Genomic DNA, 50,656 nt, shown 5'->3' with positions numbered 1-50,656 from the left:
GTCACCGGGCCCTCTGACCACCACCAGTAGCCAACGGGTGAAGTGTCTTGCCCAAGGACACAGCGACTGAGACTGTCCAAGCCGGGGCTCGAACCGGCAACCTTCCGATTACAAGGCGAACTCCGAACTCTTCAGCCACAATCGGCCGTGGTGGAGTCCAACCCGGACAGTCTATAACAGGGCTAGTCAGGGGCTGTGAAACAAAGAGACAGACAAACATTGACTAATTAACCCAACAAGCATATCTTTGGACTGGGGGAGGAAGAGTTCCTCCAACCCCAACCTAAAAGCCATGCAGTCATAGTCACATGCACACTTGACTCCACCAGAACTCCACTGCTTGCTGCTGATACTTACATATCCATGTCTCCCTTGTAGAGAAAGTACAAAAGAGGATGTCCTTAACATGACAGCTGCCACGAGCCAAGTAATTAGATGATCTACGGGTAAACAGTATGTCGTGCGTTTTACACCAGTGCTTCAATTGCAGCATTGTTGAAAAAATTCAGCGATGCAATGGAGCATTAAGACTTTCTTTAACTAATAGGGCAGTGTATCTACCAACCCTTGTTTGTTCCTTTCAAGTCTGAGCAAACTAAGAAGTATATTCAGATTTAACAAGGTTTAGTCCTAAACTATTCAGGACTTTATATTTTCTGCAAAACAAAAATAATTAGTAGATGCCAATTTTTGTGATAGATGTTTATGATTGCTTTTACCCTTTAATAATTACCACCTGGTCCCTATAATTATACTGATATTGAACACGGTAGCTTGTGAATCTGACAGCAGTTTCTTTTTTTTCTGGATCTGAGCGAGGCAATAATCACTAAAAGCACAGATGGGAGGTGTGGAGTACAAATTAATAGCTTTGCTTAAAAGGTTACTCTGCGTCTACATGTTATGTCTAAATAATTATTCCTAATACTACTACTAATAAAAATTAAAATGAAAAAAGAACACAACGCTATTTATAAGTGCAGTGCATTTGTCGAGATAGCTTTTTATCTCCAAATTTCCTTAACTCTGACTCATCAACAATGAGAGGTATCCCTAAACCTTAAAATAAAACTAAAGAATCTTTCTTTTTTTTGTTATTATTTATTTATTTATTTATTATTACTATTTTTATATGCACATATATGTCATTTACACACATGTTGTATATATGACATTTTTGTGAGTAAAAACTGGATTCAAAACATATTAATACAGCCATACTTGAGCTAACTTTAACATCTAATCAGACACAAGTTCCTTTTAATTTATATGTATCTTTAGTACTGTATGCCCTCACAAAGCCCTGCATTAACTGAGTTTCTGGGCTCTTGGAGGCAAAGTAACAAAACATGGCTTAACTCAGTTTGGTTTAAAGCTGATGAATTTTTAAAAAGTGTTTTCAGTTGGGTTTTTAATGACGTGTGATTTCAGTGAGATCCTCGTGTGAAGCAGCAGACAGTTCAACAACTTAGAAGTAGCTACTTGTCAGTGGTTTTATCTGGACCTCGTGACAGCCGGGAGCATCTGGTCAGCAGACCTCACTGATTTCATGAGAATGTGCGAAGTAACAAGATCACAGAGTTTAGGAGGTGCTTACTAATTTAATGGGTGAAAAAAACCCCGAATCAATTCAAAATCTTAAGCTTGCTTGGAGCCAAAAAGTGAGCATAGACTAATTGTAATAATAAGCTTTAAACAATAAACTACACAATCTAGACAGTTTTTCAGTTAACTGTATATCTTTGGAGATTCTGCAGATTTCATTTGAAGACTATACGGCTCTACAATATTGAACTTTAATTATAAATGCATTGTTGTGGCAGTGGAAAGCCTGTGCTGTTGACCTTGCACGACCATTAGGAGCTGCCCACGCACAATAAGTTCTGTGGGTGGAAGGAGAGGAATCAATAAAGAGGAATACAGTGTTTATATTGCTTTCTCCTCCAATGACATTATAGGTTTCTGTGACATTTTTCCTTTTGCAGCTACTTGGTTTAACAAGCATCGCAACTTGTCTGGCGATGCCAGCTGTAAAGTATGAAATGTCAAGATGTCTCATGAAAAAAAATTAGATTACGTCTCTCTGCCCTGGGGTTTTTATCTATCATTAGAATTAGGCCCAAAATAGAGGTCCATCCAGTATGGTACATTTTGTTTTGCAGAGTGGATTTAGAGTACCCGCCCACCCTGCAGTTCCAGTGCATGTACAAACAGGGTCACAAGAGAAGCCTGTGATTTGTGTTTTGGGAGCTCAACGAAAATCACGCACGCAAGTTCTGGTGCTTTGAACATGTCTGAGCAATTTCTCTTCTGTTGACATCATATCTGATGACATCTGGAGTGTGATGAGGAAGAAATCCTTCATTTGTGTGCTCAGATTTCTGTTCGGGGTATTGAACAGGTGTTTTTTTTTCCAAGGAGCCGGCCTGTTCTCCTTATTGGCCACACTGTGCACACAAACGCGCAAGTCTCTGATGGTTTCCCTCAGGCCTGCTGAATCTCACATAGAGCAGACAGTAATGAGAAAAAGGATAACTGTGTTCCATCAACAGCTGAGCCCTGCAGCTCCTGTCAGCATTAAATGCACATATATAGCCTCTGGCCATGCAGTTGCTAAGGAAGTGCTGGTATCCAAGCAGAAGTTGGCAGGGAAACATCCCCAAAGTTGATTCAAGAGATTGGATGCCGCTGGAGATGATTTCAAGCTACATCCATATTTCATTTATGTATACGAGTTCTCTGAAGCCAAAGGAGGAAAATTACCTGGACATCTGTAGGAAGGCTGCAATGTAAAGTGTATCAGATCCAAAAGAAACTCTGTGAACGTCATTATTGGCTCACAGGACATTAAAACAACAACCAGAGTGGTTGGATATGACAGTTGTTAGACTTATGGCCCCGTATTCAAATGTTATAAACACGTGTTCACATCAAACTTGGTCAACGAAGTCCCAAACTGGCCGAAGAGAGAGAAGACGCAAAGCAAAACAAACAGTGACCACCGTGATGTTGTTTCCACACCTGACTGCTGCTCTCCACTCAAAACCAGACAAGCAGGCTATGGCTGACAAGCCACCAAAGTACACTGTAAAACATCAGAGAGCAATTTAAAGCAGTTCTTCATTGTAAATGTATCACAGCAGATCCACAGATCTTCTACAGCAAGTGATTGTATCCCAGACGTTAAATTACTATTTAATCAAGGAATTGAGAGGCGCAGTAGAAGCAGAACAGTGACTCATGGGTGCAAAATGCTGCTACGGTAAGAGGGTCATGCATTTTCTCAAAAACCTGATGCCTATCATGGCCCAATATGTGACATAAAAGCAGCAAAGACATTCAAATTCACACTCACAGACTTTCTGTTAAGTCCATGAGGACCAAGGGCTTTCAAATTGTCAAGTGCATGAGGGCTCTCTGGCAGGTATCTTGTATCCCTTTGCACTTTCCGTGGAGTGAATTTGGATGTTTTGAGAAAGGGAAAAGGAAAATGAAAGCTGAAAGAGCATTATTACAAATCAGAATCCAGCACAATAATAGTTTTTATTTTGTTTATCTTTTTTTAATTATGGTGATATTAGGTGTAATTAGGTGTAAAGGTGTAATCGGAATTAAAATTGGAGCAATTTTACAGTATAATTGTTTATAGAACTGCCAAAGATTAAAATTTCTGCTGTCTCTGCCCCAATATGTAGGTTTTAAGAAGCTTTCCCCCCACATTACATTATTACAACTTTATTAACAGCTTAACATTCACCTACATCTTTACTCCAATAGCAAGTGGATATAATTCCCACCAGATATTAGCTGAACTGTTGTATAGCGCTACTGTGCACGCGCATCAGTGCAACAGTTTGATTGGCTCATTTCTCTTTCGGATGATTGGCTCTTTGAGGGCAGGGGTAGCATATCTTTGGAGACTTCTTACAGGATCCTTTTAGTCTCTTACTTGTAATGTCTCTACTTTAATGTTGGTTCAAATGAACTCATTTGAATATGAGCGATGGTGCTGACTGTCTTATGCACAAAGTGAATGTGTTTGGGGTGGAAAAACCTTTCTATGTCCCACGGTTCCATTTTCCAAGACTCTCAGACCAGAAAATGTGTCTGGCTCAACCAGTAACCACAGAGCTCCATACTTCTGCAAAGCATCATGGGGCTCTGACTGGCTTCAGCAGCTTCCTTGTAAACCTGTTTGAATTAAGTATGTCAAAACATACGCAGACTGTGTGGCACACGCACAGGACTACAGAGTAGAAAGTGCATGTTGTATCTGAGATAGAACAAACAGCCCATGTCAAACGAAGAAGGAGAGAAATTCAGTGTGACAGACAAATGGATCTTTCCCTGCCAGTGAATCAGATTTCTGGAGGAGGGGATGCAGCGGTGGCTTGCCTGGCCTACTTTCCTCCATTCATCAGCCAGTTCATCCTCCTGGGAAGACTGGAGGTACGGTATATGAAGGGAGTTCAGCCACGCTTGGCCTGCCACCACAACAGCAAAGAAATGGCTGCACTCATCAAGCAAGAGGGGATGGGTGGAGAGTCAGCATGCAAAGGTAAAAAATGGACCGCTCGCTCCTCTTTTCCATCTTTACACTCTCCATTTGCACTCACCCCGTGGCCCTATAAGCCTCGTGTGTGGCTTCTTTCTTTCCCCTTTCCGCTTGGTTAAGTTCAGGCCCTCCAGATGTTTCTGCTGTGTGCATTCCTGAATGAAGAGGTGTATAAAGTATCTGGTTAGACTGGCATATAACTCTACAGTATTCCCCCTCACACTCCCTCATATCCTCGGGCTCCTGTCACAGACTGAGATACAGCAGGTAGACATCCATAATTATTAAGGTGGAGGAAGGCATCGCGCTAGATTGCCTACAGGTGTTTTTTAATGCTAAGGAATGCACACGCAGAGGGAGAAACACAATCCAGAGCAGTCTCAATACAGTGAGCCTTAAAGATACTTTCAAAGCTTTCTAATTCCAGATTTAGCCTGCTAATGCTCTGATTTCCTTATTTATTCCTCTTCCCACGGATTTGTCCAATTACTCCTCTAAACAGCGCTGGGGGCTTGTTGCTAGGTTACCACCAGGTAACACACACACACGCAGTCACCACAGAGTTGCTAAGATGAAGGTGTTTCCAAATAAAGATGATTCCTTAGCTTCTGGCTTAAGAGTTAAACAGACACGTCTACTGTCACCTTCCTCTAACCCTTCTCCATCAGCTTGGTGAACGTGACAGATGCAGACAGGCTCACTAAGCCAGATGGAGCCGCATGAATTCACACATGATTTCATGTGAAAGCACACTGATTTTAAATGGTGTCGCAGACAAAGTCATAGAGGGGAAATTTGTTTGCCACTCTCTTCACAAGTACTGCTTCAGCTTAAATCCCATATATTTCACATATATATATCATCATTTTTTCTCCAAAAGTTTCCTCTCTGGGCAAATGCATGCCTAAATTCAATCTGGAAAACCAAATTATGACTCAAACAATACAATGGAAAATTAAAGACAGCAAGCTCATTCAGTGCAGTGGCATTGCAACTTGAATGTGTGTTATACAGCCCTGATCCAAAGGATGAGTCTACTCTCTGCCTCACAGCTTGAGTCCCGTCCTGGAGACTTAGAGGGGGCAGAAAAGCTGGGACACATGCCACGTCCCCCCTGGGCATTGGCTGATGCCCCCTGACAGATTGAGGCTGCAAAGATGTGTTCACATTTGTGTACTGTGTGCGCTTAAGGGTCTTACATTAATCAGAATTGACAAACTGCGCAGTTTGGGACAAGTAAAGGTCTGTTTGTTCAAGTAAATAACATGTAAAAAAATTGATCTGTCATAAAAGTCTATGGCTGGACTGCTCTGTTTACAGTAATGTGCAAGAGTCACCCTTGATTTCATTATATTTTGCAAGGGAAATGAAAAATAGGTGAGGTGATTTACTGAAACGTGTGCTATCTAGGTATGCTTTTACTGCATTGGCAGTGTGTTTGGCATCACTGCCATGTTGAAAAATGAAGCTGTTGGCAGTCAGATGCTTTCCAGATGGTATTAGCTGATGGATCAAAATCTCATTATAGTTTTCATCATAATTCCATCAATTTTGACAAGATCCCCAACATCACTGTTAGAAATGCAGTCCCGAACCATGACAGAGCCTCGACCGTGTTTTACAGATGGGTCTAGACACTCACTGTTGTACCTCTCTGCTGACCACCTCCATACAATTTCACATTCTACCCATAAGATCTGTTGCCACTGAAAGTCCAGTTCTTGCATAATTTGGCATACCTTTGGTGTAGACATTTATACAGTCCTAACACTTTTTGCACATAGAGGCGTCACCTCTTGCTAGCCAAAAAACAATGCAGGTTTAAAGATTCTTTACGGTTGCCTTTACTTTTCAGACCCAGACGCTGTGTCCATCTTTTATACAATTTAATTCTGCTTCATTTAATTTGCACTGCAAGAAAGTCAATCCTGTGTGTTTCAGGGACCAAAGTAACACAGATATAAGATATGAGGTAACACTGAAAGAATCGGACAGTTATCAGTATATCTAACTTTGGAGCAAGCATTATGTCACTAACAGAGATAGGCAGTAACGCGTTACTGTAATCCGATTACTTTTTTCAAGTAACAAGTAAAGTAAGGGATTACTATTGCAAAAACGGTAATTAGATTACCGTTATTTTCCCGTAGGAACGCTGCGTTACTGGTTACTAAAACCGTGATTTTTTTTTGCGAGAATGTAAGCGAGTGCTACATTGTGACAACAGCTGTGTGCAGATCAACAATGGATCATATGAGTGTGGGAGAGAGTATGAGCGTGCAGCGTTTAAAACGTGGAAGTACTGACCTTACTTTGAGTTTGATTCCATAAAAAGTGACAAAAACATTAGCGTCCGTTGTGCGTGGGAAGAAAACTTCTTTTTACAGCGAAAAAACCCCCCTAAACTTCCAAGCAAGCACCGAGTAGCTACCACATAATGGGAAACTCACAGAGAAACTCGCGGATTCTTCCACTGACCGCTGTGGCACACCTGCACCAGTGTAAACCTCCGCCTACCCGACTCCTGCTTTACAGGTGAAAATAGAGCAACAGGACCGCTAGTCTTTGATGTTATTTATTTTCTGCTGTGTTTTACTTGCATCTATTTGAAAGACTGAGTGTAAACACACAAAAAAAAATTTATTTCATGTGCTGGAATGTGCAGAAAATAGGTTTAAATATTAAACAAATTTCTTCCAGTCAGAAAATGTTGCATATAATTTAATTTTTGCTTGATGCATAAAGTTAAAAGATTAAAACTAATAAAACAAGTTTTAAAAAGAGACTTTTCCATTTGATTACATTTTGTATGATGGATTATGCAGAAAAAGTAGAACTGGGCTGAAAGATCTATTTCTTCATCACCTATTCAGGTTGTAAATCATGTTTTTAAAAAGTAACTAAGTAATTAATTACTTTTGAAAATAAGTAATCAGTAAAGTAACTGGATTACTTTTTTGGGGAAGTAATCAGTAATTAGTTACTGATTACTTTTTTCAAGTAACTTGACCAACACTGGTCACTAATAAGGTAAAAATCCAAATATCACCTTAGGCTCACTGAACAGTGTTACACTGCAATGTAAAATACTCTAAAAGCTATAAGTAACGCTAATTATGTTTGCTAACTCAGGGCTAAATAGTGCCTTGCTAACGCATAACTGACATTAGCTTTCTTACAACTAAGTAGACACAGAGCTCTAGCCAATAGCACTTCAGCTGACAGATGCATATAATGGGGGTAAATGTGTTCTGCTCCAGAAGGTGTGGCCAGGCTCCTCTGTGTTTTAAATGTAAACTTACGGTGTTAGCGTGAAAGCTCCATGGGTGTTGGTAGTAGTTTTTAGCCAGCTGTTTCCATCTGCTTTCAGTCTTAAAGACAAGTTGGATAGATAGATTTGTTTATTTCAAACATACGGAATATATTAACCATGCATCTGCATATAAGTAACTCCTAAAAGGAATAGGAAGAAGTATAAACCTATGTGATCCTACCCCTCCAAGTTATTGGCCCCTTGACTCTAGCTACATATTTAGCCAACCTCTAGAACACAAACAATTACCCTATTGATTAGCTGATCGATAGAAAACAAATTGTCACTCTCTATGTATTGATTAATGGCTGAAATGATTGTTCAAGCAGAAACATTCACAGATTTTCCGGCTTTAAAATGTGCTGCTGAAGTGTAGGAGCATTATTTTCTCCCTCCAGTGGCTACACAATGGTGATATTTCATCCTTTGCTCATAAGGACTTGATATTTGCATGCTGCAAAACATTTAAAGAGAAAACAAGACAGCATTGCATTAACACAAAATGCGGTAAATTAAATTACTCCTATGCCGTTGCTGGGGAAATTCCTTCAGACTCCATCCCCTGTGTGTGCTTATGCATGTCTCTGTGTGTACATAACAATGAGTCCCACTTTGTGTGAGCTTGTGAAGCATGGCCATGGCCTGTTTAATGAGATAGCATGTGTTATGATGCTATGTGTGTGAAATTGAAGTGCCGGCAGTGTAAATTGAATTAAATGGGTATGTGTGCGATAAGGATGTGCATATGAGGAGCTGCCTATAGGCTGAGATAGTTCTACCTGCGAGTGTCATGTGCATCTTATGTGATTACCATGGACACAAAAGTAAATTTCACTGGCAGCTGCATGGATGGAGGAGAAACAGTAATGAAGTCTGCTTTCAATCCAAATTCTAAACAGTTTAACATGCACATGACTTAGCTGGAAACTCTCAGCAATGATAAACAAATAAATGGTTAATTGCACCAGTTTCCATCTGAAGCACCTTAAATATGACTTGGAGTTTCGAGAACAAATAACTTCCTGGATTTTCTTTTGTATTGGGGGGGATAAAATGTCACTCTAAGCCATTACAATCCGACTTAGGCCATCAAATAAAGGTCAAAACCCGAGACTGTAATCCAATTTTGTGGCTGTGTATTGACTGTGACTGGCGCGCTGCATCATGTGGACAACAGATCAGTACATTCGTTGATCAATCACTGATTAGCTAAGAAAAGAACAAATAATCACTCAACTGAACCTTGTCAGAGCTTAAAGAGTGCACATCTCCCATCGCCAGTGAACCATGTGAGCGCTCAGATGGGAGTGGGGCTGTTTAGTCAGTGATTCACTTCAGCTTTTCTTTACTCTGAGCCCTCTGAAAATACCCAAGGAGCCAAAAGGAAAATACCTCACAGCTGTTCTCTCTGCAGCCAAATCATTCCAGATATACCTCTCTTTACTCGCCCTACGCCTGAACCCCGAAGAGCTATTGAATCCAGCCTTTCCATAAGCTAATCTTTGCCCTCCTCCAAACTTCACATTAAGTCGCTGGATGTCTTTTCTTTTCTTTTTTTTTGCTGTTGTTGTTTTTAACATTAGAAATACATTTAAAATAATAGACGTGTCCCGAGAGCCAATGAGCAAAGAGTCAGGAGACTGGGGGTTGGAGGTATCACATGTGCCAGTGGGAATGTCAGTGTCATGACCTTAGAGGAGTGGGCAAAAAAGATCAGTCTCCGGAGCGCTTATCTTGCTCTCCATCTGTAGTAGATTTGGTGACACGAGGAGCACAGAGGGATAGAAAACACTTCAAGCTCAACCCCCCACGCCCCCAAACCTGGAACAAAAGCACTCGCCTTGTTTTCTGGCTGGTGAGAGAGTCACACAGCATGAATAATTAACAAGGGACAAACAATAACTATCAGCTGCCTATGTGTAAGTTGTTGCTTATCTGTGACTGTCATCAACAGTGCTTCAAAGGAACCCATACTCGTTAGTCTCATAAAGATAATATTCCTGTATGCCTTGGGGTACTCGCTAGAAGCAGTATATTGTTCTGTGCTGTGGAATTTTGTTAGTTTCCCCCAAAGTGTTGACGGCATTCAATTCAGTTTTATTTATATAGCATCAGATCACAACAGCAGCAATCTCAAGATGCTATATAGTATAAGATAAAAACCCTGTAATGTTAGATAGGGAACCACAGAGTCCCTCATCTGTGCAAAAAAGACACTGAGCGGACGGTTTTCCTTTACAAGGGATGATTGCAAACATTATGATCATTTTATCCAGCAACCCAGCAACTTTATAAGCCATTTCTCTGCTAACCACAAGCTGCAGAAGTGATTATTTGAATCATGCCTAGTGCTGCAACTTATTTTCAATACAGATAAGTGTGTAAATTATCTTTCCCACACCCAGTTTGCGTTTATATTTTATTTATTTTTAAACTATGAGACACAGAGAAGGTTCCTTGCATTTCCCCCTCCTATTTAAAGACTTAAACAATTAATTACCCATTAAAAATTATGATTTTCTTTAGATGGACTAGGCCTAATCAGTTATTGAACTCAGCAGCTCCAATTCTGAGTTCAATAAAGGTTGAATATAAATGAACAAAACCTAAGAGATCCAGAGTTCCCCAAAGTTTGGAAACCAGGTAGAAACAACTTAGTGGAGACCAAATCTAAGCAGGGGGTCGGGGTCTGGGGCCGTTATTACAGTTGATTACACTTGTGTTTGGTGGTATTTGAATGAATGTGTGACTAATGAACTTTTCAAGAACTGATTGATCGGTACTAGCTTAATTATTATTATTATTATGATTATGATTATGATTATTATGATTATTATTATTATTATTATTATTAAAATACTTGGGGGGAGGGCATATTTGGCAATATGTATTACACCACCCATCTGTTCTTACACCTAATTTTGACAGATTGATGCTTTCCATTAAGCTGGTAAACGCACGTTTCTGCTGCGTTTTGCCACACACGCACAAACAACACAGTGAGCGTAAACTCGAGGCGTGTATGTGGTCCGGAGTCTCCGCCCTCCGGAGCAGAGCAGGCAGCTGTATGAGCCGCTCAGCTTTCAGTGAGTTCAGAAAACTGTTTGCATACCAATCTTCCCCCAAACACTGCGTGCGGGTCTAAATTGGGATCGCCGATCTCGTAGTGGTGGATCTTTTTTCACAGTTGGACGCCGTTGGGCACGTTTCACTCCAGTGGACATCCCAGCTGATTCCGCCTTTCCTTTTTTTCTTTTCTTTTCTTTTTGGTTTTGTTTCACCTGAATACGTAGGTTGCAATCAGTAGTAGCAGCTCTCAGAAATAGGCTGTGAGTAGCAGCGAAAACAGCGTGTCACAGCCAGAGGTTTCGGCACTGAGGTAAGAAACTGCTCTTCAGAAGTGTCTCCAACTCAAATGTTACGCACCGAGGCAAAAGATTTAAAAGAGAATTTCGTGACTGCCTCGTTGAACTGAGTCATTATTTTCAACAGCGTGTCTAATTGTCTAATGGGTGATGGTGTGAGGGGTGTTGTTGTGTGCGCACTGTTTGATTTCTGCAGAAGCTACTTTGTTGCGGAGAGTTTAATTTTCACATCAAACAAGGAGCAGAAATGAAATGCCTCGCAAGAAGTGACACGAGCAGGAGCGCGCTTGTTAATTGTTTAAGTCGTTTATTGGGTTGTTAAAACCTCTTTAACCACGGGTCAGATCTCTCTTTCGTCTTTTAGAGATGCAGAAAAAAATGCATCGATGCATATCTACATTCTTTGAAAGTAGTTCAATCTTTTCATTTAATTGTGGGTTATAGTGTGAGAAACCTGACAGCAGGGGCAGTCCAGAGCGACGTCTGTCAGTCTCCAAGCTGGCTTTCTTCCCACGGGGGTCCAGCTAAAAAACGGGCAGGCTGTCTGCAGAGACTTATGGAGCCACCAAATGGATGTCTCTCATGGCGCTACCTTCGTTGTAGGGCAGGAGTTCACTGTCAGTTCGCGTTAATCAGAGGGATGCATCATCCAAAATCACCTCCTCCATGTTTCTGTCTGTCAGAGCTCCTCTGGACCAGACATGAAATACTCAGAGACTGAAAGGGCAAATCCGGCACTCTTAGGAAAGTCCCGTACTTGTGGCTTTTCCTAGTAAACTTGGGCTGTTTTTGTTTTTAAACTGATAAGTTGGATAGAGTGAAAAGTTGACGTTCTAACTCACTCAGTATGCAGTGAGAAACTCAAAACATCTGTCACTGAGTGTAACAGCTGGGAATCGGGTTATAATCAGATTTTGCCCAAGGAGATTGGCTCCAAGGGACCTATTAACACGCTCACCGGTGTGTCCAGGTGAGCGTGGTCTGCTGGGCTCTCTCGCCTCAAGTTAAAGTCACTGCCGGGCCCATGTCTCCCCGAGGCTGGTACAGTGTGTCAGGAGAAAGCAGAATCATATCACGCCCCAGCAGCTTGGACAGACTGACAAATCAGCTTCTGTCTTGATAAATGAGCTGAGCTCCACTATACTGCTGCCTCATGTGAAGATTTCTCTCTCTCCGTCTCTCTTTCTGCTGCCTGCTCTTTGTTCCACCTTATTTATTTTCTTTATTATCATTTTCTCCCCCCTACAAATCAGATGAATGTGAGCTGGTGGCTGGAGAAGAAGCACAGAAACTGGGAACAGAGGCATGTTTGTTCACCATGTTGCGGATGAACATTTGCCTTGTCAAAAAAAAAAAAAAAAAAAAAAAAAAAAGACAGAAAGAAAGAGGAGGAGGAGGAGGAGGAAGGGGGGAAAAGAAACAGTAGTATTGATGCTTTTGGAGCAGCAGCCAACACGGATGACTAAACTCCGCCTGAAGCCTTTCTCTCCTCAGCTTGATTCACATGAGTGTTGGAAAATAGAAATTGTTTTTTTGCTCAGCGATGTTTCCGGCACTCTTACAAGTACAAATGTCAGCAAGGGGCTTTGCAAACCTACAGTGTAATTTATACGGGGAATAAAGGTTAGCAGCAACAATGCAGACTCCGGAGGACAGCAATTAGATGGGAACATGTTTGAGTAGACTCAAGTCTCCGGCGTGCCCGGCTGATATTTATTCCACCTACAGACAGAGAACACCTGGTGTGAGACTTGCCACCGGTGATCAGTGCACTCGTTTTAATAGTGCCTCTGATAATGTGTTGCTCTTAATCACACGTTTATGCGCCGGCGCTGAAGTGAACAGCAAAAACACATTAATAGGAGAGAGAAGGCGAGATGGAAAGAGGGAGAGGAAGTGTGGTGAGTTCTCTGCTCCTGTGTCATTCAGTCCTTGGCAGAGATGGGGAAGTGTGAATTGTAGTGTATGGCAGCTCCCGCTGTGAAGATGGGGTGACTGACTTGATGCCGCCTGGCCTGGCAGTGCATCGCTCATTAAAGGCCTGAAATTAATCAGTCTGCGGTTCCACATGGTTGGGTGCCTCTGATTTCTCTCCGTCCCCTCCTGTTTCACTCTTTCTCTCTTTCTTTAATATCAGCTGATGTGCATGCAAATGACGGGGTGGGGAGGCTGATCACCGACCCTGAGTTTACATTCCTGATTCACTATGCCTCACCATAACCTCCTTCCATCTTCTCTTTCTCTCTCCGTCTGTTGCATCTAATCTATTTTTCCTTCTTCATCTCGTTCCCATCCTTTCTCATCGTACCTTTCTTCGTTCTGCCCTTATACAGTTTGCAGTACACGTCTGTATATTGATGAGTTCAGAGCAGCGGAGGCACAGGGAAAATGAGGCTGGGTCATCACTCTACACTCGCTTTCCCCTGTATCAGCCTCACTACAGCAGCAGTGGTCCGTAGAGATCCCGGAACTAAATGGAGTATCTATTGGCTCAATGAGAAAATTGCTTTTTTCGATTGCTAGAGGACCCTTCATTTAATGTGTGTGATGCAGAGGCCCCGGCCTGTAATGGGTTCGGCATCTTTGTTGTCGAGAGACAGGAGAAAATGAAATTTGCTTTTCAGCTGGCAGAAATAATTTACTTTCTGAAAGGTGTATTTTTCATTAGCTGTTTAAAAGCAGCGAAGGTGCGTGTTGGTGTACGGGCCACGTCTGCGCTTGAATGTCCAAACCGGCGTGTTTTGATGTTCTCTGCTGAGGGCAGTTTTTCCGCTAGAAGTTTGATCACAACACAGCTCTGCTAAAATATAAAGCCGAGGTGGAAAACTTTGCTCCTCCGTGAAAGCAAAACGCAGCAAAGCTTGGTAGAAAAATGAGCGTACGAGGTCAGTGAAGCCCACTACTTCCTCTCGCTGAGGACGCCTGAAACTGTGGCAGGCCAAAACAAGCATGTTGAGATCACAAGTGTCTGATGAGACATTTTGGAGAGCGAAGAAGCAAGCACAAACAACAGCTCTTATCTTGTCCGGCGATGATGCGCAATAAATGGTACTTTCATCCACACTCCAATATGAATTTACACATTAACCTCCTCAGATGAGGCTGCCCTTAATTAGAATAGGAAAAATGTTATTCTCTTTAAATGTGCCAGGCACGGCAACATTTAACCTTGTTCGTACCAGATTATTTACATTCTTGATTGACCTATACTTAGCTTTTATAAGGAAGTGAACAGCTAATATGCACCATCTTTAAAAAGCCAAATCTTTATTGCAGTATTGACCAGCGGTATTGCACATTCTTGGGTTTTCTAGGGTTTAGCTACCCTCCCCATCATCTTCAACCTTCATCCGTTCACGCTTCCATTTTCTGTTTTGTTCTTGGGTATTAGTCGCTGGGGAAGCAGTCTAAGGCATATCCCTTTTTAAATCATTTTTCAATGTGCAAGATTCTCCAGTAGGATTGACTCAGTCCCTAAACCTCTGGAGTAGATGCTTTGAGACTCAAATTTGCTGTGCTGCTGTCGTTGCTTGGAGAGAAGCTCGTTGCAAATCAGAAAACTTTGTCTGGTGAAGTGTGTCATAATTGGGTGTTTTAACCTGAACTGTGATCCTGACCAAACAACTGAAGGAAAAATGGAAAAGGAAAGTGTAAAAATAATCATCTAGGCATTCAAACTCTTTGATTAACAACATCCATCTGGATCGAGGAAAGAGTTTGCATCGGGTATCAACAAATTTTGGTCAGGAGTGAGAAAGTGTTGTGTCAAAGCTGTAGCAGCAAGTAGACACAGTAAATTGTTTATACTGTAAATGTTGCCATAGCGAAAAAGAGACATGGAAATTGTTAAGCATTAGTATGGTTAAGCAAGTATTTTAAACGCTTGCATATCCTTCTAAGGGGACTTTATAATTTTATATTTGATGATTGTATGTGTTTATATGCTAATTCTGGATACCTCACGAGTGCAGTTGCTTGTTAGAACAAAGGTGTGTTGGAAACACAACACACCTAAAAGGTTTTGCTACATCACAGTGCATATAAACTGTTTATTTGAGATGCATATAATTATAAATATTATAAAGTACCAATCAACGTGAATATAAATTCAGTCTTAGCTTGCTGTCGAGTCATGTTTCTGCATGAACACACAATCGTGCACTCCTGTGTCCCCGGTGTGTCTCCATGTGCACCAGGAAGCAGAGAGTGACCTAAACATGGGGCAGTTGGCAGCTCCACACTTCGCTGAGAGCAGGAAGTTGAAGGGGCCTCTTCCGTTTTTATCTGGAGGAAGCAGGACGTCTGTTTGTGCTCAGCCCAAGAATTCTTTGTGCTTATCTAGCGTTCACCCTATTTCCCTCAATAATGGCTGTGCAGAGCAGGTAATGAGGTAAAAGGTATGTATGTGGCAAGCTGGCCTCAGCAGATAGCAGGCTCTCCAATAGGCTTATGGCTCTTAGTTGAGGGCACTCTCAGCCACGTTTCAGATTGTTCAAATATCTCAAAGTCTCCCCCCTGCTTCCCCTCACCAACCCCGCCCTCAAGCCATCTTTCCTTCTGCATAATGTTTTTCAGAATTAATAAACCATTTCACTCAGGTGGCCATTAAAGGCTACTGGTGAGGAACCGCGAGTTATTACACAGAGCGAGCATACTTGCTAAATCCCCTGTGCTTTAGCCGGGAGGTTTCTTCATCACCTTGTGGTCTATTCATCCCCCCCACCCCCAGATGTAGTTAAAGCTGAGAGAGGGGCTTAGGCAGACCAGGAGTCTAGGTATGTGACACGGTGAGATTATCTGCCTGGCTTCAGAGAGTGGAGCGACTTGGTTGTACTGAATGATGTTTAAGTTTAAGCGCGTCGCTGATGCAGAAAGCATTGTAGCAAAGGTACAGCAGAGTGCCTCACAAGTTTTCTTTGCTTTAGGTGTGTAAAAGGGAGGCATTTGTTTTGTGTTTGCGGCTGGGCTCGCTCACATTGGGTTCAGTGCCGGCTCACTGGGCTGATAATCAAATAGTACCAGAGAGGAAGAGTTCATTTTACGGATGCGATTGTTCTCCACGCTCTCTGCCTAACGCTGGCTCTTTCTCACTGTAGATGACTTTTGGCCTCCCTTTTTAAACTGTTTCTTGTCTTCTTTTGCAGAAACGACTCACTCGCTGTTGTACATTGTGATAAAGCCCCTGTGCTCACATGATTCATTAGGCAACTCAAATGGGGGGGGGATTATACACTGCTTACGAATCAATGAGGAAGGAAAGAAGTGTGTTACAGGAAGAATAACCCATTTTCTACAACAATGGGAAAAGACTCCATTGTAAGACTCCACCATGTTTCTCTGTTTGCACAATGTGCAAAAGCGTCACTCTGATTGTCCACTTCAGCTCCAGTGTTGTGTTTCAAGCATTCTTCACTGTGTGTTTGACTCTCAGCGGTGATGTGAGAATTGGAAATTGTGCAATTATAGAGCTGAAGTGAGTCATCAATGCCAGTCATCAGTCAGTTATTCACTAAGTTTTTCTGATCAACTGTTTGTGTTTTTTAGGGCTGTCGCTGTCTAAATGCCATGTTTTGGCCTTTTGAGCTTCAATGGTAATCGATAGCGAAAAATAATAAGTATCTGCTGGTGTACAGGAGTTAAGATCACATCTGCAATTTCAACATGAATGTAGATTTTTCACTCAAACACACAGAAGAAGAATATATTTCATACTTTTTTTTTTTTTATTGTTCTCTGACTCGGTGCACCAGTGCTCACCACCCAGAGAGAAGGCAAGGAAAACATTGCTGTGCCAGGAGAGCAAGACTTGCTTGCAAAATGCAATCCTGGTCATCCATTTTTTGTGAGGCTTTTAAAGCCTTTAAATCGGATGCAAAGTCACTACATCTGCATCCAAGCAACAAGGCAAACTGAAGACTGAGCATCATTGCAGTGAGTAAAAAGGATATCAGACAGAGCAGCTTAAGTTATATTTACTCATCTGTAGGTAGCAACAGAAAATTGAACAAAAAACAATACTTTCCCAGCCAATATATGTGTTTTATTGTTTTATTTTGAGTCAAATAAAACCTCTTACCAACCAGTGTACCAGCTGTTTTATTTCTAATTGCACATAAAATTGCAAACTTTAGAAAGTTCCTGCAGTCCCTTATGCATTTAATTGAGCATCCTTGAAGCACATTAGCAGTCTGTGGCTAGCATGAGCGCATTATCTGAGTAGATGTACTGATAAGGAGACATCAGCGGACATGAAAACCCATCGCACTTCGTTTAAGGCCACTGTTGTACTCTTTGGCTGCTTTTTGAGGATGGTACTGGGAGCTGCACTCAGTTCAGATCTGTTTTCACAGCCTCTCCCTGTGACTCACTGGGCCTAATGGTTCTCTGCTCCTGACTCAGGCATTTTTTCTGATGAAATGGGACTCTCTCCCAGCTTCTGGTCTTTTTTTTTTCTCCTCCTTTTTTCTGTTGCTTCAACCACAACTGCGTCCCAAATCTCCTCTTTCTGTAGGTTCTTTTCCTCGAGTGCTCGCACTCTGTGCATCCAGGTTTTTGGATAAAAAGGCCATAGCATTACAAGAGTACCCCTATTAGTCATCACAGGCTTTTAAAATGTGCCCTATTTTATTCCATATTCAGCACGGTGCTTTTTATTTCCTCTGCCTACAGGGGATCTGAGCGCCTGTAAATATCCCTGTTTATTTTTAATCACTGACGACGGGCTACACAGTATAATGTGATATGATAATTGTTGCTTGCAAATACAAACACACTTGCTCTTGTCAGAAATTGATTTGGCAATTTAGAGCGTACAAATTATCGTAGGGATGGACAGCAGGTTGTTAATGATGACCCAGATAATTAGGTCATTATCACTGTAAACAAATTAAAGGCATGTTGGTGCTGGATGATACCTCATTAACTCACTTTTTCAAACATTTACATTCTGATTGGAAGTCGGGGAAACAAAGCGGCGAGGGTGGAGTCGCATCAGGTTTAATGATACAGAGCGGACGCTTGGTTGGTGTGTGACGTCGTCTTGTTTGCTGTCTGTTGCTTTTCCAAAGTGGCTGAATTATAGAGTGCTTTTTGGAGATTTATATTCAGCGTGATATGGGTTTGCATCCCGGTCTGTTAATAACACTTTGCTGTTCCAGTCAGTTATACCCATACAAACCTCAAATACAAAACCACAAGTGCACATGAAGCTCTCCCACACACACACACACACACACACACACACACACACACACCCCTGCAGCCTGGGTGCTGCTGCTACAACTCTAGTGGAAAATGGGGTTGCTTCATATTTACTGCATATGTCTTTCATATCTGCTTGAATGTGGGTGAAATGTTTTGAATCGCACAGGGGGGAACCTTAGCTAAGCAGAGATTTCTTTATTTTAACCTGGAAGAAAACGTTGTAAACTTCAAGAGACGTAAGTAGGCTAATGTGATTCTTTCACTGCAAACTGATTATGTGCGTTCATATTCACGTTTCAGTCCCTTTTCCTGTCAGCTGGCTGGCTTTGCTGTCTTTATAGCCCACACACCTCGTCCACAGTGCTGCTCCCCCCTGTAGCTCCTGTGGAATAACAGCAATGTTACAGGCCCTCCCACAGGGTCAGACTTGCCACAGGTCTATTAGACATACGGGCTCCCTGTTAGCTTCCAGGGCATCAAGGCCACAGATCGGTTTTTTCTAATTAAAGAAAAAAAAAAGAAGCTCGCAGCAGGTTAGAAGCTGTACCTGGGGAAACTTGTGGGGGGGGGGGCAATAACGGTCTCTCTCCCACCATGATCACAAGCCTCTGAGAGAGACGACTGCATTTACCTCGAGCTTGTTAACAGGAAAGTGAAAATCTTTAAAAGTCGTGGCAGTTTATGTGGCGGGCGTCTGCCTCCGCTGTTTTCTGTTTACATTTTGTAGGCTTGCTTGTGATTCGCTTTACTCGTGCAATAACGTTTTGTCGCCTGAGGTTATGGAGCGTCTTACGAGTGTGACACAGGTGTGCTCCTTGCCGGATTTAGCTTCCCTTCAGCGTCGTCCTTGTTTATTGCACACAGTCGCACTGTTGGACTACATGTGGTTGAAAACTGAAGCTGAACTGTTGCTCGCAATGTATCCCTCAAAGCCAACTGAGGTTGTCCAAGTGAACCAGCATCCTCCAGCAATCCAGAGTAGGCCTGTGTGAAGATCGTAGTGATGGTTCTTGGACAGCCTCCCTGCGTGCTGAACGTCTGCCCCCTTCACGTCTGACTGAATAATTGCCTTTTAACAGCAGATCAGATGTACACGGTGTAGACTGTTATTTTTACTCCTCAAAGGCGAAAACAATTAGACGGCAAAGACGGTACGCACTGCTGCCTCATGACTTTTTCATGGCGCTTTATGAAATTTTTAACCTGCTGCCTCTTTAAAAGTGCGGCGTGCTCGAGACAGCATTCATGGGTCAGTGCACTAAAACCCGGCCTCTGTCCTTTGGGCAAACGGTACGTCAACCCCAGCTGATGTGTTGCAGCCACAAGCAAACCACACCATTAGTATGAAGGAAATGTGCTGCATTTAATATTCTCTGTGGCTTTGCAACTTCCAAGAGGAATTCTTAAGAAGTCATGCGTTTTCTAAGAAGAAAATAGATCTCTTTTTTCTTTTGTAGTTCTTCATGGTAAAATAGTTTTTATTCACTAATAGTTATTAGGGTAAACACAGGCAAACCATGAAGCATAATTCCCTTTTCCTTAATCCGTAACTCTCTGTTGCTTCTTTGCTTTGAAGCTTGAGAAGAGAGTCTGTGGAATTGAAAAAGCTGGCCACTGTTTAATTATTTAAAGTAATATTAAAGCATTTGATATTTTTATGAAAATGTGTTTGATTCCAACATTTCTGACACCAGCATCCAGGGATCACCTTCACGTGTGTTTGTCAAAGATAGCACAGGCAGGACAGGTGTCTCCAGTCTGTGAAATCAAATTGGCTGCAGTGCTCATCGATTTAAATGTTCAAAAAGCGAGAACACCCCCCCCCCCCCCACCCCCCACCCCCAGATCAGACACACTTGGAGATTTTTTTTTTCCCCCCTCAGTGGAACATCAGGTGAGCTTGGCTGGCTTCCCGCTCGTTTTGTCACTCGTCTCACGTCAAGATGACAGGCTGCTCGCACAGTGGTCCAATGTACTCTTGACCACCTGGTTGTGACGCTCACAAGTGTGAAGTGTTTGAGGACAAAACAGACAGCTCAGGCAATTTTCCAAGAGTTTGCACCCCGGAGGATCGCTTGCCAGATCGTCTTTCCCGATAACGCTTGGCAGGAGGCAGATCCCATATGAAATATCTCGGCACCGACTATGAAGCCAAAGTAATTTTGTGGGTGTCTGTGAAAACCCCTGGACGTGTAAAGGTTCTTTTTAGCTTAAAAAAAAAAAAATGGTGGTTCTGCTGCTGGCTCCAGACTGCTGCTTTAATTGGACAGATGACAAAACAGGATTTAACAAAGATAAAACAGCTTTTAGATGAATTCCTTTTAATGCTTAAAATTTGGTCTCACAAAAGAAACAATGAGGCAGAGGAAAGCCAATATAGCGGGCAGTTATCACAACCACTTTTGCTTATCTTTGCAGGCACTTTGGAAATGGACAAGCCCCCCCCCCCCCCCTTTTTTTTTTTTTTTTTTTTTTTTTTTTTAAATAAGGAACAGATGTCTACCCTTTCCTCACTCAAAACATCTCAGGGTGAGCTATTTGCCACATCGGGTGCGGCCGTGGAGTCTATACACTGAGCTTTCAAAACACCCCCCTTCAAATATTTGGTCAGCTCCGTGTGTCTATATATTTATCCTGTTGCTTTTGGCTTGAGCCAAATGTGTGTTGTGCTTCCAAGAAGCTCAAGACTTTGCAGACAGCAACTTTAAAGAAAAAAAAGGAAAGAAAAGAAAGCGTTCCATATCTCCTCCTGCATCACCACAGCTCATTATACGGGATATCATCTGTAATCTCCCTCTGCTTTGTTCATCTCTTCACCATTTGGTGGCTCACATAAACACAAGTCCCACGCCGTGAAAAGTAATGAGTTGCATCTTATATTTGTTCTCTAGGCTTAAATGTTGTTTGCAGCTGTTTGTAGATATATTTTTGTTGTTGTTAAGACTATATAACAGACCCCTTGGATACCTTTGATCTGCAGTACTCCTCTGCTTCAGCTCGCAGGATTGCTGAATGTGCATCACAGTCTTTTTTTTTTTTTTTTTTTCATTTTAAAATCAGTCAGACGTTTAAATAAACACATAATCTGTAATGTGTTTCGCCATAAATATCCCAGCGGTGGTCACTCCTGTGGTCCTGTTTCAGGACTGTGGGAGCACTAAGTGGACTATTTATTTATAACTGTTAGCCTGTGCTACCCCACAAAAGCTGCAGTGCACGCTTGAGCGCATTACTCACAATTTCGTCACCATCCCAATTAATACTCAAGACGGCATCAGCAGCATCTGCATCAGTCCCTCTGCTTGAGTTCAGTTGAGTTGAGAGAATTAAAAGTATATCAGCAGCGGTGTGATTGCTATTCTGAGCTTGTTATTGGCGTGTGCAACCATGAGCAGGTTCGCAGAGAAGAGTCTGCATTACAATTATGTCTGTTTTCATAGTTTAGCGTTTTTGTTTTTTTTTGTTTTTAGTTTTAAATCGAAACCAATAATTTCAGATGGGTTTGACCTCACCGTGTTGCCCGTGCTTCTACGACCGCAGTCCTCCCCATACGATTGTCTCAGATCCATCATGTTCTGTGGTGTAAATCTATTGACTTGTGTTTCTTCTGGGACTTAATCTTGGAGCCTCTCCAAGCAGCTCAGTTTCCATCCTCTCCCTATCTTTCCTCCCTCTCCCATAAATCAATGTGATGTAATTGCATAAACTCCCTTTCCCACATCTCAGGACTGGAGGCAGATCATTCTCAGGGAGAAAGTGTTTCAGTGTGGCCTGTTAACCTTAACCCTCAGATTCCCACATTTGTGATGTCCGTGTCTTGTGAAAGTTTCATGTTGACCTTTAATAAAAAAAAGAAAAGAAAGAAAAGAAAAAAGCAGTGTTTGCAGAGTTTATTTCATTGGTGATATTTGGTGTTTCGTTTTTCCAAGCAGCAGGACTGTGGAAGTGAACTTTCTCACAAATGGCACTGGCTGTTTACATCTGGCTAATTTACTCTAAGATCAGCAGATTAAATCTCATTTCTCTGAGTGCTTTTTGTGTTTAGCCAAGCATGATTTCTCCTGACGTCTCCTCATCGTCAGGAGTCTCACTAGGTTCCCTCGGCCTATTGAAGGAATGTTTCTCAAAGCACTTCTGCATTTTCACGAGATTGGACCGTGGCAATAGTCCAGCTTCCATTCCCCCTCTTTTTCCACATTTCATTGCCTTCCTGGCTTCCTCTTTCATTCAGATATCTCTCAGCTTTGTCCGAGGAGAATCGAGCGTAGAGTGAACCGGTGTGGAAAGGTTTTGCAGTGAGCAGGAGTCTTACTCACACACTTTGTACTTATACTTTATCCAGGTTTCATCATTCGTCCGCTGCTCCAGTAATCCTCCCGCCATGAATCGCACCCTGCTCTCATGGTGATAAAATGATTTTTTTTTTCTGGCTCACGCTGAAACACACTTCCACGGTATTTGGCTATTAGCGCAGGCATATTTGACAGTGTGAGAGACAAAACGCATGTGTCGCTCTCAGTTGTGAGTTTGTCACAGCTTGTTACCTGCTGCTTGTTACCGCAGCTGCCACATACAGGCCGACATGGATGAGGAATTCTGAGGGATACAGGGTTCTTTGGCATATGTGCAGCTTTATGAGGAGTTCCCAGTGTGGAGCCTGTGTGCCGAGGAAATGATCCAGATGCAAAGCTTCTGGCTCTCATAACCCAGTGGGACACCTGCCTTACTGCTCCCGTGCAGCCCTCTGCAAAGTCCACAAAAACGAAGGCTACCATCTTTCCTTGGAAGGAGGAGGAGTCATAACGTGCTGCTGCATATCAGGCATGTGGAGTATTTGTGTTGCTTGTATTGCATGTCTCTGGTTTAGGAGTTTCAATTTAAAGCCGTTGTTGAATTCACCTAAATGAAAACTCTTAACAGATTAAATGTTGAACTGGTTTTGCCGGGTGTGATTATTTTAAAAACCATGTTTAATTTTCCCAACATGCGTCTGATGGATGGAAAAAGCTGCTGGACAACCCGAATAAATGCCTCGGTGTTTGTCAGCCGCAGAAAACTGCCAAACCACGCTGTGATTAACTGGCTTATGCTGAAATGGCTAATGTTTTTCTTTATTTCTCAATAAATTGGGCTCAAAAGGTTTTGACATTCACATAATTTACTGCAAGATGAAACCAACATGTCACAGTCTTAATTGCAGGCAAATGTAAAAAATATTATAAACTTCAAGCATATTTCTTTTTTTTTTAATAAATATAGTAAACAAGGGGTTTTTGCTGTGTTTACAAACCTAAAGGAGAGCCAAAAATGTATGTATATTTATGTTATCTGGATTATTTTTGTTCACATTAAGCATCTCTTTGAGGTATGAAATCAAAATGACATCAGATCCTGGATATATATCAGGATGTCCTGCAGTCTTTCTCTGTGTGTGTTTGTACTTTTTCTTTAGTAATGCGACCCACATGTTTGCACGCTAATAAGCCCAACATGTGTTGTTATAGCCCAGCCTTTACAGCATTGTTCCCCTTGTTTGAACACAACAACAACTTGCAAACAGCGGTTTTAGAACTTAAAATACGCCGACAAAATAGTTTTTGTCAGTCGGTGCATCATCATCATCTTATTTCTGAAGTAGGAAGCTTCACTGGGGTGTGTTCACCAAGGTATGTAGTGAAAACCATTAAGAATTGGAACCAGATCTGATGCTGTAAGTACCAGGCAGTGATCCAGACATTGCTCCTTTTTGGGATTTATACGTTAGTTGTGCCAAAGGTTTTTGTTTTCATTCATGCGGCAGTGTGATGTACAAACTGTTACAAAGTGGCCATGGAGCAAATTCAGATTAACAAAAGCAAAACATCACTGGCTTGGCACAGCCTGTCAAGCGTATGGACGTTTCAGAAGAGGAAGGAGTCCAAGTCACTCCTCCTCCTCCTCCTGGTTTTAATCATGAAAATAAGTTTCATCTGGTCCCATTGCGCACATATTCTTGCTTCCACTTCTTGTGTCTCTTTTGCATTATGATGTTTACCGCTCATGACCCACTAAATAGAGTCATGAGCTTCAGCTGACAGAAAGGTCAAGGTGAGAAAGATCATATCCCATGGCAGCTAATCTCACAGGTACAGGATGTTTCTCTCTGCCATTTCTACATCTCTTCTCAGAGATGTAGGGAATCAGATCTTCACAGCTATACAAAAAACACTATTACCTCACGGTATTGCAGAAACATTTAAGTGAAGCCTAGAAATGGTTTCCAGATGTTTTGTTTTTTTTTTTTGTTGTTTTTTTTTAAAGTAGCTTGTTGGGTGTATAGGACAACAGTGGGCCAATATTTCTACAGCGTGCTTCGGGGGGAGTCAGGATATCATACGCTGTTGTACAAAATGTAGCTGATTCATAATATATTTCAGTCTCTTAGGTGCAGCAGATATCTGTATTTGTTCTATACATGCATAATACATCATTTTGTAAAACGGTCTTCTGTTTGCAGCATCGAGCCTGATCTGTATGTGCAGGCTGACTGACAAGCTGTCATTGCTATAGCTGTAAGTGACCAACAAAAAATAGGCTGTCAGTTACTCAGGAGACGCTGCCAAAAGTTCCATATTTTAAATTGTTAGTAAATGGTGTTTATTTTATGTTTTCAGAAGCTTTGGGTTTTGTTGCAAAGATTCAAAATATCAATGTGCAGACACTGCATTGAGCTTTAGGACCTTTAACTGGGATTGATAAATAAAACAACAATTAGTGATCGGAACCAGCTGAGAATGGTTTCCAAATGGTCTAATCCAGGGGTGCCCAATCCCGGTCCTCGAGAGCTACCGTCCTGCAGCTTTTAGATGCATCCCTACTCCAACACAGCTGAATCAAATGGTTTGATCTCTTCAGCATGCCATCATGTTTGGCAAGGGCCTGATAACAAGCCATTCATTTGATTCAGGTGTGTGGGAACAAGGATGCATCTAAAAGCTGCAGGACGGTAGCTCTCGAGGACCAGGATTGGGCACCCCTGGTCTAATCGATCAGAATCTATCAGAATCGTTTGCCTTCCAGCTAATCAATTCCTTTCATCAGTACGGGCATGCTGTTGTAAGACTTACATGCAGCAAAACAATGATATGAAACTTTTACAAACCTCAAACAAGCACTGTTTGTATGCTGTATATAGACTTGGAGATCACATAGATCAAAAAGGGACGGTAATCAAGAACTAAAAAGTAAACGGAATCAATAATGGGATTGGTATCAGTTGTATCAGTATACATCCCATGTTACAGCTCTACTAATGAAAAAAATGTCTACAATAGTCTGATCTAATAGTTTGAACTGAGCGCAGATCTGGCGTTGTTTCTTTTTGTGTACACGAAACACTTTATGAAAACTGTGCTAACTTCCTCTCTGTGCATGCAGCTTGGATTTTCTTCCAAATTCCTCTTAGATTTGAAGCTCCCTGAGCTCACTTCTGCACAGTTCTCAAGACTTACTGACTGAGGGATTTCTGTGGGTTGGAAAATGATTATCCTGTGGCTGTTCGACAGCTCGCACCTCTGGCGGTGAACAAACTGGATTTAGCAGCCTCAGCCCCCTCCCCCTTTGTGTATCTAGTAATGAACTCTTACCTTGGCTTGGAAGGGTGCACTGCTGCTATCCTTTCTGTGTTTTTGTAACCCTCACTAAAAAAACCTTCCTCTTAATTGTGTCCCATGGGTCCCGAGCTCTCAGTATTCACAGCCTTTCCTGTCCCTCTTACTGATCCTCCTCCTCTCCCAACCTTAGCCCCATCATCCCAATTCGACAGGTTTCCTCTTTAATCGCTTGACTTCAAAGCGGTATTTTGATGCCCCCTCCCCAGGCCCCTGGCTCCTCGGAGATAAGGAGAGGGCTAGACTTGGGGGCCTGGGAAGTAGGGTGAAAGTGTGGTGGTGCACAAAGCAGCTGGTTAAGTTAGACAGGCATGGGTTAAAGAAAATAAGTAGTTCAACTGCTTTTTTTTCATCACTTTGTCACAAGAGAGAAATTGCTGTTGTGTTTTTAGAGAAGCAAGTCGCACACCTGAAAGGCTCTGTGTAAGACATGTCTCGCTGTTCTTTGCAGAGGTGAGAGGTACAAGCTCCTGCCGGAAAAAACCTGGCAAATAGAGACGAGCCCTGGCTAATGTTTGCCACAGAGGTTGGACACAGTGTCATCTGTCATCCACATCAAAATAGCACCCTCCAAACACACTTCCAAGAGCTGCATTCTCATCAGGTTCCCATTTAGCTCAAAGCGATTAACACTGAGAAAACACAAGGCTTGCTTAATGAGTTCAGTCTGCATCTTTTAGCTGGAAAAATAGTGCACCCCAAATGCATGAATACGCTCTTGCCCCGCGTGTAACCTCCCCGGAGCACCTACTGTAGCGTGAGGAACAAAGAAGAATTGGGTTTGCTGTGGCCAGAGAGGAAAGGGTGAGTGATTAGCTGTTGGATGCCCTCTGATCAGTGCAGGGATTGTTTCTCCATCGTGCTGGTTTATCTTTGTCTCTGGTAGTTGACTCGCACTGTTAGATCAATAAATCCAGATGGAGTAAGGCGATAATTCTGCCTCAGCATTGCCCTCATTAAAGAGGACGCTCAGGAGATGTATAGCTGCCGGCAAGTGGCCTCCTTCTCATTTCTGTAATATTAGAGTTTGATGTATATGGCGAAAGATCACCAGGGAGGAATGACATCCAGAGCTGTAGATTTTTCCTTTAAGTGTCTTTATGAAAGTTGGATTTGAGCCGTAAACCGCCCCTTAGGTTATTATCTCCAAATTTGGAGTTCCTTGTAAAGCTCAGGGGTTTGCTCTTTGTCATCATTAGTGAGAAGTTGAAGTTAAACCCAATTATAATGTGTAGATGGAAATACTGTCTATTCCTGTACTGTTGTCCTTTCCACTTCCTTTCCTCAGAGGAAGTGCCACAGCTCAAACTGGGTGCTGTGCTCTGACTTCTGACATGTCACAAAAGGTTTCCTGCCTAACATGCAAATTGGCCTGTGCTTAAAAAAATGTTATTAAATCAACGTGTCTTGGATGAGCACAGAAAGTCATGCGTGTAATGTTAGATTATTAAAAATCAATGTGGTCGACTGTGTTCAGTGACTCAGCTGTGGTGAAGCCTCGCAGGCAGCTAGCAGCTACAGCTGTCAGTGCCACTCAAAGCTGTCAGGCCCTAATAACTCAAACATTTAGCATTAGTGAAGTTTGAATGGAATCGAAAATACTTTATTGTTGTTATACAAGTATACCGATGTTTAGACTGCCATCTCTCCTATGTTCACCGGGAAAAATGAACATAAATAGATTATTATTCAAGATGGAGTGGTTATATAGGGGTGCAAAGATAGTCCTGAAAGTTATTGTCAGTGCATGTTGTTCTAGTGTATGGGGGGGTTGGGTGGGGGTGATGAAGGCCATAGCTCGGGGGAAGCTCAGCTTGTGTGGGACTGTATTAATTTGTTTGTCTATCTGTTTGCCTGATGGCTGAAGTTCAAATCGAGGCTGACCGGAGGGGAAAGTGTCTGAATTGAGGCTTTTGCCTTCTTCAGACGGTTAGTGTAGACATCTCTGTGGTGTCATAGCTCCAACCCTACCACATGCTAGGCAGTCTTCACCAACAGTGTAGGTCCTTCTGCTCAGCAGCTGTGCAGCTTCTGCACCGCACCTTGATGCTGTTTGTGAGGATGCTTTCAAAGAGAGTTTCATTCAGCAGCAGCAGTTTTTGTGGGGGAGCTGTGCTTCAACTTGATGAGTTATTGAAAAGATGAACTCACCTTACAGTTCTTATGAAGGTGGGTATTAGTTATAGAGACCAAAAGCTTCTTTGTACAAAGCTATAGATGTGTCTTTTTCTTCTATAAAGTGATGCATTTTAACAGCGGACTCCATCTGGTTTGACTCACTTTTGAAATTGGCCTCAAGTGCCGATTGGAGGAACTGCAAATTTTGGCACTTTGTGGTGGGTTCATTGTTCAGTTCTTGAGGTTTCTGCATGTTTAAAAGAATCAATCTGGCATCACAGATGATGCAAGAGACAGAGAAGCTGACAAATGGCAGTAACATACGGAGGCTTTTGAGCATTTTTATTGAAGGCATTTGTCCTTATGCACACAAAAATCATCAATTTCGTTTTAAAAAAAACAAAACAAAAAAAAGGAGGGAATAGAAGCTTGATATCCATAGTTCATAAGTACTCACTAAGTACTGGTGCTTCAACCAAAATGAATTTGTTCTAATTCCCTTTCAGCCCTTTCAGCGGTTATCTGCGTAAGCACTGACACTCAGAATGGCCATGGATATTAGACTGTATTGAGAAATGCCTGGAAAGGTGAGGGCAGTGTTTATATAAGGAGTATATTCTTACTGCATTATGATACTACAGTTTCCCCTGCTATCTCTATTGTGAGTGGTATTGAAGCACGTGATTTATCATGTGCTGATGGCTTGCACACAAGATAGATGTTGATGATGCAATAATATTGCCAGAGCCTGAAATAACAGCACAGACTAATCAATTAGTGGCTGCCTTGATGTTTAAACTGCCCACAGTGCTTCGGCGCTTAAATGTCAGTGACAAATTGGCAAGGGAGATTTCCTTTAAAAGGAAAGTCATCGAGCGGATGTAGATGAAACCTTTTCTCTAGTGTTGACTCGTTCTCTTTGTTGGACCCTCAGTGGCCTGGCCTTTCTAGTCCTCCCCTCGAGGTTTCGTCCTATTGTTGTGCTTTCTCAGCCGCCTGCGCTGATCTCTCTTCGCACCCCCCCCCATAAGCGATTCATTGAGGCTCTGCGATCCTATTGGTGCTCCACTTTCCCATGGAAGGGTTTCCATGGAAACCAAAAAATAATGCAGACCCTCAACACTGTTGCTCTTCACTGGCTAATAACTCTCTAAACAGGGGTTCAAAAGAGACTGCCACTGCAACAGGCTTCATGGTAAAATCTGACCGCTCTGTACCTGATTACAAACCGTAATGACGAGAGTTACTTACATATATGCTGCTGTTTGTTATAATCTGCTGCAAAACTGAAAAGGATTACAGTGTTGCGTTACCTGGGGATCTCTGAGCTAAACCATATGGTGAATATTTTCTATAAGACTCACTCAACAAGGCTGCCCATGCATGCGTATCCACTGTAAGGATGTTAATGATTTCCTGAGCACGTGTACCTTGTATTGTCTGAGTTCAGGGTGCTTAGATAAGGGAGTGTATCATTCCAGTGCATCTCCCCACTTCTCAGATTTGTCCACTCTCCTCAGTCAGCCTTTGATTGCCTTTTCCAGATGCAATCAGCGCCTTCTATTCTATATGGGGCTGGCAACGTCAGTTAGGTTTTGTGTCCTGGTGAATCTGATGTCTGCTGGCAATATGGTGTGTCTGCGGGATGATGTGGCTGGCTCTATCAGCCAGAATACTCTTGGGATATTCTCCATCCCCGAGCCTCTGTCAGAATGAGAATACCCTGCCTGTATTTCACCATCTAATGTGGCAACAGCCGCTTGCCGTTCATGTCTTCGTAGGCAGCTCTCTCCATATTTGATGCGGTAGTTGTCAGTGCCAGTGCTTTGAAACTGGCTCCAAAGTATTGTCAGTCAAAACTGTGCTGCTGCCTATTTTTGTACATGGAGGCTGAAATACCACCAATTTAATTGGCTCTCATTGCGATATCATTATTTTCAGCTGGGAGACAGTTGTGGCAAAGCAGTTTAGAAACAGGAAAAAGTTTAAAGCATTTATGCTCATTAGACACACTCGGCTGGAGACGTATCTTACACTGACAGTTAAAGCCAGCAACGTGCGGTAAGAAAGCAAGGTATTCTACTTCCAGTGAATAATGCATGAGTTCAAATGCTCATCAAGGTCAAGTCGCAAACTGCATGAGGAGATTGTGGTGTGTTGGGTTTTCTAATAAAGGATAGTTAATTAGTGAGAAGATACACAGTTTCTAATACCTCGAGGCAGATATTAAAATTTTACCTGCCCAGAACTTTGGTCTGGGTTGCTGCGACTAAAGGCAGTGCATTTTCCTGTTCTGTCCCTGTTTAATTTTGCCTTCCAGCAGAGAAGTGGAAAAATTCACACAGAGAAAACACTGTTACAGTCCTAGATTGGAGCACTGCGGGGAGCGAGCGCTTCATACATAATAAATGCAAACTCGGTCATTTTAAGTGTCCTAGAATTTTATTTTCTGTGTTTTTTCTGTTTTTTTTTTTTCCAAGCTCTCGCTCTTACTCTGCTCAGATGACTTACGTGCACCAAGACAAATGTACCACTTTTCTTTCTCTTCGCCGCTGCTTCACTGTTCATTCATCTCATTACCTCAGTCTTGACCTGTGCTCCTTCTGCTGTGCTTCTCTCCAACAGCCCATGAAAACAGGAGAGGAGAGAAAAGCGAGAGAAGTCATCAGCTTCACCTGAACGAAGACGAGGAACAAGCAGATACACATGGTACGGTAGTGTTTTATCTGCTAAAGCGGCACACGCGCAGTTTTTCATTTTCACCTTATATTTATGTGTTTCCTTTACATTTTCCTCAGTATATGTCTGGAACGTGGGGGTGTTTTCATGAATAATTTCTAGCAAATCCAACAATAATTCCACTTCAACACACTTAAAATTGTTTGAGAGGCGCTGCATAAAGAGGTTGTTGACAGACTCTTTTCAGTAAGATGCTGACAGCACAGGCGCAAAACCATTGTTATCGCCGACAGGAGGCACAGTGCTAGAGCAAGAACCTGTGTGTGTGTGTGTGTGTGTGTGTGTGTGTGTGTGTGTGTGTGTGTGTGTGTGAGAAGCCGGTCCTGCAAAGAGGCAGACGTGCTTTTGTCCCTTTGCTATCATAGCAGTCTTGCACTGGTCTTTGTTAGTCCCTGATTTGCATTGGCATTTGTAGCATTAGTATTCCAGACACAGCAGAGCAGCAGACACGTATGGATTGAAAGGTTAAAGGGGATGTTAGACCCAGACACATCAGCTGCAGTCAGTCATACATGGAAGCATAAAAAGCATCCAGTGAAGCAAATAATATGTGCTACATGTGCAAGTGACATGTAAGATCATGAGCAAAGTCGAGCTGTTTTCAGTTACATAAGTATTGATTTTAAACTTTTCATTTTAGTTTATTGCAACGTGTGTGTTAATGCTCAAGCTGTCACTTGTTGGGTGCCCTTCAGGCGCCTTACGGTCAAGCCACACTGTGCATGAATCTAATAAACCTGGCAATGACATCAGGTTTGTTGGATGTAGACTGTGCAGTGATAATGGCTGCTGAACTGGAGGCTATGACACGCACAGTTGCAACTCCTGCTCTTTCTTTCTTTCCATGCTATGACCATCTTGGAATTTTCCCAAGCTATCTTTGGTTGCAAGATCATTACCACCTTTGAACTTCTCTATGGCTATGATCGGACTGCAAATCTAACGGTCCTTTTATGGTTTTCGTATTATTGCCCTTGCGGATGGCGGCATGTGCCAAAAGTGGCACCATAGCTGTTTGATTTTCTTTTTTTTGTGAGCTGATGTGCAGCCGGCATGGTTGGGTTGAAGATGGAAGGGTGTGATTGTATTGGTCTTTACCGCCATGCAGCAGCTTGAAAAGCTCAAACACTTGGGAGAAAACTTTGAAGAAATCTCTGATCGCTTTGCTTCCTCTTTCGACTTCTTCTGCTGTTATACCAACACTGATGCAGAGGTTTTTTGTAAGTGGCAAGGATGTGTTATTCAGGAGATGATAACAGCAAATCTGGTGCTTTTTAACTAATAGTATAAAATGGTTTGAGTGATAGTGGCTCTGTAGTGTAGTGGTTAACGCATTCACTTAACACAAGCAAAAGTTTAGGTTTGACTCCAGCCCAATCTGGACAATACGAGTAACAGATTTCAGAGTGAACTCTAAACTGACGTGTATGTGCAGCAAAAACTATTAAAATGTTATTTTATAGATGTAAACAAGAATAAACAAAATAGAAACCAGCAGTAACGGTTTCATTTGTAAGTCTTCTGTGCCGTAAGTGCCAGAAAATATGTTCTCTAATTTGATTTTCATAAGGAAGAGGATTTTGACATCGGCTTTTTTGTGGCACAGTAGCTGCTACCTGTATACAGAGCTTTGTGTGGATATGGAGTTGCAGCAAAGAGGGGTGGGATGGTGAATCTGCTTCATGGAAATAATGTTATGTAAAATTGAGCATATAAAGGACCGCTTTAGCCCACGAGATGCTCTGCTGCACTCTGCTCTGATGAGTCATGTGAATTCGGATTCGACCGTTACAGCTGAGGTTCATTTGCAAAGATTTAAGATCTAAATTTGATTTAGAATCATACATGAAGAGTTCAGCTTTTATATATGAGGAGTCACACCTTGATGCATGCTCAGTTGTTCAGCTAAGGAAATACAGGAAAGTGGATTTTGTTCATCTGGGCGTTGTTTTCAGTGGGAGTAATGTTTTGTCACTCATTTGAGTCACTCCCTTATAGTGGAGGAACTGCTGGTTTGATTGATCTAAGAAACAAACATTCACATTAATAAATAAACTTAAAGGAGGAAAAAGTACAAGCCAGGATATAAGATTTAAACATCCAGTCTAGACTGGCTTCCTGGTTTCACTTATAAACATGTCTTCCTCTTTTATTTTTATTTTTTTATTTCAACATTGTTGGGTGGGGTCACTTTCAGTTTTACCTTGAACCAGCTTTATATTTGAGTTTCTTTTCTTTTCAGTTTTTTTTTTTAACTTTAGTTTTACTTTTACCGCAGGACAGCAATTGAAAGAGACAAATCCAGGACAAGGATATAGAAGACTCAAAAGAACAGCGCAAATAGGAAAACAATGAATGGAAAAGGGGGATTGTGGGGATAGAAAAATGAGTGTAATGCAAATTGTGCGAAGATCTGCTGTTTGAGTGGGTTCAATCATGTTCCCCCAGTGATCAAATAAAAGATGGGACAAAATAAATGATAATGTCTGTGAAGGTTCTCAGTCATCCAGGTCATCGTAGTCAAAGGAGCTTGCAAAGAAAAGCGTCTGGACTTCTTTAAGTTACTTGAAGACGTTTCACCTCTCATCCGAGAAGCTTCTTCAGTTCTAAGGTCAAATGGTGGAGGCCAGGTTTCACAATGAACTCACCCAAAACTCTGGCTTATTGGAACCCACACCCAGTTTCACACCTTGGCTCAGGCGATTAGAGGATCATCAGGGGGTCCTTTTGTCCCTCTGTGGGGGGTTACTCCCACTAGGTTTATATCTGGGACTCCCCACCATTTGACTTTAGAACTGAAGAAGCTTCTCAGATGAGAGGTGAAACGTCTTCAAGTAACTTAAAGAAGTCCAGACGCTTTTCTTTGCAAGCTCCTTTGACAATAAATGCTAATAGTAACAATAATTTCAGCAATAACAACAATCCTTGTCTTCCTGTATTCTGTAAAGTATGCATGTATAAACCAATATACCAACCCATGCACATACAGTAGCAGCAGCTGACTCACAGGCATGTAGACACTCTGGACCTAAACTAGTACCACCTCATAATTGTCTTAACAAATCTGATAAAACTGACGACGTCTAAAGACATTTAATGTATAAACCTTTAATGATGGATACATGCACAATGATCTAAAATGAAATAGTCTTCTTCTGCTTCTCTATTATTTCGGAGTTTCTTTCCCTGAAGTCTGGTTTTTAAACTTTCAGTTAGTTTAATCAAAATGTAAGGTGTGTTTAAAGCTAGTTTAATTTTCTAGTTAAGTTTCTGCTTCCAATAATCTCTGTGATGTTTGCTCGATCCTTATAGTTATTATGTGATGCCATCTGAGGTCTGATTTGAGCTTTCACTTGAGGATTTTTTTTTTTTTTTAAATAAGGAAATGTGGTGGAATTAAAAGCTCATTTTCAACAATCTCACCACAAACATTAATCTAGTTCTTATCTACCCTGGAATGAAAGGCGAGCTTTAGCTCCTCCTTTACAGTTCAGTATTTAAAGACAAAATCGCGATCCACTGAGATCCAAACAAACTGGAATAATCTTTTAATTTCTCTGATACATTCAGTATTGCTAACATGCTTTTGGTTTACTTACATCAACTTGTTTTGCAGTGGGGCCTCAAATATACAGTATGCCGTTATCTCTTTTATCTGCGGCTTCCACAAAAACACAAACGTTCACATGCTTTATCCTCAAGGCTTTGTTTTGATCTTTGCATTGCACTGAAACCCCAGCCTGTAACACAAAGTAGGTTACACTGTTGTTTTTTGATTTGGTTTTTTTGCTATTTTTCTTTTTCATTTTGTTGAACTTTCGCCAAGTGCGTGATATTTGTGTGTGCACGCCACACACAAGAATCATCAGTAAGTGATAAAACAGCTTTTAGGCTTTCCACACGGGGAGCTAGCTGTATTCAAACTAGCATATGGCCTTGCAACAGGGTGTGAGTGATTGCTCATTAGACAAATGGCTGGCCAAGCTGTCCCCCCCGTTGTAAAGTGCTCTGCTCTGCTCCCCTTTGTTTTCGAACAGGAACTCGAGCTAAGTGGAGATGCCAAACAGTCCTCTGCAGACAAAGGCCACTCTCACCCCATATCCGGGTTGCCGTAGAGACCAGAGTCTTTTTTTGGAAATGTTCCAGCACGTGATTTAGGAAATCCTTCTGTTTTGAAAGATGTGTATCGTTTGCTTAAGAAATAAGATTTTTTAATTTTTCATGGTTTTGTTTTTTGGGGTTTTTCAGCCTGGATTTAGTGATGTTTGGTGACTTGCGTGTATTTTGTGTTCCTTTGTCTTTTTTTCACCAGTGTCCTGTTCTTGTTTAGTGCCCTGAGGCTAAAAGTGTTGTCTTTCCTGAAATAGTCCATTGTTTACTTCTGCAAAGGCCATCTGTGATGATATGGACATCCGACAGAGACAACAACCTCGTATTCAGTGGCGTTTAAAACAATATTCAGTGTTAAGAAAATAATTGTTTAATTGTTTCTTGCCTGAGGGTCAAATGGTGGTCAGGGGAGTGCTGGTGAAATTATTGACTGGATTTTTCCAAGTTTTTGTTAAACGCGGAACTGATATCGATTCTTCTCCCTGTGACTCCGATATATAAGAAGGAGACTGAGAAACTTGTGGAATAACCCACAGAAGTAGACAGTGCAGTGATATAATTCCCTCAGTTGTTCGCTCAGTAATTTTAGACCATTTAGTTTTGAATTGAGTTATAACTCATTTTTGTGGAAAGCCCCAAAGGCAATGTGTCATTCTCTAAAAACGTGGGAAAAGCCTTAGCCGAGTCCTAACAGCCGGCAGCACCGAAGTGTTTATGTGTTCATTGTGTGCTGTTACCACATGCCCTCACTACCAGGCAACCAGTGGACTAAGCATTGGAGCTCTAGGGGATCAATGCATCATTGACCATGTGCCCGGGCCTGGTATCGATCCATCCTCACGCAGCCAGTTTGTATCTTCGCTCAGCCAGATAGAGGTACCGAGACGATTAAGTGAAAGCCTCTGCTATGAGCGATCTCACACACAGCAGGGTTCAATAGAAGTCAAAATCTGCTCATCACTCAATCACGTCCTCTGCTCAAGATAACTATCGAGAAGTTATTAGCGCTCTTCCCCCTCCCCCGTCCAGTAGTTCTAATCTAAGGAGCTGGAGAGTCGATTTCGCTGTAGGACTCGGAGCAACTGTTACTACTGAACTAACAGCTGGATGTGTGCCCAGTTGGGATGTCAGGAATGTAGCCTGCAGCAGTGTTGACAACACATGGTCAGTCTGTTTCTTAGTGTTCATTCTGGGAGTTTTCCTCTTGTTAATCAGCCTGGTTTTCAGGAGTGTGTCAGCTGCCTGGTCAGAGGACTGCTTCCTTCTGGGGTTCACATAGTGTCATTTCAAACTGAGTAGGCTAGGAACTGAAATCTGAACTGGAAAAATAGAAGAATTTGACTTTAGATGAAAATTAACTGATTGAAATGCATATTGTGTGTATGTAGTCTTTTAGTTCATTGCCTTAATAATGTTTTTGTACCTATTCTGAACTTTTATGCCTCTGCGTGGCTGTGGCTCAGGAGGTGGAGCAGGTCACCTACTAATTGAAAGATTGGTGGTTCAATCCTTGGCTGCTACAGCCTGCATGCCAAATTATCCTTGGGCAAGATGCTGAACCCAGAGTTGCTCTCTGATGCGTTAATCGGAGTTTGAGTGTGTGTGAATGTTAGATAGGGGGAAGAAAAAAGGGGGCTTGTTTAAATATGGGTGAGTGAGGCATGTTGTAAAAAGATTTTTGAGTAGGTTGGGGGGGGGGTTGCATAAAAACTTAACCAAAATGAGAGAACCCTACTCTGGAAACGTAATGGAATTAAAGTGAACTGAAAACCAATAATAATAAAATGAAAAAAAAAAACAAACGTGAAAAATACCAAAGTAGCCTGTCTGCACCAGTTACAGTGCTGGAGTATAACTCTTTTGTAGTCCCAGCACAAATTGAATGAAATTATAAAGGCACGACTGAACCAGTTCATCATAAACTGTCCACTTTTGGAGGGGAGCAAACTAGCATTCCCTGTAATGTGCAGAAGCTGATGATATTCTGTGTGTACTCTGAAAACTCATTAAGCTAAACTTGCCTGAGGAAAGACAAGTTAAAATACCTACCTGAGCATCTAACCAGCATTAGGACCTTTGCTTTAGCTTGCCCGGCTCAGTGTCTGCACGCCTCTCTGTGTGAGAGCTACACCCACACACGCACACACTGCGAGCTGCCTTTGAGCTACTTTTGTACACTTTCTCCGTGTGGTTGTTTGCTGTTGTCTGAAAACTGTATGCCCTCTAAAGTATACAGTGCTATTGCTGTTTAGCATTCTGTGCACTTCAAAGCTCCTCCGTGTGACAGCAGAGCCCAGGGCTCATTCTCTCCTAATTGGAGGTTCATTAAGGACTTGGTGCGCCTCACGGGAACCCATTTCATTGCCAGAGGAGCCTGTCTTTATTCGGATTTGGGGGTGTTTACTTGCTGTGGCTGATCTAGGAAGTCATGGAGAAATATGAAAATGGGTTTTTAATTGAGATAAAGGCTGATGTGGCATGTGTGTGGTCCCCTAGTGTCATTGTCAGAGGGTATTAGCGCATGCACGGAGAGCTTAGACTGGCATGCAGTTGATGACAAAACACACCTGCTCCAGCTGCATCGGGGAGCCTGGGAACGAATGTGTCCTCCCCAGGGTTCAATTACAGGTGATCACTTAGAGGGTCAATGATATTTAAAGGGGTCAAGATACAACCCATAAAATCTCGAGAGGATTTCAGTATTAATGATTGTTTTTAATGCAGGATCATGCTCAAGATGAAGTGAACTTGCTGGTTATGTGAGGGTGGAGGATGGCGACAGTTTGACGAGGAGCAGACACAGAGTGTCCTTGTAATTCTGATCCTTTTGTCCAGGGCAGCCGCTGGGGGAGCAAGGGAATATGGACTGGTTTCATTAATCCTGCTAAAAGTGACATCTTCAAGGAGAATCACCCACGGGTGTGCTATTTATATGTGGAGTACTTTCAATCTAGTCTGTGTCTTCCTTATCTTTTAATTACAGCGGGTTGACACCACCATAATGGTTGATCGTGTAGGTGCCGACTGAACAGACTTTTGGTTTTATGAGTTAGGAATGGGAAAAAAAAGAAAAGGTCTATTCCTCACGCTTCCATTGAGACAAATATAGGTCGGATCAGTTTGTCCTCATTAGAGAGCTCTTGCTTCTTTTGGTAGTGTGAGGTTGATGCTTTTAGGATCAGTTCACATCAATTCACCATCAAACTCATCTGTGCCAATTTCCATAGCCTAAGCTGACTGTGGATCAGTTTTCACCAGGAGTAAACAATGGGTTCTTAGCGCCGCATGACATTTTATGATGTCAGTTACAGGAGACAGATTTGGCATTTGCTGGATACCTCGGGGCGAAGACTGTCGCTTAGCTTGTCAGATTGAGGACATACAGTATTTCCTGCATGTTTAAAGAAAAAATCCAGCACATTGTGTAGTTGTAGCAGTGCAGTACTCCTCACTGTTTTTGTGTGTGGATGTGTGGCATGTTTATTTATAATAGATTTTAGCCAGTACAGCGTGTTTTCTTGACACATCGCTAGCATTGCTCAGCGGCACACCTGAGGAGGACCAGCCTTTAACCTAGTAGCAATTTTTCAAAAGTGATATAAGCCTGCAGCTCCTGGGGTGTGAACCATGTTTTTCCTTGTCTACATCATATACACTGCAGAATATTCAGAGAAAGCCTTAGTGGTCTGATCTCTGCGACTGGCCAGTGATCGATGAGGACCTGCGATCCCACAGGAGTCATGGGAAAGACCGGTTTGTTTACTCTGCACTTTCTCCGGGGTCTCAGTGGCACTTTGATTTATACCATGCTGCTTTTCAACCATAGGCTTGTTATTTGGAGCCTGTCTGGGCCCTTACACTATAACCCATTTCATTCTTAAATATTCAATGCATTTTTATGCACAGAAGAAAATTGGCTCCAGATCTGACAGTCAGCTTGACCCTGAAATGGGAGCAAAGAGCAAAAGGGTGAAGCTGGAAAAGAAATCGGACATTTTGTTTAGAGAATAAGAAGTGAGCTGTGCCCTGAGAGGTTTTCCAGCCGGCCCCTTCCTCCTCCTCCTCCTCCTCCTCCCCTCCTATTCATTCAACCTCTTCATCCCCTGCCTCAATAAATACAGTTTGCACCCTTCATAAGGGCCCAGAATTGACAGGCTCGAGCTGGAGGGATAGGAATGGACCTTTTCTGATGCTTTTCTATGAGACTGTAATGTATGCAAATCTCAGTTAAGACCTCCTGTGCCCTCATTAGACCTTTCTGGGGCTTAGGAAAGGGAGGGGTTAATTAAAACCCATCTCAGACAATGAATCTGTTGGTTGCTCTCAGAGTACCACTAGAAGGGTAATCAATACCTAAGCATATTATTATGATTTACAGAAAGTGTTTAACCATAGGTCTAAATCAATTTCCTGGGTCCAAAGAGGAAAGCGGTAAAGGGGAACAAACAGAAGCATAAGCCCTCTGGCTGGTGAGGAGAGGAAAAGGTCTTTTTTTGTAGGGTAGCTTCTTCTCACAGCAGACAAAGAATGCCGTCATATCTTTAGTACTGTTTAATTTTATTGTCACGGCAACTTATGAGAGTTAACAATGCAATGGGGGGAAGAAAAAATAAGCTTTTCATGAGGCTCGCAGAATGAAAAACAAACCAGTGTTAGTGCGCTGTAATAATAGAAAAACAGATTAGAAAAAGATATCAGTTCTGCCTTAATTATTCACACGCTTCCTTTTCTTCTGTGGGAAATAATTGCTCCAGCAGCTCAAAACTGCTTGTGCCTAGGCAGGGCTTTGTGCTGGGCTATGGTTTATCATACCTGAAAGCCAACATTTGTGAGTCTGCTGTGTGCAGCACAGGGATGAAAGGGTCAAGGCGGAATGAGATTTGAGCGACAGCCGAGGGTCTTCAAAGATGGACGGGAATCAAGCCCGGTGTTGATCACAACAGAGGTTTCACTCCTGCCTGAGAAGCAGAGAGAGATCACCCAGAGGAGTCCTTTGACATCACATCAAGCAAAGGAAAGCTTGCCTACACGTTATGAAATTACAGCTGATGGATGTTCTGCAAGTACGGATAAAAGAAGTGCGAAGAAGGCATTTAAAGATTTTCTTTTTTTTCAATTTGCAGGTGCAGTGTGTAGCTGTGTAAACCTATTTACCATTCCTCTGACAAATCGTTTTTTAATCCGCTTGTTAGCCAGCCTCAATCCTGGCTATCACTATGGGAGAGCAAATTAATAATCAGAAAGTACAAAGCAAAGAGTGCCAATTCATTTCTGCCAAATAATTAATTTTCTTCCTTCACTGAGACTGCAATTACAGCTGCCCCACAGATTGTTTTCATTTCAGTTTGTGCAGAATATGTAGATATGAGTCCTTACACAGTCCCCAGTAGGGCTGTTCCATATAACGACCGGATGACGATATAAAAACGTCTATCGTTTCATTTTATGCTATGGTTTGTTTCGTGGTGTCGCAAAATAAACAGTTTACGGCAATATCTTTTCATCGTTTTGATGGTCACTGTAGTGGTTATATTAATTTCTTAAAGTTCTTTCTCTTATATTTAATATAACCACACTAGGGATGGACAAGCGCCTGTTTTTATGCGTTGTCGTTAGCAACAACGATGGTAAAACCATCGCATGTCCGCTTGTTTATTTTCCGCATAAACCTTTCACACTAAAGCTCAAGATCCTGTTGAGACTTTTCAAAATAAACTTACCCACGTGAAAGACTATGTGGAGTGCTTACTGTTGAGAAGCAAAAAAGAGCCGTCAGGTGCTAAAAAATAAACATTAGACTCAAACGTTAGAACAGGCTTTTCCCCGCAGCACCCTGTGTAATAAATACTCACAAAGAAAACGGCGGCTGTTACAACTTATGTCTAAAAATGTATCGTTTCATGCATCGGTTAAAACACTTGACTCCAGGTACACAACGCCCAGCTGGAAACACTTCACTCAAGTCGAGCTGCCCGAGATTCACAGAATTTACAGAAAATGTTAAAGTTTTGTGATTTATATTGTTATCGGATGATAAATGTCTTATATCGAGATATGAGATTTTGGTCATATCGCACACCCCTAGTCCCTAGCTCACAAAGGCTGAGGGAGAAATCTTTTCATCTGCAGCTTGAAAGGTTAAACATTTGCTTCAGCGAGGGCACGCTGCATTTTTAGGTGTACTGGGACATGGATTTTTAGACACCCCACCCCACATACACACTGTCGCCCCAGTGTTGTCTGCTAATGCAGGAGAGGTGTTCTTCATTAACCAGGAGTGCTTCTAGGATGGGTCTTCATCAAGCAAAGTGTGTTTGTGTCAGATGGAGGGGTGGCTGATGGGAGCACAAGGCCTCTCATTACATTAAGAAGAAGAAGAAGTTCCATAGCAAAGGCCATCTCTTGTCGGCTAATGAACATGGAACCCCTGTCAGGACTCATTTCCTTAAAATGCTTCAGAGATGGACGTCCCCTCCAGTCGCACTAACATAGGGTTGCCATTTTTCCGGAGACAGGAGGAGCTGACAGACGGCTAAGTTTGAGAGCACGCTAAAATGAGATGTGTCAGATAGGTTGACATTGTGCTGCCTAATCTCGTAGTTGCTTGGGGATTTCCAGGACTATAGCTGGGGACAATGCACCTAAAGGGATAATATGAGGATTTTCATCTGAAATTGGACCAAATCAGCTGACAGGCGTGCGTGTGTGTGCTGTGTGTTTGACTGACAGAACTCATTAAGAATGTGAGCAGGTTCTGGCAGAGCATCCTTTTCTTGGCAGTTTCAGCGTAATGCTTATCCAGGGTGCAGGAAAGTGGGGAATACTGTGAGCATTTGGCAGGAGTCATTAAGTGGCACGTTTTATGTTGTGTTTAATGTCTTTTCTTTTAGGGGCAGGGAGAGGCTTCAGCACGGGGGACAACCATGGAGGGGGACTGTCTCAGCTGCATCAAGTACCTCATGTTTGTCTTCAATTTCCTCATCTTTGTGAGTATTTTTTTTTTTTTCATCTCTTTCTCAAAGACACTTAATCTGGCCGTCTCTGAAGTTTGTGTCAATCTAATGATTTAAGAAGGGCTTCTGCGTGCTCCCTGCCTGACTGTCTAATGGAGCCACATTTGCATTTCATTAGATGAGGCAATCTTGATTCTATCAAATTCTCTTTTGATTAAATTTTAGTGTGCTGACACACATCTGAGGCACATTGTGCCATGTGGAGTTTGTGACTGGCACCTGAGTTTATCGGTCTTGATCAGACAATCAAGGGTAATCCTGTTAGTCTGAAGCCGTAAAGCGGGGGAGGGTCAGAGTAAGAAGGTTTGTCTCTTTTCCTGCTTTATTAAGCACAACCAAACCATTTAGTCTCTGTTTAGATGAGGTTGCTCAAGGCTGGGGTAATAATGCAACCAGCAGAGCAAAGAATGAACTTGACTGTCGGCATCACTGTAACAACTACTTTTCACAGCTTTCTTTTTTTTTATTATTATTTTTTTAAGTGTGTCTATCTAAGGCCGTTTCACACTCGTGTAACTCAGCAGCATTTCTTTTAAAGCCCAGTGCCTTGAAAATGGCTGCTTCTTCTCCTCGTACCACAGAGTGGCTATCATTTGCACAAACCCCAGGTGACAGGAAGAAGGGGATTGGGGTAAAAATGTTGGAAGCTCAGATCTATTCCCCCTGACTCAATATCTTCTTTTCTTAATCACATGAGTCACCCCACAGTGGCTGCAGAGAGGATTTTATTAAAGGGAGGATGGGAAAGGATGGAAGCTCATTGCATTTCTTTAGCAGGTGGGGAGGCTGGGAGGAGTAGTTCAAGGGGGTAGATTTATCCACCCTTACCCCCACTGAGGTACTGTGGCTCTGTAGATACCCAGCCTTTTATTTTAGCTTTACCTCCAACCTCTGTGGTATTTGCATAGCTAACAGTGGAGAAAAAAAGTCACCGTATGACCTCTGGTTGAATCTTTTGAGTTGCTGGGGATACAAAGCTACTATATCTTCTGAATTGTCGATTTCTATTTTGTCTAAGTAATGTACTCTTTGCCTTTTGTCGTTATCAGCTGGGGGGCTCTTTCCTCCTTGGAGTGGGAGTGTGGGTACTGGTGGACCCCACAGGGTTCAGGGAAATCGTAGCAACCAACCCCCTGCTATTCACCGGTGTCTACATCATCCTTGGTATGGGAGGCATGCTCTTTCTCCTCGGCTTCCTGGGCTGCTGTGGAGCCATCCGTGAAAACAAGTGTCTGCTCCTCTTTGTGAGTTGGCTGACAAAGTCGAAACATAGCTGTGTTACCACTCGCTCGTGTGTGTGTGTGTGTGTGTGTTGATTATTCTCTCTGTCAGTCTTGAAACAGAAAGCCAAAAGAGCAAAATGCTTTTGTATGCTGTCTTTGTGCTGAGTGAAGTGAGCACCACCAAAATGTGATTTTTCACTTTCCTTTCTTTTTCTTTTTTAAACACATGAACATGCACTTTTTTGTCTTCACTCTCATCTACCTTGTCATACTCTTTCTGACCCTTTCCTTTTTCCTTTTGTCTTACTGCAGTTCTTCATGCTCATCCTCCTGATCTTCTTAGCAGAGCTGGCTGCTGCCATCCTAGCCTTCATATTCCGGGAGCATGTAAGTTTCTTAAAAAGTTCACCCCACCTTTGATCACAAGTCTGCAGTTGGGCTGAGTGTCAAAACGCAAGGGCTCAGATTCTTACATTTTGTACTTCCGGACCTGACAGCTGCTAATTTAAATCATGATTCTGAAAATTTCTTTTGACGGTGTTCAGGTATTGCACAAGTGTTTGTATTTATAGCATTGCATTCCTATAACAATGTTGTGCTTGTGATGCACAGTTAAAAATTGGGATCAAATTCTATTCAGCAACCAGAGATGCACTCTAATTCTCCATGTCAAAACCTGTTTGGTACATTACTCATTAGGCGTGTGACCACAAAGATTTGGCCTAATCTAGCCTCGAGTCTGTAGCCCCAAACACATATGAGGAGCAGATTGCTGGTGAGCTCACTTCTTTGTAACTCCACACCACTAGATTTTGCCGTAGCACCACCAGATTTCCCTGAGAAGACTTTAATGTGTTAAGTTAGCGCAGTCCCCTAATATAAATGACACTCAGCCCAACCCAGAATTCAGTGAAATCATTCGAAGTAACCGATGTTATCTGTGTGACGCTAACATGTGCGCCTTCGCTTTAGCTGACCAGAGAGTACTTCACCAAAGAGCTGAAGAAACATTATCAGGGCTACAATAACAGCGACGTCTTCACCTCCACATGGAACGCCATCATGACTACAGTAAGACCACCGCACACATGGCAGAGAGCTGACGTAATGCAGCTTTTACCGACTCACCCTTTCCACCAAACAGTCTGTGGAAACGTTAAGGTTAACAGCCAGGGCTATATTTTATAGATAAATCCGAGACATTTAGGTCAATATTCATGCTGGATTGCAGCACGCACACAGTGGACCACAGGCCAGTGCGCAAATGGGCGCTTAACAATAAGGGCTTCTTCTTCTTCTCCTTCCTCTCAGTTTGACTGCTGTGGGGTGAACAGCCCAGAGGATTTTAAGGAAAGCATGTTCAGGATGATGAACCAAAATCATGTGGTGCCAGAAGCCTGCTGCCAGCGTGCCGCTCAGACTGCCGAGTCAGCCTATACCAGCCAGGAGCAGTGCTTATCGGGCAATATGATGTTCCGTAATAATAAGGTAACTTTTCACATCCACCATGTCAAGACCTCTCTCTCTCTCTCTCGCTCTCTCTCTCGCTCTCGCTCTCTCTCTCTCTCACTTTCACTTCCTTCTTCTAAACCTCCTCAAGGCTTAATTAGAGCTGAAGACGGTTGAGGGGTGACATCCAGGGACTAGCTGACTCCTCCATGGCTGATTAGTGCTTTTCTGTGTTTTGGGTGTCACAGAAGGCCATCTTACTGTGTGGTAGAGCACAGAGACAACAGCGCTATGTATGTGTGTGGATGTGTGCGTGTGTTTTGTGTGAGATATATACACACGCACACACACACACGTGCATGCCCACATCCCTGCTCACATGGCTTCCATGTGCACAAAGGAAGCCTTGAGTGTAATTACAGTGAAAGCTGATAGGAAGAGCTTTTTTACTGCAGTCTCCACCTGTTGTTTTTCAGCCCATTAGAACAATGAGAGATATCCACCGTGTGTGCCTCGCTCTGTTCATTCACACAAAGAGCTCTCATTAAAAGCCAGTGAGGCTGGAGGCCCTCCTTCCCACTCATTCAGTCAGGCCTTTGTTCAGACTCTCACTCAGTTGAAGCTGTGATGTTACTTTAATTGTCTCTGTAATTCTGCAAGTTTATAGCCTATTGATTCTCTGCTGAGTGTCACGTCTTTGTGTCCACAGGGTTGTTACTCTGCAGTAGTTGACTACTTCGAATTGTACATCTATGTGGCTGGAGCCCTGGCCATAGTGGTGCTAACCATAGAGGTATGAGCAAGTTTTAAAATATGCAACCTTTTTTTTTTTTTTTTTTTTGCCTCCAGTGTATTCTGAATATTCATTTTAGAAAATTTGCAAGGCTGCTTTAACCCAAGGCTATTTGCCTGAATATGCCAGTGTTATGCTTTTTGAATAGCAACATCGCCACCTTGTGCTAAAATTCAGTATCACAGAACATAGTGGTTTTTAAAATGAGGTGAATATTGGACAGTACAGTGTATTTATTTCTATTAACAATTTGGGAGGGAGGGATTTTCTGTATGTGTGCTCATTATTTCTTTTTCGTTCCCTCTTTCCTCAGCTTTTTGCCATGGTTTTTGCAATGTGTCTCTTCAGGGGAATCCAGTAGAGCTGCTCCATCCACGAACTTCTTTTTTTTTTTTCTCTAAAAAACAAAAAGGGAATTCAGGAGAAAAGAAGAAAAAAAAAATGGACATTTGTAAATTTTGTGGATCTCTTTTTCTATTGGCTAATTGGTAGAAAAACAAACTCTTGTACTTCACAGCTGGACTTTTGAGGTACTGGGTGATTAAAAAAATATACAAACACACACACAGACATAGAGAGACACACATTGCATTGAGACTAGACTAGAGAGAAAACTGATGTTTAAAAAAAAAAAGAAAAAAAAGATTTGTGTGGAAAGGGTAATTTGTGGACCAGGTCTTGAGCAGATTGGGTGTAAAGTGGACCGGGGATGAGGACCAGGTGAAGCCTGAGCAGAAGGCACTGCACTGACTTTTGGATGAAGAATATTTATATTAAGTAAAGTTGGCTTGACTGTAAAAATGAAAAATGTGTTTCTTGTAAACTCTGGCTGTTATCCTTTCCCCTTTCATACTGTATAATGTAATAACCTCCCTTCCTCCACATGCCTTTTTTACAGCCACACTTCTTCAATGCTGTATTATATAAGCTCTGTTTATTTGTGTGTGCGTGTGCGAGTGTGTATGAGTGTGCGTGTATATACTGAATGCTCTTTATGAATGTGTATGAGCCTATTTGTATGCATGTGAGCTTGTGGCTCTCCGTGATCTCTCCCAAGCTTCAAAGCCAACTACTCTAATTCTTTTTTTCCTGTTTGTATGGTGATGTTTTATTGCATTAGTGGTTATATGTGGTTCTTGGTGGTGAAATGTGTATGCCTTTGTATTAGATTCTTGAAAAGTAAGTTACATAAATGGCATTTTACCTGACCCTTCCCGTGTGTTTTCTCAAGCTGGTTGCACAATTTCACACCATTTTCGTTTTCTTTTTTTAAATGAAAGCTCGACCCCGTTTATAAAGACACTGGTAAGTAATGATATTGCATCACAGGATAATTAAAAACAAGTGTTTGTTAAAAGATTATTGCTTATCAAGTCTAGATCACTAACTAGCTTAACTTTTAAGAGCTTATGTCACATTTATGATCATTTATAGGATACATGTGACAGTTACACATTTCCCACATGAAATTATTTTTCTCTGCTACTGAAGTCTGGAAACAAAGAAGGGGTTTTATTTGCTGAATAGCCAAACCATAAGAAAATGCCATTAGCCTTTAGTGTCCATATATATTTATATGACTCCGGGTGTAGCTTTTGTAACGAAATCAATCTCAACCATATTGCTGGAGTGCATTGATTTTATTTGCAAAAAAAAGTAAAGGTATTGATTAGAAATGCCTGTGGACATTGATCTATTGCAGCAGCCTCAGAAAATGGCAGAAGAATACATCAAAGGAAAAAAAGGGGAGGCATGCAATGCAACAAAAAAGCATGGTAGGGATGAAAATGAAACCCTTCATTTGTGGAATTTGCATTAGTATTCAGAGCAAAGAAACCGATGGAAATTGAAAAGACACAAAACTGTTTAACATGGGTAAAAATGAAGGTTAGTTCCTACATACATGAATTTTCACTTGTTTTGCCATCCTATTTTTTATTTTTTTATTTATTTAAATGTGGTCTTTTTTTCATCTTCTTATTTTACTGCATACCTTTTTGCATACTCCCTCCAAACAGCGTGCATGACAAAGCCTACTAAAAACCCAAGTATGGCTTTGTTTGACATTTAGTAACAAATCCACATTTTCAGCAAAATGTAGCCATTTGGAGGGGAAAACACAAGATCATAGCAACTGGTAAGTGATATCCAAAGAGAAGCAAAAATGCTTATTCTGTAACATAAATATTATTTTTAGAGTAGTGCTTGCAACCTCATTCCTGCTGTGTGTTGCTTGTTAGCTTGCTATAGTGTTTGAGGGTTGTGCTACTAACAGTTAATCTTTCTATTTGCATATGCAAGCAAACCGATTGTGCAAAGTACATAGGCTGTATTTTGTGGCTTGTAAATGCTGGTTCCCACAGACTTTGTGCAGAAGACAGATGGCGCTGAGAGAATCCTGAATTTATGGAAGAATTCTGTAACAGCAATTTAATGTTGAAGTCAACTTGAAAGGGTTCACATTGTAGAACATTTCTGAGAGGTGGACATAACTTAATCGTTTGAAAAGCGAGGTGATGCCTGTAAAGTCTTCAGTCTCTCTTACAGCCAGCAGAGGGCGACGCCTCTGGTTACAACAAGAAATCTCTGGGAAAACAACCCTTTGGCTCCTTTGATTGATGATCTCAGTAAACGCGTTCCTGATGAGTTATGGGTTAGCTTCATGTTTTATTGACTACAGCAGAATGTTTAGTTTATGAATTAGCCCCCACCCCTCCCCTAGAGTTAAAAAGGTCAAAAAGCAGGTTTTGTTTTCAGGGAGCCTTTATCTCCTAACAAGCTGCTACAGCACGAATGTACAGTGTCTCTCAGATTCACCCCTTGCTCTTTACCTCCACTGTCAAAAAAGGTAAAGAGTTCTTTGCATGTTTAAATCTGTCTGTCTTCTTAAATGCCCACACTGAATCTGTCTTTTGTCTAACAAGTAGTCGAATTTCAAGCTTCAGCTCAACAGTTGCACCAACCTTTTGTGGTTCTTGGCTCTGTTGATGTCACTTAGAATTCTTCTCCATCTAAAATTAAAAAAAATTAACCAGGCTTCAGCTCCTCAGCTGTCATGATGACAGCAGAAAACCTTTTACTGAAACCAAACAAAGAACAAAATAAGGAGGTACAAAGAAATGGCACCCTCTGTCAATTCTCAGGTTTTACATATCAGGAGATAATAGAGTACACAGCGTGTGATAGCAATAGAGCTAACTATCTTAGGAAGAAGGCCAGGAAGGAACCGCTTTTTTTAAACCCCTTTAACCCCCCACTCATACGCTATAATAACTTGAACTGATAACACTCTGATGATCATAGGAGAGATGCAGTATAAAATTTGTTGCACTTAACAAAATGACTATTCTATTCCGTTTGTAGTTAATGAAAAAGTCCTTAGCAGGTCTTAAAATTAGGTAAGTACAACTTGAGATGAAACACATGACACATCACATCATGTCATATAGTTATTTAAACATAACTCTGGTGTTTTGAAGCCATTCTGCTGTAGATTTTCTGATGTGGTTGGGATAGTTATCCTGTTCTTTGGTTCACAGAGGAGTTCAGAGACCGCAAAACAAGCACAAATCAAGCACCCTGCACCATCGTGCTTGACAGTTGGCACAAAGTGTTTGTGCCGATTTGCTTTTGATTTTTATCAAACACAGCACTGTGCATCTTGGTCAAACATCTCCACTTTGGTCTCGTATGTCAACTAAGATATGATTTATTTCCTTTTTGGGATTTTATTACCACCACACCTGAATGCTGCAGATCAGCAAATGGTTCAAATTTCAGCTTTTACAGAGATGTTCACACTTCCTGGTGATGATGCATACAATTAGCAGAACCCAGCTGCTACTCACCCTCTTAATTCCTATAGACGCAGCAGGATTGTAGTTATTACATGCTGCTTTTGAATGCCGGTGTAGGTTTTGCTAAATAAATAGTATAATATGTCATATGTTGTTGTTTAACTGAGACTGATTTTCTTAATAAAAGGTTAGATTTGCCAAACATGAAGAAAATCAGTATTTGCTTCACTTTAAACGATTGGATTAACCTCAACATAACACAGCTGCCTACAGTCATCTACTGCAGGCATCCTACAGTATATATGTGACAATATAGCATACTTTATAACTGGATTTAGCAACTAAAGCAAAATGAACTGATGCAGGTTATATCATCCATACTTTAATACTTTAAATCATCCTCACTAATCTGTGCTTGGGATTCCCCAGGGCAAGACGGGAATGCCACACACAGACTGTATATCCAGTGTGATTACGATTATCTGCGTGATGTGAGGTTTTTTTGCTTTTTTGCTTTTTTTAAGAAAAAACGGATGACCAACATTAGGTTTGTCATTCGTCTTTGTCATTTGGCTAGTTTTACAGCAAAAATGAATATATAGCAGCTCATAATATTATAGTCATGTTAATGGTACAGTGGGTTACTGCAGCACTCACTTACTTTAGTTCTAAATGAGGCATCGTATCATTTTACATGCCAATCAGAGCATGTTGAAAAGTACTCTAATTTTTAACCTGGTTTGTTATTCAGTCTTATTATACAATCTATCATTTCTAATTGTATGTATAATTTGTGTTCATCCTTTCTTTATAAACCATTTACACTGTTCACAGTCTCTCAAAAACTCAACCCGACCCAACATATGATCACAATTTTCCTAATGACCCTATTAAGAGTGCACTTTTACACATGCATGAATAATTGTTAAGCTCAAGGTGTACCAAACAATGACCAGCTGACTTCTTTTAGTTTCGCTGCCTCATTACCATATACTGGAGCTCATTACTGCCACCTCAAATAAAAGAAGAATGTACAGCTTCGTTTCTTGTTCCAGAAATGCCAAAGGCATTAAAAAATGGTCCCAAACAGTAACCATCGGTGTTAAGTGAATTGTTGCCAAACTGAATCAGTCCAAGTTCAATTATTAGAGCTCACCGGGATGTTATTTTGGAGGTTTTGGAAACCGCAGCATTATTATTCACTCTGCAGTATTTAAGGAATTTAATGTATGTGTTGCTTTCAAGCCAGACTTTCTTGTCATTTTGAAAGTACTCTTGATCAATAGTTCTCTGAGCTTTCTGAAAGTTTCTTAGGGCATTGGCTGCTTT

The 50,656-nt window shown here is 41.8% G+C and overlaps 1 protein-coding gene across 1 annotated transcript; it reads left to right on the top strand.

Annotated features, from left to right (window-relative positions):
• Positions 1-10,932: 10,932 nt before the first annotated feature.
• Positions 10,933-46,738, top strand: tspan18b (tetraspanin 18b). Its single transcript, XM_086299042.1, has 9 exons — positions 10,933-11,247; positions 30,829-30,912; positions 41,943-42,038; positions 43,115-43,309; positions 43,601-43,675; positions 44,261-44,359; positions 44,600-44,776; positions 45,447-45,530; positions 45,844-46,738. Exons 2-9 carry the CDS (start codon positions 30,910-30,912, stop codon positions 45,889-45,891), a joined length of 777 nt encoding a protein of 258 aa, XP_086155168.1. The 5' UTR covers positions 10,933-11,247; positions 30,829-30,909; the 3' UTR covers positions 45,892-46,738.
• The last annotated feature ends 3,918 nt before the right edge of the window (positions 46,739-50,656 follow it).

Source organism: Aulonocara sp. 'chitande type north' Nkhata Bay, linkage group LG7, assembly GCF_057382095.1.
Source record: "Aulonocara sp. 'chitande type north' Nkhata Bay isolate Kocher_YH1m ecotype deep benthic linkage group LG7, A_spYH_male_GT1.1, whole genome shotgun sequence".
Taxonomy (NCBI): Eukaryota; Metazoa; Chordata; class Actinopteri; order Cichliformes; family Cichlidae; genus Aulonocara; species Aulonocara sp. 'chitande type north' Nkhata Bay.
The sequence above is the reverse complement of the archived record's forward strand: the minus strand, read 5'-3'. Positions and strand labels throughout refer to the sequence as shown.

Bases quoted from the DNA above. Each gene is read 5' to 3' on its own strand.
- tspan18b (XM_086299042.1), top strand. The intron at 43,310-43,600 runs GTGAGTTGGCTG...GTCTTACTGCAG, and splicing joins ACAAGTGTCTGCTCCTCTTT to TTCTTCATGCTCATCCTCCT. The intron at 44,360-44,599 runs GTAAGACCACCG...CCTTCCTCTCAG, and splicing joins GGAACGCCATCATGACTACA to TTTGACTGCTGTGGGGTGAA.